The sequence below is a fragment of the Notolepis coatsorum genome (genome assembly GCF_963971535.1).
Source record: "Notolepis coatsorum genome assembly, chromosome: 11".
In the NCBI taxonomy this organism is placed as follows: domain Eukaryota; kingdom Metazoa; phylum Chordata; class Actinopteri; order Aulopiformes; family Paralepididae; genus Notolepis; species Notolepis coatsorum.
The window spans coordinates 116,445,017-116,517,105 of record NC_140175.1 but is presented as its reverse complement, the minus strand read 5'-3'; the positions used below and the strand labels follow the sequence as shown (position 1 = coordinate 116,517,105).

Genomic DNA, 72,089 nt, shown 5'->3' with positions numbered 1-72,089 from the left:
ATATGATCATTAGTTGACCTGCTCTACCTCTGAGCCAGTATTTTGTGGTACATTGAGGTATACTTTGGGGAACTTTGAGGTTCTTTGGGGTATTTCGTGATACTTTGGTATTTTAGGATATACTTTGTGGTATACTTTGGGGTATTTTAAGGTATTTTGGGGTATTTTCTGGTATTTTCTGGTATTTTGGGGTATACTTTGGGGTATTTTAGGGTATTTTGGGGTATTTTACAGTACTTTGGGGTACTTTGGGGTATTTTCTGGTATTTTGGGGTATTTTGGGGTACTTTGGGGTATTTTCTGGTATTTTGGGGTATACTTTGGGGTACTTTGGGGTATTTTGGGGTACTTTGCGGTATTTTCTGGTATTTTGGGGTATACTTTGGTGTATGTTGGGGTATTTTCTGGTATTTTCTGGTATTTTGGGGTAGTTTCTGGTATTTTGGGGTATACTTTGGGGTATTTTCTGGTATTTTCTGGTATTTTGGGGTAGTTTCTGGTATTTTGGGGTATACTTTGGGGTATTTTGGGGTAGTTTCTGGTATTTTCTGGTATTTTCTGGTATTTTGGGGTATTTTGGGGTAGTTTCTGGTATTTTGGGGTATACTTTGGGGTAGTTTCTGGTATTTTCTGGTATTTTCTGGTATTTTGGGGTAGTTTCTGGTATTTTTGGGTATACTTTGGGGTATTTTGGGGTATTTTCTGGTATTTTGGGGTAAACGTTGGGGTATTTTGGGGTATTTTCTGGTATTTCTGGTATTTTGGGGTCGTTTCTGGTATTTTGGGGTATACTTTGGGGTATTTTGGGGTAGTTTCTGGTATTTTGGGGTATTTTCTGGTATTTTGGGGTAGTTTCTGGTATTTTGGGGTATACTTTGGGGTATTTTGGGGTAGTTTCTGGTATTTTATGGTATTTTGGGGTATTTTGGGGTAGTTTCTGGTATTTTGGGGTATACTTTGGGGTATTTTGGGGTAGTTTCTGGTAGTTTCTGGTAGTTTCTGGTATTTTGGGGTAGTTTCTGGTATTTTGGGGTATACTTTGGGGTATTTTGGGGTAGTTTCTGGTATTTTGGGGTATACTTTGGGGTATTTTGGGGTAGTTTCTGGTATTTTCTGGTATTTTCTGGTATTTTGGGGTATTTTGGGGTAGTTTCTGGTATTTTGGGGTATACTTTGGGGTATTTTGGGGTATTTTCTGGTATTTTGGGGTAAACTTTGGGGTATTTTCTGGTATTTTCTGGTATTTTCTGGTATTTTGGGGTATTTTGGGGTAGTTTCTGGTATTTTGGGGTATACTTTGGGGTATTTTGGGGTCATTTCTGATATTTTCTGGTATTTTGGGGTATTTTGGGGTAGTTTCTGGTATTTTGGGGTATACTTTGGGGTATTTTGGGGTAGTTTCTGGTATATTGGGGTAGTTTCTGGTATTTTGGGGTATACTTTGGGGTATTTTGGGGTATTTTCTGGTATTTTCTGGTATTTTGGGGTAACCTTTGGGGTATTTTGGGGTATTTTCTGGTATTTTCTGGTATTTTGGGGTATTTTGGGGTAGTTTCTGGTATTTTGCGGTATACTTTGGTGTATTTTGGGGTATTTTGGGGTATACTTTGGGGTATTTTGGGGTATTTTCTGGTATTTTGGGGTATACTTTGGGGTATTTTGGGGTATTTTCTGGTATTTTGGGGTATTTTGGGGTAGTTTCTGGTATTTTGGGGTATACTCTGGGGTATTTTGGGGTCGTTTCTGGTATTTTCTGGTATTTTGGGGTATTTTGGGGTAGTTTCTGGTATTTTGGGGTATACTTTGGGGTATTTTGGGGTAGTTTCTGGTATTTTCTGGTATTTTCTGGTACTTTGGGGTGATTAGTAGGACCCCTTCCTTGTGGTGAAAGCGAAGAAGGAGGCGAGTAGGTGACCACACACCTGCTTATGAGGGTAAGCTGATAGGGGTGTGGCCAGACAAATGTTGGGATGTAAAGGTACATTGTGGAATTTTTTATTCAGTGCGCGTGCACGAGTGAAGTATAGTGCAGTAGTGACGCTGAGCGAGAACCATTACGAAACAGAACCGTCTGTAGTGTGGTAGTGAAAGGTTAACCTAACACGCTCTCTCTCTCTCACACTGTCTCTCTCTCTCTCTCTCTCTCACACTCTCTCACACTCTCTCTTTCACACTCTCTTTCACACTCTCTCTCAAGCTCTCTCTCTCACTCTCTCTCTCTCACACACTCTCTCTCACACTCTCTCTCTCACACTCTCTCTCTCACACTATCTCTTGTTAACAGAACTCAACTTAGGGCGACAATAATGTGGTCAAGAGGCATGGTTTCTATCTTGTGCCTGAACTGGCGTGGCTTCTTTTATTCACATGTCAGCCGCAGAAGTAGTACAACTCTTCTCTCTCTGGGGGAGAGAACGAAAGGGGTGCATACCTTTCCTTTTATAGTTGCCATAAGGTAGGGTACCTGGGTGGCTCCGCCTAGAGCGCCCTCTGGTGGGAGCAGATATATATACAACTAGACCATCACTGGTGGAGACAATCACATATGCAGGTAAACAGTTACCAGTGTAAACAGTCATATTGCACAATTAGACAGTTACTAACAATCCCATACAGAGCCTCTGATCTCAACACTCACACTTTTTAGCATACTGGCTGACTTCTTGGGAAAACATTTTAACAAAGGAAATAATATATAAACCCAAAAACATCCATATGGTATGACATTCAATATCTTCACATTAAACATGACCTTTACAAACCCCGTCAGTTTTAATTTGAAAACAGGCTCCCTCATAGTATATATTACTCTGTTGTCCGTTGAAGAGAGAGAGAGAGAGCAAGAGAGAGAGAGAGAGAGAGAGATTGGGAGATCGGTCGGGGTGTGCGTGTTTGGAAACCTGGCTGCATGGACTGTGATCATATTGATTGATGGCAATGGTGATAGTTGTACTGTAACTGTACCTACTTAAATATTCGTACGCTTGTGGTTTCACCGACGCTCTGACGCACACAGTAGGCTACTCAGTGTGTGATTTTGCGATGCGTGCGCACGCGTGTGTTTGTGTGCAGTGTGACATTGTGATACCTTGTTACATGTACATTTTTGGTATCGACCCCCCTGGAGAAAAAATCACCAGTCGCCACTGGTACAGGTTGTCCAACAGAATGAAGCTACCCGCAGTTTATCTATACATTTCTTACTTCAGTCAAAAACATCTCAGGGCCTTTTCCCACATATCTCTTCTGGGATATTTTTACACAGTTGACAGACTGTTCGAAGTCGATACCTATAAAATGGTTTAACCTGCCTAGGTCTTTCTTTTGTGGTCTGGAGCGATGATCAAATCCTCCACTTCTGTATTTTAACCCTTCTGCCCCCTTAGCGACTATTTTGTGTTTTTTGCCTATATGTATTTGTGTTTCTGTGTACAACGATGGCTGTGTTGATTATTATGTCATTAAATTGGGTCAGATTGGTCATCTTTGATATATATTCAATATATAAAAGGATCATCATTAGAATACCTGTAAAAAAAAGTTATACACTTTAGCCTGGCAAAAACCTTGGTGTTTTTTTTCTTCCCATTAGGGTTAGGGTTAGGGTTAGGGTTACCCAGACAGAAAGATTAGGAGAAGGTAAAATCTCATCCCTGTGCCCATGCCCACTCCAACACTTGCTCAACAGTCCCCTAACCTAACCCTAACCCCAACCCTAACCCTAACCCTAACCCTAACCCCAACCCTAACCCTAACCCTAACCCTAACCCTAACCCCAACCCTAACCCTAACCCTAACCATAACCCTACAAACGGAAATATTTGGAATATTTGATAGATATGTTGAGTTAGGTTCATAGTGGTATTCATAAAAAAATTATTGGAACGAAATATTACAAATTAAGTTTTTTATGACCTTGAACGTGATGCAATCTTTTCATGCACTAAGGTGACAACTCTGCAAAATCGTTAGGGGGGCATAGATCCTCTTTTGTATTTAAACATTGAATCACTTCTGTACTTTAACATTGTAAACCACCCACCTTTGTACTTAAACATGGGGTTAAACATAAGATCCATTTCAGTATTTTAAACCTGATAACTCATCCACCTCTGTACTTAAACATGGGACCAAACATATGGCGCAATTCTTCAGCATTCAATCAATTTTCTATGAATCATACTTTGTATTTATCGTGGTCTTCAATACCCTTGTTAACAGAACTCACTTTAGGGTGACAATAATGTGGTCAAGAGGCATGATTTCTATCTTGTGCCTGAACTGGCGTGGCTTCTTTTATTCACATATAAGCAGCAGTTGTACAACACTCTTCTCCTTTGAGAGACATTGGAGGAGAGAACGAAAGGGGTGGGCACCTTTCCTTTTATAGTTGCCCTAAGGTAGAATACCTGGGTGGCTACGCCCAGAGCGCCCTCCAGTGGGGACAGATATATATGCACCAAGGCAATCACTGGTGGAGACAATTGTCTACACAGGTAAACAGTTACTAGTGTAAACAGTCATAGTACAGTTAGACAGTTACTAACAATCCTATACAGAGTCTCTTATCTCAACACTCCCACTTTTTAGTATACCGGCTGACTTCTTGGAAAAACATTTTAACAAAGGAAATAATATATATAAACTCAAAAGCATCCATAGGGTATGAGATTCAATACCTTCACCTTAAACATGACCCTTGCAAATCACATCAGTTTTAATTTGAGAACAGGTTCCCTCATAGTATCTATTACTCTGTTGTCCGTTGGACAGTAAACCGGTGTCATTCTTTCTTATCTGATGGCATACCTGATGAGATGATATTATTTATAATGACATGTTTACATCTATATTGACACCTCAGGTTCCTAGTAATCACAATGGTCCCCTGGTTGTCCTTATAAACAACAGTCTCCATATATACACAATGTTCATCATTTTAAACGGTTTAGACAGAACGCCCATTCTTCAAAAACAGCATATTTGGTAGAGAGGATATATTTCAATTACCTACTGCATCTTGAACAATGCATTCATAACCTTATCTTCATCACTTTGAGCAGTTGCTCTAGATAAACACATTTTCATTGTCATAGCTAGAGATATATACTCAGCTTCACAGGCTGATAGTATCCCTGTAGGCTCTAAGCCTTTAATCCTTTGCTGTCTTTTCTGAAAAATCGCTGTCCGTCTGCAGCACCTCTGGGATATCGAAAAACATATTTTTTACGTAGTTCAATGATTCTCTGTGGGATCAACAAAAAGAATACTATGACATTCTTACTCACTACAGAACATAGGTCAGGGCGAGTACAGGCTGTCCAACAGGATGAAGTTACCCACAGTTTATCTATACATTTCTTACTTCAGTCAAAACATCTCAGGACCTTCTCCCCCATATCTCTTCTGGGATATTTTTACACAGTTGACAGACTGTTCGAAGTCCATACCTATAAAATGGTTTAACCTGCCTAGGTCTTTCTTTTGTGGTCTGGAGCGATGATCAAATCCTCCACTTCTGTATTTTTAAACATAGATCACCTCTGTACTTTAACATTGTAAACCACCCACCTTTGTACTTAAACATGGGGTTAAACATATGATCCATTTCAGCATTTTAAACCTGGTAACTCATCCACCTCTGTACTTAAACATGGGACCAAATGTATGGCTCAATTCTTCAGCATTCAATCAATTTCCTATGAACCATACTTTGTATTTACCGTGGTCTTCAATACCTTCCTGGATTGGATACCCCCATCTGCATGCCCTCTTCGGGGGACATTGTGGCCTCTTTAAAGGTCGGGTTTACCCCACTGACTACCCTGTAGTAGTGCTCAATGGGGATATGTGTATTGTCCTCCTCGTCACTCCCTTCCCTGGCATAGCCTGTCAGACGTTCTGGGGGTCTGTGTTCCCTTGTGGAATACCTCCCACTGCTTGAGGCGCTTGACGTCACCCTCAGGTGCTTCTCGTCATCGCCCTCTGGGGGTTGCTGACTGTCTGTCTGCGCAACTGTACTGAGTACACTGGGGTGTTGTGTTTCTATTTCTACACACCTTGTTCTGGAGTCCAGCTCTGGCTCCTCTGTCTGTGTCTCGCCCTCACAGGTTGCCTTCGTGACAAACTTGACTAGCATGTATTTCAGCACTATCCCTTTACCGGGATGATAAACTAGGAGAGCAGGACTTCCTCTGTCGTGTCCTACGAAAAATCCTTTAACACTTTGAGTGCCACGCCGGGTTTTCCTTTTTACCCCCTTGATGCCACGGTCCACTTCAATGTTAACGTTAATATCGCCTAATCTATGTTTTAAATTATGGCTATGTGTCTAATCTGCCCGTCGCTTATCAAAGACTACTTTTCCAGTCAGTGCTGTCAAGGCAGATTGGTTTTTTATCGCTTCATTTCCGTTTCAGAGCATTTAGAAAAGCACCCGTTTTGAGATAAAAAAAACAGTTCATTCTGGACCATTCTATGATAATCGTCTTTTACTGGAATATTCCAGAACGTTGATATTCGTCGTCCTATTTATGAATCGTTTTCAAATAAACGCTAGATGATCAATATTATTTCAGATATTATTTATTTCAGTGAAACCGAAAGAGCCCATTTCACAAAACAGCCTATATCTTCATCGAAATTAGTCTGATTATCCTAACACTAATAACATAGATTCCTTACCTGACATCAGATGGTATCCAACTGGTATATTCCAATTCCTGATCACCATTCGAAAAAATCGATAAGTGTATGGATCCAACGTGATACAGTAGTACACATGATTCCACGGGGCTGAGAGGCTCCAGAATGAACTGTGGTAACCCCGGCTGGATCAGTGGACTGGAAAATGTGGAGTACCGGATTTTTTTCCCCATCCATTTTCATTGAGTCCATTCCAAAATCCCTTATGTCATCTGGGAGACGATAGGGGGCGCTTTTTTCCACATATGATCGCCGGCGGCGCTCCGGTATACTCGGGTAGGCTCGCGTGATGCAATATGATTTCAGATCGCAAAAAAAAAAAATAATAAAATAATCCGAGAAATCTCTTGAGTGGCTTTCAACATAACTATCGGAAACCCGAGATATCTCGTGTGTGGCAGTGAAAGTGTTAACATCCTTGGACTTGGGTTTTCCCTTGTCCTGCAGGTACACATAACACACTGATCCAAATCGGTGCATTCTGGCTAGATTACACTTCTTTCCTGTCAGTGCTGTATATGGAGTGGTGCCCGAGTGCTTATTAAAGCACCTGTTTCTGGTGTAAGCGGCTTCTTGTACCGCATAATGCCACAGGCTCTTAGGTAGGTTACTATCTGCTAGCTTACATCTAGCCATTTCGAAAAGGGTGTGCCATTCCCTCTCTGCCACCCCGCTCTGGTGCGTGGGATATGGACGTGACGTCTCGTGTCTTATCTTATACCTTCCCAACAGTGATTGAAACTCTCTGTTTGTGAACTCGGTTTCGTGGTCGGACCTCAAACATCTTACTGTACCATAAGGAGCTACCATGTGTCACTCTTTTCTTTGATAAAGTAAACAAACACTGCCCCTGTACACACTAGGGGTGGGAATCACCAGTTTCATCACGATACGATACGATATCGATTCTTTGGACAACGATACGATATTATCCGATATCACACAGTCTGCCACGATACGATACGATTCGATCCAGGTGCCTGCGATCGATATGAGACGATATTATATGCCCATTTAACACAATCAGTAACATTTAAATCAACAAAAAAAAAGCCAATGGAAATATCATTTGACATTTTTATTTTTGAGCTCTTCCAGACATTTAAATGAAAAACAATCTATTGTTTTTAATACAAATAGACCTCCTGTTCACTGTTTTTGGTTCGTTTTTCTTTTTTTCGATATTAATATCCTATTCACTGTCACAGAGCTGTATTTTGGCTGGAAAAGGCATATTGGGACTCCGAAGGTGCAGTACCGGCCAGATCCTGTTAGTGGGGCTATCCCGAGAATGCACCCTCCTTCCCAGTCCCCACTTCTCTCTGCCTATGGCTCTGGGTTAGCTTGTTAGCTTACACTAACGTAACGTTATCTTCGATCTTTAACGCAACGTGGGCATAATGGAGTGGCGAGGATTGCAAAGCAGGTTAGATGCATTGGACCCGTTGCGGAATAAAACAGCAGGGACATGTTTTGGGTCACAGAATAGGCACACTAGTCTTGCTCTAGTGACGCTCTAGACGCTACTGCTGTGTGCTGTTGATGTTAAACGGAGTTTCACAACACTGGGCGCGGGGCGATGACGTCGCCGGATTTTCAAAATAAGAGTATCGCAATATGAATCGATCTTTTTACGTTGCATCGATCCTATTTGATTATTGATAATAGATCGATATATCGATCTGGATCGATGTATCGTCCCACCCCTATAGTACACACGTCTGTAAAAGACTGTACATATCTAAAACCTCCTATGGACTCGTTAATTACTGGGCCTGCTAGGTCCATGTCAACTAAGTGATACCCTTACTCTGTCTGTGGGATTTCTGTCTCTCGGTTGGGTAAACTTCCCCGTTTTGCACGTTGCACAATTTTTGTCAGGCCTACGCTTTTTCCCCTTCAATGTACATACCCTCTGACATTAATTGCAATTTCAATAAACCCTTGTAATTACAATGACCCATAATCTCGTGCCATGACTGAATATCGTGACTGGCCATCTCGCTACACACATCGTTATTATCATCACACTGGTCGTTGTCATTTCACGTTTTCAGATAATATATTCTCTGGTACATCTCTATGTCAAACCGGGTACCGTCAGGTTCTACAATATATTCTCTGGTACATCTCTATGTCAAATCGGGTACCGTCAGGTTCTACAAGAAAATGTTTACCTTTATCGAAGAATACCTTGGCGCCGCTTGCAGTAGCAGCTATTACAGAGAATAGTCCTTGTAAGAACGATGGTCCGTATAGAGCGTTATTTAGCGTCACCGCACGCCGGCGCCCCCCACCGTCCGTGGGCACACCTGTGCGTCTTCCCTCTCCTGCGCCAATCCGCAGGTGCGTCCCCCGCCCGCTAGCTCCATGCAGTGCCTCTCTGGGTGGAAAGTGTCGTCAAAGTTCTTGAACCGACTCCTGTCGTTGGTGGCATGGGACGACGCACCTGTGTCCAGTCCACGATCAGACCCCTTCGCTGGGCCCGCTGCGGGGCAGTCTCCTTGTCCCGTTATCCTCCGAGCGTCATCTCCACACGCCTCACGTCGATCGTCGCCGCCATCAATTCTCCGGGCGTCGTCTCGATTCATCTCACGTCGATAGTCGCCGCCATCGATTCTCCGGGCGTCATCTCTATTCATCTCACGTCGATAGTCGCCACCGTCGTGTCCGCTGTTGTCATCCTGTCCACAGCCGTTTTCTTGTCCGTAGTCGCCATTTCGTCCGTGGCCTCTGACTCGTCTGTAGTCGCCATTTTGTCCATGGCTTTCGTCTCGCCTGTAGTCGCCATTTTGTCCATGCGCGTATTGCGCGCTCTGGTCGTGTTTCTTCATGCACGCTCTGTCTATGTGCCCCGTGGATTTGCAGAAGCCACACCAGACAGTCTCTGTGCATTCGCCTCTCCGATGGCTCCTATCTCCGCATCGCCAACACGCCAATCTTGCTCAAGGACACATCGACACGCTGCCCGGGAGGAGCGGGAATCGAACCGGGAACCTCCGGATTGCCAGACGACTGCTGTACCTCCCGAGCCACTGTCGCACTGTGTGTTGTCGCTGCAGCCCCCTGGTGACAATCTGGGCCCTATTCCCTGTACCTGGTTCAACTAAATCGATCAAAAGTCCCATTATCCAGATTCAATTAACCTGATGTTTGAATCCTCGCTTTCCCTGTTCCTCGAACCCTGATTCAGTCTCGTTAATTCGAACCAGACTTGATACTCAGGATAAGTGCGCACGGCCGCCTCAGTTGAAAAGACAGCAGATGTCGATCGCAGAAATCCAGATTTTCTAACGGCATTGATTGATTGATTGATTTCAAACTTTATTAACAGATTGCAGAATGGGTACAATACAGTTGTTATGGTTTGTAATCAACCCCAACAGCACGGCACAGACAGGTAGTTCAGAGTTAGCCAAAAACCAGGGCGTATTTATTTCCAAAAACAGAGAAGAGCAAAACAACAAAAAACACAAGGGGAGAATGTTCTTGGGCAGAGTAGTCTGCGGCTCTGCAGCTTGGCTCAGAGCAGAGACGGCACTGTGGCGTTGCGCCTCTGACTCTGCGGCCCTGCAGCTACTTGGAGATCCACTCTGGAAGGAACAGAGAGAGAGAGAATGTCAACAAACGAGCGTATGGAAAACGAGGCAGTCCAGTCTTATTTAGCTGAGTCCAGTACTAACACAAGCGACCCATCTTCAGTGTTTACCAAAACACACAAAAAACAGAAAGGTCCCGAGTCCAGGAAAATGCGAGGAAAAACAGAGCATCCAAAAAAGTACGTTTCCAAAACTCACCAAGGCGCAATTGCGCAAATCGGTCTACGAAGCACAGATCCAACGGATGGCAGAGAGGAGCAACAGCGGCGACTTCCATAGACGTCCTGGAGAAAACAGACGAGGAACAACACGGGAGGAAAACAAGCAGCAGCTAGTGGTAAGCCAAAACGACCTGACACCGAATGTTCCGAACCCCAGAGAATATAAGGGCTCCACAGAGCTGATTTGAAACTCACTTCAGGTGCGCGAAGGTAATTGGTACCTGGAAGCGTGCGGTCTTGGACCAATCCTCACAGTACCCCCCCCTCCACGGGAGCCACCCGGCGACCCGCCCGGCCTCGGCTTCCCCGGATGGGACAGATGGAAGTCGGTGATCAGGGCGGGATCCATGATGAGCTGGCGGGAGACCCAGCTCCGTTCCTCCGGACCGTATCCCTCCCAGTCCACCAGGTACTGGAACCCCCGTCCCCGCCGTCGGACGTCCATGAGCTGACGGACCTTCCACTGGGGGTGTCCGTCCACCATCTCGGGAGGAGGCGGATCTGGAGCAGGAGGCATCAGGGGACTGAGAGAGACAGGCTTAACCCGGGACACATGAAAAACGGGATGAATGGGCATGGACGCAGGAAGCTTAAGACTCACCGCCACGGGACTGAGCACCCTCTGGATCTCAAAAGGGCCGACGAACCGGGGGTTAAGCTTCTTGGCCGAGGATCGAAGCGGAAGATCCTTGGAGGACAACCATACCCTCTGCCCAGGGTGGTACGTCGGTGCAGGGATCCGGCGTCGGTCAGCTCCCCGACTGGCGCGCTCCGATGCCCGGAGCAGCGTAGTCCTGATGATCTCCCAGACTTGACGACACCGGTCGAGATGATCCTGCATGGAGGGAACTGCCACTTCCGACTCCTGTGCAGGGAAAAAAGGGGGTTGGTAGCCCAGGGATACCTCGAATGGCGAGAGGCCGGTGGCGGAACTGACCAGGGAGTTGATGGCGTACTCGACCCAGGGGAGGAACCGGCTCCAGGAAGCAGGTCTCTTGGCGGCAACACTACGGAGAGCAGACTCCACAGTCTGGTTCATCCTCTCTGTTTGTCCGTTAGTCGGCCTTCGTGTTGCGGGACCCAGGGCGAAAAGTCAGCGAGAAGTCGAACCGACTGAGGAAGCTGGCCCACCTTGCCTGCCGGCCGCTGAGGCGCTTGGATGCATGGATGTACGTCAAGTTCTTATGGTCCGTCCAAATGGTGAACGGTTCCTCTGCCCCCTCCAGCCAATGATGCCACTCCTCCAAGGCAGCCACTACCGCCAGCAGATCCCGATTGCCAATGTCATAGTTCCTCTCGGCAGGAAGGAAACGACGTGAGTAGAAAGCGCACAGATGGACCTTCTGGTCCGTCGCCGACCGCTGAGACAAGATAGCCCCTAGTCCAGTATCCGAGGCGTCCACCTCCACAATAAACTGCCTCTTGGGGTCAGGGTGGAGCAAGACCGGGGTGGTGGTGAACCTCTTCTTGAGGGAACGGAACGCAGCGCAGGCCACTGGAGACCAGTCAAACGGCAGGGAGGGAGAGGTCAGCCTGGTAAGTGGTTCCGCCACCTGGCTGTAGTTCCGGATGAATCTCCGGTAAAAGTTTGCGAACCCGAGGAAGCTCTGTAGCTCCTTCCGAGAGGTGGGTTCCGGCCACTCCTCCACGGCCCGGATCTTGCGAGGGTCGGCTCGGGTCAGGCCGCTCTCCACGATGAAGCCTAGGTAATCGACGGAGTCGGAGTGGAAGCGGCACTTCTCTGCCTTAACGAAGAGCCGATTGTGGAGGAGGCGCTCCAGCACATGGCGGACATGCTGGACGTGTTCCTCGAGAGTCTTGGAGAAGATGAGGATGTCGTCCAGGTATACCACCACAAACTCCTCAAGCATGTCACGGAGGACGTCGTTCATGAGCGCCTGGAATACAGCCGGAGCGTTGGTGAGGCCGAACGGCATCACCAGATACTCGTAATGACCCCTGGGAGTCTTGAAGGCGGTCTTCCATTCATCGCCCTCTCGGATACGGACCAGATGGTAGGCACTCCGGAGGTCCAGTTTGGTGAAGACGGTAGCCTGGGTGAGGGGCTCGAAGGTGGAGTTCATGAGAGGAAGAGGATATTTGTTCTTAATGGTGATCTCGTTGAGTTGGCGATAGTCAATGCAGGGCCGAAGGTCTCCATCCTTCTTCCCAACAAAAAAGAAACCGGCCGCCACCGGGGAGGACGAGGGCCGAATGAGGCCTGCTGCCAAGGACCCCGAGATGTACTTATCCATCGCTGCCTTCTCAGGGACGGTCAGACTGTAGAGGCGGCTGCCGGGAAGGGGGGCCCCTGAGCGGAGGTCGATGGCACAGTCGTAAGGCCGGTGAGGCGGAAGGGCCTGAGCCCGGGACTTGCTGAAAACCTCCCCGAGGTCGTGGTACTCGGGGGGAATAGTTGAGAGGTCCGAGGGCGGCACACAAGGGGAACTCCGGGGCGAAGGACTGGACGCCGCCTGAAGACACTGGGCATGACAGGAGGAGCTCCACCCCCTGATGGTGCCGGAGGACCAGGCGATGTGGGGCTCATGCAGCGCGAGCCAGGGCCGACCCAGGACTACTGGGACGAGAGGGGATCTGGTAAAAAAGAACTGGAGTCTCTCAACGTGGTTACCAGCAATGGTGAGGAGGACAGGACAGGTGCGTTGAGTGATGTCAGCCAGGCGGTGCTGATCCAGCGCGAAAACCTCCAAGGGCCTCTCGAGGTCCTCAAGTGGAATGTTGGCCTGGGTGGCAAACTCAACGTCCAGTAAACTCTCATCAGCACCCGTGTCAATGAGTGCACCCACCGTCGCCCGCTGGTCCGCCCAGGCTAGGGTGACGCTCGTTAGGTGGTGCACGGGTGTGGGAACAGGAAAAACGGCTCACCAGGATCTCCCGGGGTCCCGGCGAGCCTGGTCTTTTGGCCGGGTAGGGCAATTGGAGATACGGTGTCCATCCCGGCCGCAGTAGAGACAAAGGCCGGACCTGAGCCTGGACTCCCGTTCGGCCGGGCTAAGGAGGGTGCGTCCCAGCTGCATGGGTTCCTCCTTGGTCACAGCTCGGGAGGGAAAAGGGCCACCAGTCGCGGAGGGGGCAGGACGGTCAGCAGAACAGTCACGAGTACGGGGGGTCTGGGGAACCTCTGGGTGTCCCAGTCGTGCTCTCTCATGCCTCCTCTCCCGGAGGCGTCCGTCGATGCGAATGGCGAGGCTGATTAGGCCCTCGAGAGAATCGGGCTCCTCTCGGGTCGCGAGCTGGTCCCTTACCGCGTCGTTGAGCCCCTTCAGGAAGGTGAGATGAAGCACCGATCATTCCAACCGCTCTCGGTTGAGGCTAGTCTGAACTCCAGCGTGTAGTCGGTGACACTGCCACTGCCCTGCCGGAAGGTGCCCAACCGAGCTCCCGGGTCCTGGCCACGAGCTGGGTGGTGGAAAACCCTTCGGAGCTCTGCCACGAAGTCTGGGTATGAGAAACAAAAATCAGCCCTCATAGACCAGGAAGCAGTGACCCACTGTGCTGCTCGGCCTGTGAGCAGGTTAGTCATGTAGGCTACTCGGGCTCCCTCTGACGTAAATCGGCTGAGTTGATGAATGAAAACCAACCCACATTGCATGATGAACGTGGCACACTCCTCGAAGTTACCGTCGAACAAACGTGGGTTGGAGAGACGGGGCTCCCGAGGTGCGAGGTCGGGAGGTGCGGGGTCTGTCGCGGCGGCGGGTGGTGATCTGGCTGGAACACAGGTGGGGTTAAAAGCAGGGTGTTAAATGCTGCACTGAGAGCCTGTAGCTGGTGCAGAATATCAGCCTGCTGATTACCCTGGGTAGTCTGCTGGGTGGCCAGAGTGTCAAGAGAATCCTGAATAGGCTGGACCTGGGCCCGGAGGTCCTGCACAGCAGCCGCAGCCGCACCTAACTGTTGGGTGTGGTCGTTGGTCAACTGGATCTGGACCGCCAACGCTGCCCTAACTCTGTCTGTGTCGGCTGGGGTCGACATGGTCGGGTCGTAATGTTATGGTTTGTAATCAACCCCAACAGCACGGCACAGACAGGTAGTTCAGAGTTAGCCAAAAACCAGGGTGTATTTATTTCCAAAAACAGAGAAGAGCAAAACAACAAAAAACACAAGGGGAGAATGTTCTTGGGCAGAGTAGTCTGCGGCTCTGCAGCTTGGCTCAGAGCAGAGACGGCACTGTGGCGTTGCGCCTCTGACTCTGCGGCTCTGCAGCTACTTGGAGATCCACTCGGGAAGGAACAGAGAGAGAGAGAGAATGTCAACAAACGAGCGTATGGAAAACGAGGCAGTCCAGTCTTATTTAGCTGAGTCCAGTACTAACACAAGCGACACATCTTCAGTGTTTACCAAAACACACAAAAAACAGAAAGGTCCAGAGTCCAGGAAAATGCGAGGAAAAACAGAGCATCCAAAAAAGTACGTTTCCAAAACTCACCAAGGCGCAATTGCACAAAGCGGTCTACGAGGCACAGATCCAACGGATGGCAGAGAGGAGCAACAGCGGCGACTTCTATAGACGTCCTGGAGAAAACAGACGAGGAACAACACGGGAGGAAAACAAGCAGCAGCTAGTGGTAAGCCAAAACGACCCGACACCGAACGTTCAGAACCCCAGAGAATATAAGGGCTCCACAGAGCTGATTTGAAACTCACTTCAGGTGCGCGAAGGTAATTGGTACCTGGAAGCGTGCAGTCTTGGACCAATCCTCACAACAGTACGGCTCAATAGCCTCGCCGACAAGTTAAATGCATAATCTATAGGCACATTTTAAGTCCCTCATTACCCCAAGCAATCAGATTATATTTCTTTAAATGTGCTGCTGGCAGTAGGCTTAATGGAATGAATAATCAAATGAGATCTTGCTAGCGAAAATAATTAGTTCAACTCTTTCAGAATAAGGATAAAAACAAGCCCAAATAGTATATCTAATTGATACGAATTATATTATGAGGATATCTGTACTGTATGTGCTTAGGTATTATGTACTATATAAATACATGGTTCCCAAAGAGAGGTTGGAGGGAGGCTTGCACGCAGTTACACTATTAATCAGGTTTTAATCTGTTTCGGACATAAACCATACATGCATGGAATTGATTACCCTTTGGTTTATACCAGTGACACCTCATGTTCATCATCAGATAACAGTGCTTGAAAAGATAAATGCATTTTCTCAAATTCATTCATCAAAAACGTCAAAGGCTCATTCAATTTATCAAGTCACGTCACGTCATCAAATCCATCAAACAGCGCATCTCCTCATATATTTTAAACCCAGTTACAATATCACAATAACGTGTGACACTGTCACAGTGACAGTGATACAATTAAACACTCCACAGATTCAGATTCCTCATAATTCATATCCACAATCCGCGCATAGATGCTTCATATGCTTGAATGAAACACAATCCGGGCGCTCCGTTAAGCAAATACACAGCGAAGAATATGAAACTAATCAGAGCCAAACGCCCGTTTCATTCATTAAAAATATCCCTGCAGGATTCACATTTGCAATGATCCGTTTAGTCCGTTATTAAAATAACTGTGTGTCGCGAGCGCCGTATCCGTATAACTATGACGTGCATTATTTAGGACAAAGTAAATTTAGTATCAGCATTATAGGTCTATTATTTTACATTTCAAAAGCCCCCTCTAGGAAAACGAAGCACAAAAACATAATTCAGAATGGTATAATGGGATGTAGACTGTGATAATTATTTCAGGAAGCAAGCTGGCCTTTCTTTGCGAGGGTGTGGCCATGGTTCATCCAGCTAACTTAACTAAACCCTGCTCCGGAGCAGGTTCAAACTTTCTGATCTGTTACCAATAGCGACTTAGAAAATCCGACGTCGGGGAACGGAAATGTCTGGCTTAAGTCAAGTTATGCTGAAAATTATCCGGCTAACTCAGTTAGCCAGGTACGGGGAATAGGGCCCTGGTGATTATGGGTAGGCTCAAGTTAAATAATTATGTTGCCAATCACATCCTGATCCCGCCGCATAGCATAATAAATTTTTTGTAAACATCTGCATTCCGAATGTATGTATGCTTTGTAGCGAACACCAGAACGCTATTTTTTGTTAAATTTCAAAAAGCTAAATGGATATACAGTATTTTTCCAAGGCAAAATATAAACAAAGTAATTCAGAAGCTGCCAGCAGCAGCACCAGGTACCGCACCCCTGCAGCCACAGCGAGCCCTGCCCCTGGGCATAACACTGGATCACCTGAGGCTATTGCTTTATCTTGGCAAACAAGGGCTTGCTCTACGAGGGCATGATGAGAGTCAGAGTTCATCAAATCGTGGACACTTTTTAGAGCTACTGTATGTACATTGTTTTCAAAGCATGATGAGATACAAATTACGAAAAACGTTTCCTTCATTGCCCGTCGGCACCGCAACTTGTGAACGGTCTTTCTCAGCAATGAGGTGCATCCGAAACTGGCTAAGAACAACAATGTGCGCCAGGAGAGACAGTCAACTCTGAGTCTACTTCACATTGTGACAAACACTGCTTCACATTGTGACAAACTTAAAATATCAAATGGGTCTCATTCACCAACAGACTTACGACAAAAAGGGCTTTCTCTTAGGGCCATTTGAGACCTTTTCGGGCAAGACATGAATATAGACAATATATTATAAAATAATATTAATTATATATGTTTTATTGGGACGGTTGGTGAATCCCAAAATCTGCCCGAAAAGGTCTCAAATGGCCCTAAGAGAAAGCCCTTTTTGTCATAAGTCCGTTGGAGAATGAGACCCATTGATGCCAAGACGAAACGCCGCATATTGCTGCATTAAGGTAAGACAATGGTTAATCATATTGGATGCCTTAATTTGAACACTTAATTTGCACTATATATTAAATGAGTTGGGGTCACCGTAGTAGCGTAGTGGGTGTGTGTATTGTATGAATTCAGAACCATGGACAGTGCCGTTTGCAGGTGCACGCTCACGCAACTTCCAACTATAGCCTCGCTCTAGTTAGGACTGTTAATCACTATTATCATTACTACTTGCACTTCCATGTTCTATTATTATTACTACCTATCCTACCTGTATTTCTATTACCCTGCCCATACCTGTACCCCCCCCCCACCTCCCCCAATGCCGCTATGACACTTGAATCCCCCCCCCGAGGGGATCAATAAAGGAACACCACCGGGAAGTGGGCTTTCCTATTCCATTCGCCCTACATGTTAAAAGTGGAGGTGGACTTCCCGGAGCTCCTCCATGTCGAGCTCTCCGTCCGGTCCCTGGCGGAGGCGGCGAAGAGGCACCTAGGCGCCCAGCTCCTCAGCATCTTGACGACGCGCTGCATGAACTTCTGTCCCGCGAAGGCGTAGATCACAGGGTTCAGGCAGCAGTGAACAAACGCGATGGTCTCTGTGACTAGTATGGCCAGTTTCATGCCCTCCCCCTCGCCCGGCGAGTACACCCCCCGCGACTGCAGGAAGAGCAGGAAGACCACGACGTTGTACGGCGTCCAGAAGCAGAAGAAGGCGGCGACGACGGCGACAATCAGCTTGATGGCGCGGTGCCTCTTGGTGCTCCTGAGGGCTAGCAGCCTGACGAAGATCATGGAGTAGCAGAACACCATCACCAGCAGGGGAACCAGGAAGCCTAGGATGTTCATCTCCAGACGGTCGAACTCTTCCCAGTGGCTGCCCTCGGGATAGAGGGGTTTGCACACAGAGCGTCCACCCGTGCTCACCTCCTGCGTGAAGATGAGGGTGGGCAGGGAGACGAGGAGGCTCAGCGTCCACACCGACACGGACAGGGCGATGCCCAGCCCCACTGTGCGGTGGCGCGCCGAGGTATGAGCGTGCACGATGACGGCGTAGCGGTCCAGCGTCATGGCGACCATGAAGAAGATGCTGCCGTAGAAGCCGAGTTTGTAGATCACCTCGGTGAGGCGGCACAGGAAGTCTCCGAAGACCCACGAGAGGACGGCGGCGTAGTGGGCGAGGAAGGGCAGCGAGAAGATGAAGAGGAGGTCGGCGAGGGCCAGGTTGAGGAGGCAGATGTCCGTCAGGTTGGTCTGCTTGCGGTGTTTCGCCAGAACGCACACCACCAGGCTGTTACCTAGGAGGGCGTGATAAGAAGTAGTTTAAGTGATTTTCTCATCTAGATCGCATTCGTGTCTCTGAACTGAATTTAATGTAACGTATATTATAACCATCTGCACGGTTGCTTACACTGTTTATTTGTCCTCATATTTTTATACTCAGTTAATTATACTGTTTACACTGTTTATTTTTCTCATGTTTTTATATTCAGATCTAATTGTATTGCCTACATTTATGTATTTATTCTATTACCCTGCCCATACCTGTACCTCCCCTCCCCCATGCTGCTATGACGCCCGGTCACCACACACACATTATAATTATAAGTGAAAAATGTTTTTCCTTTGTTTCCCCCTTGGTACCCACTAGGTAACAAAGTCCCTTAACTTTACACTTTAATACACTTTAAAATAACCGTATTATTAAATAAGAGTTAAGATAAATTAAGAAAGAAAATAAGTAGAATTGTGCATGGACTACGCAGGAATCCAAAACTCTGGATGACGAGTGAGGTCCTCTTTAACTTTCCGATGGCCCGCCCTTGGCCGTGATGGACACGTCACAGAACATTTTACCGTTGTCTGTCAGCGTCCCATTGTTTTAGTATCTCTGAAGCAGCACATCGTTTGAAAGCTAAAATGGCCGCTGTTTGATTGACACTCTGCTTGACCTATTATGTGCTTCCAATCTCGGGTTATAAGACCAAACAGCCAACGAGCGTCAGTTTAGAAAAGGTCTTTCAAAAGAGACCAGACTTATGCATGTGCTACAAATGGTTTAAGAACCGCTTTCAATTTACTTTGGGTTTGCATTCGATAGGCGTTTTATGCTAAATTTGCAGGAATGTTAAGAGGTTAAAAGAAAAGGCTCTGAAGAGAGGCATGAAGGAGCTGAAGGAGGTGAAGGAGCTGAAGGAGCTGAAGGAGCTGAAGGAGCTGAAGGAGCTGAAGGAGGTGAAGGAGGTGAAGGAGCTGAATGAGCTGAAGGAGGTGAAGGAGGTGAAGGAGCTGAAGGAGGTGAAGGAGGTGAAGGAGCTGAAGGAGGTGAAGGAGCTGAAGGAGGTGAAGGAGGTGAAGGAACTGAAGGAGGTGAAGGAGGTGAAGGAGCTGAAGGAGCTGAAGGAGGTGAAGGAGCTGAAGGAGGTGAAGGAGCTGAAGGAGGTGAAGGGGGTGAAGGAGCTGAAGGAGGTGAAGGAGCTGAAGGAGGTGAAGGAGGTGAAGGAGGTGAAGGAGCTGAAGGAAGTGAAGGAGCTGAAGGAGGTGAAGGAGCTGAAGGAGCTGAAGGAGGTGAAGGAGGTGAAGGAGCTGAAGGAAGTGAAGGAGCTGAAGGAGGTGAAGGAGCTGAAGGAAGTGAAGGAGCTGAAGGAGCTGAAGGAGCTGAAGGAGGTGAAGGAGGTGAAGGAGCTGAAGGAAGTGAAGGAGCTGAAGGAGCTGAAGGAGGTGAAGGATGAATGAATGAATGACTTTATTTGACAATATAAAAAATAAACATGTGACAGAAAGCACAGTCAGGATATACTGCCAAGGATGAAACACAAAAAAGCTAGAGCGTATTTCCATTGTGGTCCTTGTAGGGGAGTGTGATGCTTAGACATGCATCATACAAAACATGACATCACAACACATCACATATACCATTTTACATTTATATACATAACAGACTCATACAACATGCAAGGGTGCCTTAAGCTAAGTGTCTAGATTAAAGTATAGTCCCTTTTGAGCCACCTCCTAATAGACAGTCTCCTCACCACCGCATGTATATATTCCCTCCCCGCCGTATGTATATTTCCCTCCCACCCACCCACCCCCTCCTAATGTACAGTCCCCTCCCCATCATATGTATATACTCTGTCAGGATCTAGGGGTAACAGTACTGTATATTTGAATACCGTTATGTCACAAATGTATCAGTACTAAATACCTATATGTCCCTATGCCATAAATGTCATGTATGTTGTGTATATCATAAATGTCTATATGAATTGAAAATGGGGGACCCTGATGGAAACAAGACAAACGTCTTTCTCAGGTCTGCATCCCCTTAACAATTGTATGTATTGAGCCGTACTGTATTGTACCCATTCTGCAATCTGTTAAATAAAGTTTTCATTCATTCATTCATTCATTCATTCATGTCTTCAGGCTGGACTTGAATCGAATGGCATTGTCTACGATTTTCAGGTCACTGGGCAGACTGTTCCAATAGACAGCTGCTGAATACAGAAATGACTTCTTCGCCATACAGCTCCTGAATCTGACAGGCACAAAGTCAGTTGAGCTGCGCCTAGTTGGGTATGCATGGGTGTCCCTGATTCGGTTGAAGTAGTTGTTGAAGTACACTGGCACTACCCCGTGCACTATTCTGTGAACTAGGCACATCCCTATCTGGTTTACTCTGTCTTCCACCTTAAGCCATCTCATGATCTCAAGGTGTGATGGGTCTAGGTGGGTTCGGGCAGGTAGCCTTAGTATTACCCTGATTAGCTTGTTTTGTGATGTCTGTAGTTTTATTTTCTGACTTTTGGGGGCACTGTTGTACCAGGAGCCACACGCATAGTCATAGTGACACTGTATGAGTGCTCCAGCAAGAATCTTCATCGCTGACCGAAATGAATGATTCTGGCTAGTCCTGTTATTGATCTTTGTAAGTGCTTGGTGAGCCATGCTTTCCCCTGATAAGCTGAAGGAGCTGAAGGAGCTGAAGGAGGTGAAGGAGCTGAAGGAGCTGAAGGAGGTGAAGGAGGTGAAGGAGCTGAAGGAGCTGAAGGATGTGAAGGAGGTGAAGGAGGTGAAGGAGCTGAAGGAGCTGAAGGAGGTGAAGGAGCTGAAGGAGCTGAAGGAGCTGAAGGAGGTGAAGGAGCCGAAGGAGCTGAAGGAGGTGAAGGAGGTGAAGGAACTGAAGGAGGTGAAGGAGCTGAAGGAGCTGAAGGAGGTGAAGGAGGTGAAGGAGGTGAAGGAGCTGAAGGAACTGAAGGAGCTGAAGGAGCTGAAGGAGCTGAAGGAGGTGAAGGAGGTGAAGGAGCTGAAGGAGGTGAAGGAGGTGAAGGAGGTGAAGGAGGTGACCTGAAGAGAGGCATGAAGGATCTCTCTTTCTCTCTCTCTCTCTTTCTCTCTCTCTCTCTCTCTCTCTCTCTCTCTCTCTCTCTCTCTCTCTCTCTCTCTCTCTCTCTCTCTCTCTCTCTCTCTCTCTCTCTCTCTCTCTCTCTCTCTCTCTCTCTCTCCTCTCTCTCCTCTCTCAAATCTATAAATATGGCAGCACAATGTTTCTTTTTGTCTAATGTAGAAACTATATCATTTATAACTAAAGTGGTAGCTGAGATTGTACAGTGGTTGGCTCTGAAACCAGATTGATGGGGGCTTAGAAGAGAGTTTGAGTTTGTTATGTACTAGTGATTCCAGGATTTTAGCTAAGCAGGACAACTTAGGAAATTGGACCATAATTGTTCAGGTCAGTTCTGTCTCCACCTTTATGCAAAGGAGAGACATTGGCCGTTTTCCAAATACTGGGAACTGTGCCTGTTGAGATTAAAAAGATATGTTATTTTCTCTGTGATTACTGGAGCAGCTCATTTAAAGGAAAACTCTGTGCATGCAGTAGGAGTAGGAAGACGTTGGGAACTAGGCTAATGGAGGAACCTACTCCCAGTGACTGACGCTAAGCTAGGCTAACGGTGCACGTCTTCCTACTCCTACTGCATGCACAGAGAAGAAAAGGGTATGTATCTTAACACTCCAACATTTTGGGAACCCTGGAGTTAGACAAGAAGATGCATACCTTTTTCTTCTCTGTGCATGCGGTAGGAGTAGGAAGACGTTTGGAACTAGGCTAATGGAGGAACCTACTTCCAGTGACTGGCGCTAAGCTAGGCTAACGGTGCTTGTCTTCCTACTCCTACTGCATGCACAGAGAAGAAAAAGGGTATGTATTTTCTTGTCTAACTCCAGAGTAGATGCCAAATAAGCTAATTTCCCAAAATGTTGGAGTTTTCCTTTAAGAAAGAAAGGGTCCAAGTTGTCCTCCCCAGTCGACTTTCTGGTATCAATAGACACCAACATATTAAAAACTGCATTAGGAGTATAGGCTCAAGGAGAAATGTGGTGGCAGGCCCTACATTCTACTCATAGCTGATCATAGCAGTCACCACTTCATTAGACGAATAGTCAGCTTGGGCAACATGGCTGTTGAAGAAGGCTACCTTCAGTTATCAAGCAGTCATTATATTTTTACCTCTGTATGCAAGGAAATGGTAGCCTTGGTTTTACTAGAATTGAATGCTTTCCAAAATGTTGTTGGATCTGAGTATGAACTAAATAATAGTATTTAAATAATTAGCATTTTTGACAGACGATGTACATTTGTTTCTAATCTGTCTATGAATGAATGAATGAATGAAAACGTTTTTTTTTTTTTTTATATGTCTGTTTATTGGGTTTTTTTCCAGTGCAACCAACATTTACAAATTATATGTACCTGAAAATGTTCTATTTGAAACACAAAAACAGAATACAAAGAACAGCAGACATCAAGACAAAGTGACATGCAGAGAAAAAAAAAAAAAAAAAAAAAGACAGTTTCAGAGGGAGATTATAGTGTTGGTAATAAGAAATATATAAAAGAAAAAGATATATAGATAATAATAATCATAATAAAATAAAAATAAAGTAAATAATAATAATTAAAAAATAAAAAGTAAATTAGTTTTATTTTTTAAATAAGGCGATACCTTTGAAAAAGTGAGTACAGCAATTCATAGGTCAACCAACTCTGGTATTGATTTGGTGCATCAAAGGAGAAAGTTTGAAGGGGAGGGATGGGTGAGTAGTGTACCAAGGGTATTGTGTGAGTGAGTATCAGTCTGGGACTATGGGAAGGTGGGTCCTCTCAACATAGGAAAAGAAGGGAGCCCACATAGAAAATAACTTGTCTGTAGATCCTCGGAGTGTGTGTCGGATTTTTTCTAGTTTAATACAGTTAAGAATAGATTTAATCCAAAGGGCATGGGAAGGGGGTGAGGAGGATTTCCACTGAAGTAGGATTAACCGTCTCGCTAACAAAGTAACAAAGGCCAAAACCTCTTTGTTAGTATTTGTCAGTTGTAATAAGGGTGAGGAAACACCAAATAGCGCAGTCAAAGGATTTGGTTCCACCTGAGTGCTGCATATTTCAGAGAGTGTATTGAATATGTTTTTCCAAAGGTCCACTAGGGATGGACAGCTCCAAAACATGTGCACATGGTTTGCTGGGGACCGATTACATCGTGGACAGTTAGGTTTCACACTTTTGTAAATTCTGGATAGTCTCATTGGAGTCCAGTGAGCTCGGTGGATGATTTTGCATTGGATGAAAACTTTATTTAACAGATTGCAGAATGGGTACAATACAGTACGGCTCAATACACACAATTGTTAAGCGGATGCAGACCAGAGAAAGACGTTTGTCTTGTTTACATCAGGGTCCCCCATTTTCAATTCATAGTGTAGTCTAAAAGATAACCAATGGGATGGATCCCCAGAGCGTCTAGCTAGAGCCCAGGCTCTATTCCTTTCTTTGAATAGCAATGATAGCTCAGGTGTAAACCAAGGGGTTGACCTATCCTTCACTCTGAATGTCTTAAAAAATGGTGCATGTTTATCAATGATTGATAGGAGAGTTTAAGGTCTAAGTCTAAGGCCAATTCTACATCCGGAATTTCAGAAGTACATGAGATGTCACTGTTGAGTAGATCAAATAGGAAAGCTTGATCACTGAAATGTTTTAGATTTATTTTTATAATATTGTGTGATTTTGTTTTCTTTAGCTTAGTATTCCTGATGCAGGCTGTTGGGCCATTCCTGATTCCTAAATCAAAAACTCCACTAGCAATGATCCTGTCTAATCTATTGGAGACAATTAAATCAATTCAAGTAGATTTTGAGTTATTTCTTTGGGTTTGGCCTAGTTGGTTCAGTAACGATAGGTTATGACTATAACCAAGTTCTGTTAGTTAGGGGCGATGCTTGGCATCACTACTGCACTATCTCGCGTACGTGCACGCGTACTGAATAAACCACAAATGTACCTCTAATACCAGTATTAGTCTGACCACACCCCTCATCAGCTTACCTTCATAAGCAGGTGTGTGGTCACCTGCTCTCCTCCTTCCCAAGCTTTCACCACAAGGTGAGGACAAAGGCTGCAGCGGCCGTCTGATGCCAAGCATCGCCCCTAACTAACAGAACTTGGTTATAGTCATAACCTATCGTTCTGTATCGTTAGTGGCTTAGCTTGGCATCACTACTGCACAAGGGAGGCCAAGCGGAGCCACTTGGCTGACAAATACACCCCGCTGACAGCCCCCCAAAACCATCAGAACAGGGAGGGCCGAGCCCCCCCGACCCCCCCTAATGGAGGGTATCCCCCCTATTAGAGGCTTCACGGGAAGGCGACGGACCCGACCGTGCGAAGAGGCACTCAAGCAACTTAACGCACAGGGTGAGCAGACCGTGGCTTGACCCCACGACTACACACACGCACAACCCGCATGCCACCCGGGAACGAACGGAGGAACAACCTCGTTACTGCCCCCAGAATCACGGGGCCAAGGGCAAACCCAACCCTGTGGCAAGGCCGTAGCAGCGGAGCGCGAAGGAAGACCCAGACCCACCAAAAGGACTGGACTCCCTGGAATGGGGGCCCGGAGAAGTCCATGATGCCAGCATCAAGACCCCACCAGGTGGGCACGTAGTGCCCCGCCCCCCACATCGCCAGCGTATTCGGACAAAGGCCCCTCAGTTACTGCACCTGGTATTCCCAGGCGGAATCCCATCCAAGTACTAACCAGGCCAGAACCTGCTTAGCTTCCGAGATCGGATGAGATCGGGCGTGTTCAGGTTGGTATGGCCGTAAGCCGAGCGGGCCCCGTCCCCCCAATAGTACACCGCCTGGCACACTGACCCTGCAGAACAGGCAGTCAGCATGGCCGTAAGCACACAAAAAGGTTAACCAACGGAAGCAGGCAGCGCACCGGGGAAAAACCAGGCAACAGGCTGTTAACCCTAGCATGGAGACTGCGGACGAGACAGGCGCCAGAGGGGACAGCTGAACACAGCCGCCCCGGCGGAAGGAGCGTAAGCTGGCGGTGTTGCATGACCAAGCCTCCATTTAAAAAACCCCACCCAGAGGGGTCGAGGCAGAGAAGGCTGACACGATTGGCAGACGTCATGCACGTGCAGGGGCACCCTCAAACGGTGAACCCGGGAGTTGACACTGCTCCAACACACCAGGGAATCAACCACCTCGGTGTTACCCAATGCGGTGGTTGTTCCTATAACCCCTCAAGAAAAAACTCCAAAACACACCTGCGGGCATACACCGGCTATACCGCAGTACAAGTGTTTCAGTTTCCAAAAAGGGTTAACCCAGGCCTACGGGTCGCAAACATCACTTCGGACTGGGCCTGGCGGTACGGGAAGCACAGGGTCACCAGAGGAGGTCAAAAAACCACACCCACAGGCCCCTCTTCGCCATGCGTGAGAGAGGAGCGAAAAATAATGGAGAACCAGCCCCTAAGCACACCGTACCTGGTATTCCCCGGCGGTCTCCCAACCAAGTACTAACCAGGACCAACCTGTGTAGCGGCCGAGATCCGACGAGATCGAGCGCGTACAGAATGGCATGGCTGTAAGCCATGACGACAGTGCTGAGTAAAAACATACCCAACCAGGGTCTCCATAGCGCTTAACCCTGTGACACCCAGACCGACCCGGCATTTTTCCCCCTGAAAAAAGCCCAAGTCCCTCAGGGTACCAGAACAGCAGATCTGCATCCCCGGCGGACAACGGGTTCAACTGATCTGGACCAGCGTGACCAGAACCAGTCCCGTGCCCCAACCAAGCCGACATGCCTACTCCAGGAGAAGGGCAGATATGCGTGTTGATCTTAACATGAAAAGAAGGCGCCACCCAGACGTTCGGACGAACCGCGCCTGGTGGCCCACCCCAAGGGCGTGAGACCCCACTACATATGTTCAGATCCATCCCGTCATCATCCCCCAGACATGAACGAGAATCCGTCGACAACCCACCCAGGTCATGGGATGTGGTCGTCGGAAGAGGAAAAACCCCCATCTCAGTTGCTTTATAAAAACGCTGTTTCAACCACAAGCAACCAAGGCGTGCCAGTCAATCGCCTGTTTACAGCGAGCTAGCACTATACGTGCGTCGGGACACACCCCCATCAATGAACAGGCTATTTAGACCTGTCATTGAATCCCCAAGGCGCCCAGGGGAACGACAAGAGGGGTGTGACACTCCCTAACTCCAACACTTCTGGAATAGAAAGAAGGAAGCATCAACAGTATGTATCCCAGTCTACACAGCCGGGGTAAAAAATGTTCACATTTTTACATCCCACCACCCTCCCATAGGAAAGAGACGGGGATCCCCAGAGAGACTTCCCACGCGAGCTGTACAGATTGAAAAGAATATATTGCACCTTGAGCCATGTAAAAAACTGGTTTTAGGGCCTCCGGGGAAGAGGCACTGAACCCATACACACTCAATAAACGAATTGAATCGAATATACATACAATAGAAAAGGACCCTTCTAGAGGGTCCACTCACTTTGACAATCTGAGGAGGAAGGCTCTGTACTCTGATGGAGGCTTCCTCACATGGAAGAAGGAGTCCGAACTCACAGAAGGCCTGAATAGGCGCTTGGTGAGGAGGAGCCCTGACCACCCCCCCTGAAAACAGATCCATCACATGGACCTGAACAGCACACGGAAGTCCTACCAACAGAGACGCGCACGGTGACGTACTCTATGGCGGGGGAATTCCTGCGGTGCACACGCCCAATATACCAGGCCGTGGGACCAGGAACCCCCCCCCCCACCCCCGTAACGTGCCGAACCGCCACGTGACGGGAACCTTGACGGACAGGGGGTGTACCCCTGACCGACAGAACAATGGGGAGAGGAAAGGTTACCAGTTCACCCCTTTACGACCCCACACCCATGATACGACGTAACGACAAAAAGAGAATATGACACAGCCATAGTCAGCTCTATGAAGCGTTTCACAGCTCCACACAGCGCATGAGCTAACCTGCTATCTGATTTTTACTAAGGAAAAACACAGAATAGAGAGGGCTCTAAGAACCCCGGTCCAACATACACATGTGCTTCTGTGGCCAGTACAACCCAGTTGTAGGTCACATGACACACACAACCCATCATCACCTACAAAAAATGGCAAAAACACTCAACAGAGGAACGCCGTTTTTTTCACAATGAGAGAATACATCATTCTTGAGTAGTATCGACCACAGGCCTTGCTAAGCACACATGACAGCAACCAAACCAATTTCCCTTTAGGAAATAAGTTTCTCCAGCTGATTTAGCACAACCTCAGCAATCAAGCTAAGAGTTACATCGTATCCCTACCACACAAAAGACACAATTAATGCACAACATGTCTGATAGGAGGTGATAAAGTCCCCAGGGAACCGGGGGGGAAAACACAATCCTCCTATTTTACCCTCAATACGGCCAGTTAAAACAGGAAAACCTGTTAATGTGTGAACACACTGTTCATTGTCATTACAGTCTGAGAAAGAACATTCTTTTACTCACTTGTCACCAAGCATAGCTTCATAGGTTAGTTGCCTTAGTAGTGAGTACACGGTACACATAAACACCATGATGTTTCTCACACAACAACCAGATCAATACATCACGATCTGCACGGAGAAGCTAACTGCCAGTGACAAAAACAGCTCACACATAACCCGCAACGTATCCTAAATGCATTGCAACAACACACGTTTTGGGAAAAAACACCGTTATTCACAATACATTTAGCAAAGTAAAACCAGAAGACGTGTTATGAGGTCTGGCCAACCCCGTTCCTACCCGGAACGCAGATCAGCGAAGTGCAGTCACAAGACACCGTAGAACACAGCCGTCCTGTGTTGTTCGATCCGGGCAGCGTCGCCGCTCCAACCAGTCGCTACAGTCCTCTTTGTTGACGCAATCCCCGTCCAGGCTCAGGGCAGGGTCGACGAAACATCCCCTGTCAAGGATGACGTTGCGGTCAAGAGTGTAAAACATGTTAAAATCAAAGCACGTTCAACAGAATAGCATCAAGCTAACGGCGATCAGAAGCGAGCTCCCGGCGGCGCGCGAGAAGCTAAGCTACCCCGCGCCAGCCATGGCCATAGCAGCAAGCTAACGTTACCTAGCGACCACGACATGCTAGCCCTGCAGCTAACAGCTGACTGGCTAATAGTAGGCCTTAAGCAGGCCATGCAGCGATCCAGCAGGCTAACGCAGCAGTTAACAGCTGACTGGCTAACCGTAAGCTATGAACATGTAAACAATGACATAACACTCACCCAGACAGGCCGCCGTTCTGAACCTCTCCTCACTTTTTAAGAGAAAAGAGAAAACAAGACGTCAACACCGCTTCACAACGGTGACTCTACCACATCCGGCGGAATCAGCACAGTACCAACTGGCCTGTATAGCTGACTTTGAACATGAATCTGCCGCTATCGCACATTACATGCACATATCCCCTCGTGAAGGAATACTCTCATTTGGATATGAAAGATGGGGTCTTAACACGGTGACAGAGAGAATCCACTCGTCCAGAACACACAGGGATCACCAGTGTCAATGGTCGCGGCCCACTAGTTAAAACTATAATGGTCTCCAGACCAAGGCCTTCTGTCGCCTAGGCGGCTAAACAAAGGACCCTAGCCTGGGGCCGGTTTCCATAAACTTTGTCAAGTAGCCCCCATAGCACTAACAGACAAGTGGAGCCCGCCAGCAAACACTACTCACCCAACCTGGAACGCACCGCTCCTCACAACAGCGGCATGTCCGACAGTTCAGCTGTGGCCTGACAAACACAGCAAGGAACGGCAGTTGAGAAGCATGCAGCGGCGTGCTCCCAATACGAAAACCGGTGGAGGGTTTTTAGAATGATCATCATCTTCTAGACACTCCAGTACGAAGACAATATCGCCGTATTTTCTCGAAAATAGTGAGAGAGAAAATAAAGATATGATGTCAACGTATCCTTGTTTCCCAAGCTGTTCCTAATCCAATTTCTTCCATCATGGTGTCAAGTGTGGGGATCTACCGAGGCACTTCTTCCTTGTGGTGAAAGCGAGAAGGAGGAGAGCAGGTGACCACACACCTGCTTATGAAGGTAAGCTGATGAGGGGTGTGGTCAGACTAATACTGGTATTAGAGGTACATTTGTGGTTTATTCAGTACGCGTGCACGTACGCGAGATAGTGCAGTAGTGATGCCAAGCTAAGCCACTAACGATACAGAACCAATTGGGTTAGGTTTTGGTTTTCACTAACCTCCCTTAGATACCCATAATTACTACCCAGCCAATCTAAATTAAATCACCCATTATGAGCATTTCAGTATCATTCAGGATACAGAGACAAAACATTTGCTATTTTATGGACAGAACTAGCATCAGCCGATGGGGGTCTATACACTCCAATGACAATTAGTGAATAGCTAACAGGGGTACGGCGTCAATCTGCAAGACTGGATAGATGGCAGGAGAAGTTGAATGTTAGAACTGAGACTCCTTTATAGCTGGGATTAAGTTTATCAGGTTTGTACAAATCAAACCATCCAAAAAGAGTCAAAGTGGTAAATTAATCCGTATCCACATGCTGAACAAAGATTTCGCAGCCATTGATCAGCACTGTGAGCGTGGCTGAAGCTTAACCTGTCCTTAACCTAACCATAACTTTAACCCAACCATAACGTAAGGTTATGTATATAACCAAGTTCTATGAATACTGGTGACGCTCAGCGTCATTCTGCACTAACCTCACTTCGTGCACAGCACTGAATAAAAAATCCACAATGTACCTTTACATACCGACATCCGTCTGGCCACACCCCTATCCGCTACCTTCATAAGCAGGTGTGTGGTCACCTACTCGCCTCCTTCAAAAACTTTCACCACAAGGCGAGGTCAAGGGCCGCAGTGGCGTCCTGACGCTGAGCGTCACCAGTATTCATAGAACTTGGTTATATACATAACCTTACGTTCTATATTATACTGGCTTCCGCTCAGTGTCATTCTGCACAACAGGAGCTGAGCGGGAGCCAGAAGCTCGACAAATGTACTCCGCTGAGGCCCCCCACAACCATCAGACCGGAGAGGACCGAGCCCCCCGACCCTCCCTGGAGGACGGGAGGGAGACGGATCCGACCGTGCGAAGAGAAACTCGAGCAACTCAACGCACAGGGTGAGCAAACCGTGGCTTGACCCCACGACTACGCACACGCACAACCCGCATGCCACCAGGGGACGAACGGAAGGAACAACCCTTGTTACTGCCCCCAAAATCACGGGGTCAAGAGCAAACTCAATCCTGTGGCAAGGCCGTAGCAGCGGAGCGCGAAGGAAGACCCAGACCCACTGAAGGGACTGGATCCCCTGGAAAAAGGGGGCCCGGAGAGGTCAATGACGCCAAGCATCAAGACCTCACCAGGCGGTCACTTAGGGACACCGCCCCCCACATCGCCAGCGTATTCGGACAGGGCCCCTCCAAGAGCAGGCCCTTCCCCCCACTAGTACGCCACCTGGCACACTGACCCTGCAACACAGGCAGTCAGCATGGCCGTAACTTGAAGCACTCAAAAGGCTAACCATAATGGAAGCAGGCAGCGCACCGGGAAGACGACCCCAGAGGGGTCGATCCCTTAAACCAGGCAGCAGGCTTTCGACCCGAGCCTGGAGCACTGCGGACGAGACAGGCGCCAAAGGGGTCAACTGAAAACAGCACCCCGGCGGAAGGGGCGTATGCTGGCATTGTTGCGCACCATGACAAAGCCTCCACCAAAAAAAAAACTCCCAGAGGGGTCGAGGCAGAGAAGGCTGACACGATTGGCAGACGTCATGAACGTGCAGGGGCACACTCAACCGGGTAACCCGGGAGTTGACTCTGCTCCAACACACCAGGGAATCAACCACCCTCTTGATACCACAGGCGGTGGTTGTTCCTATAACCCCTCAAGAAAAAACTCCAAAACACACCTGCGGGTATACACCGGCTACACCGCAGTACAAGTGTTTCAGTTTTCAAAAAAGGGTTATTCCAGGCCTACGGGTCGACGAAACACAACTTCGGACCGGGCCCGGCGGCTCGGGAAGCACACAGGGCTACCAGAGGAGGTCCAGAAGACCACCCCAACAGCCCCCTCTTCGCCATGCGTGAGAGAGGAGCGAAAATAATGGAGAACCAGCCCCTTTATGATAGCGCAGGGTACAACATGTACCCAACAAAGGGTCTCCATAACGCCCAACCTTGTGACACCCGGGCCGACTCTGCATTTTCCCCCCCGAAAGAAGCACAAGTACCTCAGGGTACCAGAACAGCAGATCTGCGTCCCCGGCGGACAACGGGTTTAACTGACCTGGACCAGTGCGACCAGAACCAGTCCCGTGCCCTAACCACGCCGACATCCCCACTCCAGGAGAGGGGGTAGGCATGCGTGTCGATCTAAAACATGAAAAGAGAGCGCCACCCAGACGGTCCCATTTATACCGCGCTCAGTGGCCCACCCCAAGGGCGTGAGACCCCTCTACCTATGTTCTGATCTATTCTGTTAACATCCCCCAGATATGAACGAGAATCCGTCGAGACCCAGTAACAGCCGCTCGGAAGAGGAAAAAATCCCCCATCCCAGTTGCCCTATAAAAACGCTGTTTTAATAACAAGCAACCAAGGCGTACTAGCCTCCTGCGTGATTCTTATCAGAAAACACCCCGAGCCAGCACTATGTACGCGTCGAGACCCAAACACATCAATGGATAGTCTAACCAGACACCAGACATTGGTCCTTCAAGTCGCCTGGGAGAACGACAAGGAGTTGTCGTGCTTCATATTCTTCACTCTTTTTATTATTAAAAAGAAAGAAACACCGACTGACATGAATCCCACGTGACGCGGCCGAGGGTAAAAATTGTTTACATTCTTACATCCCGCCACCCTCACCACAGAGAGGAGACGGGAATCCTCAGAGAGACTTCCCACGTGAGCCATAGATTGAAAAGTCACGGTAACATTGAGTCATGTGACCAACAGACTCAAGTCACACGTATATCGAGCGTAGTAGAACAGTAAGTTCCTACGTTCTGCCCCGACAACTTGACAATAACAGACCCTACATACGGGTCTGAAAAAACTCACGGAAGCCGTCGTCCAATAGAAACGTGCCTAGTGATGTTTTCTATGACGGGGGGAAACCCATGACTCAACCGCTTGTGATAGGTGCGGAGTCAGGGAAACCCCCCCCCCCCTCCCCCCCGTGCCAAGCTGCCTAAGAGCTTGGCCCTGACCGAATGAAAAGAGAGTCCAAGAAAGTCCAAGGGGGGCAGGTGGCGCACGGAGATTACGTTCGTCACCAACACCAGGAGACACTGGATTCACCTGTTCGAATCCAGCTCCCGGCGTTGCTATCAGCTTGGCTGGCCTCTGACACTGATACAATTGGCTGTATCAGGGGGTGGGAAAGCTGAAGGGTAGGTCCTGGGCGTTGTGGACAGCGACCCCTACAGTTCGGTCGGGGCGCCTGCTCAGCAAGGGTTGGAACTAAGGAGAGATAGTGTGGCCTCCCACACGCTACACTCTCCCCGGTGAGAACCTGCGCGGCCAGGTTGGCCTGCCCCAGGCTGCACATGCGTCGGAGGAAAGCATGTGACAGTCTCCGGTCTCCCGGACCAACAGTAGGGGAAAGTACGCAACAACCAGGAAGGGTTGGATGGGAGAAAAATCGGGAGAAAGGAGGGGAAGAAAGATAAAAAAAAAAAAAAAAAAAAAAACTGACCAATCAGAAGAGGGAAGGAGGGGTTTATGGGTTTATCCGGTATCCCCTCGCAAGCCCAACCCTTGCATACGACAACAACAAACAGCCATATGATACCTTAAGTAGCCAGTATGCTAATGAACAGAGCAAAGCTAATTCAATGCACGCTAGCCACAGACACGTCTGTGAACAGGGTTTATAACAAGGCCAAGTTATGTATGTGTGAACCCGACACCTGTGTCTATGTTGCAAGACACAGAAAATCTGATAGAGAGAGAGTGGCCTGAGCCGCGGTACTTTTTCATAGACGAGCATTACTGCAGACCAACACAATAGTGTTGCGGCTCAATATCACTGTTTAAGCAACAGAGCACACAACTAACCTCTACCTTTATGTTAAGATTCAGGTCGAGGCAGAAAAAACCTTTTTCAACCATGTAAGCTGCAGGCCTTGCTTAAGCTCTAACATGAATGTAGCGACCAACAAGACTTAAAGTCTAGCCCTCCTATCAAACCCATACTAGCGAAAGATTCACACATCGTATCCCCATCATATGTTTGGTGAATAAACACACAGTTTTAGGAGGGACTCTTTATTTTCTATAAACAAATCATATTTGGGCCGGGAAGGGAACAGGGGGGGACCACAGAGGGAAAAAGTTAACTTTCAGCGACGCCTGCCACGAGCCGCTCGGGACTTGCCACCCCGGGGAGCCCCGGAGGGACGGTAAACGATCGGAGGCTGGTCATGACGATCCCTACCGTCACCTCCGGGCGTAGATGGGCCGGCTGCAGTGGCGGATGCGCCCTCTCTCCTCCTGGCCTTCTTTGCCGAAGGTCCAGCAGTGGCGGTGGTAGCAGCGGCGGCTACGGCGGCGGAACCCCGACGACGAGCCTGCCGTCTGACTCCACCGGCGACATCGGGCGGGGGGAAATGAGGCTGGAGCACGGAACGCTCCTCCTGCATCTCCCTGCAGGTTGAGGTCATCAATTGCAGTGCCGACCCGAAAAGTCCAGCATCGGAGAGGGGTGCCGTCAGAAGTGGAGTCCTCTTCTTCTCCGGCACACGCGCCTGCTCCAGCCAAAGGTGGCGCTGGACTAGAGTGGCCAGGGCGAGTACTTTCCCAGCGGCTATGGCCTGCGGCTGGATCAGATGCAGGATGGCTCCTGCCGCCTGGGCAAGCTGATCATGTTGCAAATCAGTCAGCTCCATACCGCCCGTCAGTATCCCGGACATGAATCTCGCCAGCTGCGCGATGTTAGAAGTGGCAGCCAGAGATTGCGTCGCAGAGATAAATGACTGGTCACTCCAGTAAGCCAACCGCCTCGCCGATTTCCCTTGGGGAACCGGCTTCCGTAACGGCTCCCACACCACCTCAGGACAAAGGAGCGCCTATCAAGCCGAGGCACGCCCTCCTTCATGCCTTCTACCAAACCCACCACCCTCGTGACTTGCACGTAGGCGGGGGTGAGGCCCATGATGTGGGAGACCACCTGTCCCTGACGGACGTAGGCCTCCATTGAGGGGAAAAATGGACAGACAACGTCAATCCCTCTCACAGGACTGCGTTGCCATAGATGACCTATGATATTGTCAGGAATAGGAACAGGCAGTGGCTGCGGCAGCGGCACGCCGTTTGCGACTGCCGCCGCCGCCATGAGCTCGGGGAACAAAGCACGCAGTTCCCCCTGCATACTTTCCCCCACCGAGCTGAGCCACATTCTGATGTGGCTGATAGCAGGGCATCCCGCCGCCGAGTCGGAGGTTCTAACCCAACATCTGCGTAAGAGGAATCCCAAGGAGACATCTCACCCCCCTCCAGTGTTACCTGGACGGGCGGCGGACATGTCTCCACCGGGGCGTCGAACAAGAACCCGTCTGCTTCTACCATGTAGTCCTCTGTTTCCATCAGCCATGGAGAATCAGACGCATCCTCAACCGGCTCCAGCAACTCACCAAAACCAGGCCGTTCGCGTCTACAAGCCACCATCTTGCGACGGGAGCGAGCCGACGCAAAAAGTTTGCGTCTCAAATCCCCCGCAACCAGAGGAGCCGGCCGCCCAACAGCGGACGACTCCCCGGAGGCAAAGGAACCAGAGCCGGAACCAGGCCATCGCACAGGAGACGACCCTGGTGCACCAGCTCCTTGGAGAGGCAAACTATCTATCGGACGCCTACCGGGCGCGGCTGCCGACCACGAAAGAGGCCTCAACCCCTCTCCAAGACGCACGACAGAGGAGGCAATGGAGAACCGCTGGTGAAGGGTGACGTTGCTAGCGCGACCCTCCGAGGTAAACATTATGACTTAGCTTTTTTCTTTTAAAATGTATGATAGAAAGAAAAAAGCAAGAAAAAATGTATACACGTATCAACTTTCTTCAACTAACAACCTCGTCAAGTGGGGTATATACCAAGGCACTTCCTTGTGGTAAAAGTGAAGAAGGAGGCGAGTAGGTGACCACACACCTGCTTATGAAGGTAAGCGGATAGGGGTGTGGCCAGACGGATGTCGGTATGTAAAGGTACATTGTGGATTTTTTATTCAGTGCTGTGCACGAAGTGAGGTTAGTGCAGAATGACGCTGAGCGGAAGCCAGTATGATATAGAACCCCTCTTAACTCTTTCTCTGCCATACACAGGATTTCTCGAGTTATCTCGCCATGCGCTGAGCGACAAAACCCAAGAAAAGTCGGGTTTTCGATCGTTTTCATAGTTTTTTCTTTTATTAAATTTTTGTATTCTATACAGTCTCACGGACCTCTATGTTACCGTTGAAAGCCATACTGAGACCCCGAGAGTGCAATACCGGCCAGATCCTGCTAGGTGGCAGTATCGCCTACCCTTTGAAACCATGTTCCAGACTGTGTGTCACATCTAATGTCGTCCGGGCGGAGAATTTAGACCAAACCAAGTAAATCGCTTCATGCGAGCACTTTGAAACGCGTTCAGCACACTTGAGGCATATCTTGTGAAGTTGTGCCACTTCATGTCAGGGACCCGATCGACAACAATACTGGAAATCACGATCAGACAATTGGAATATTCTTTTTGGAATAACTCCGATCAAAGGTAAGGACTATCTGACGTCAAATCCACCTTGATCCTACAATGATTTCACATCAATCCAGCCGATCAACGTATGTAATATTAAAAATGAATGCCATTGCTGGTGATCAGAGCATCAAAAAACTACCCCACCCCCCTTTGATGCATTCATGGTGAAACATAATACCTATTATATATCTTTGATTTGGAAACAGTAGCGTGTCCAGGCGAGAAACGCGAACGAATACATGAAAACATTTATTCTTTCTTACATGTTGGACGAGGGATAGTTACTGTCAAATGAGCCATAGTATTGTCTCCATAGCTATAATATAGAATATAGATATAGCCCTGCAAACACTGCAACGCACAGTGAAAATCCCTATATTTTAAAGCGTGGCCCATTGACTACAAGGATGGATAAAACGGCTGGCGCTGAAAGTGTTAAAATAACATAACCAATGTCCCCACAACGACAACAAAAATAGTTTTCATCACATGTGGGTACATTTAGTCCCCACAACAGTAGGAAAACAAGGACACACACACACACACTTACCTATGAAGCCAATGATGATGATTAAGCTGTAGAGAGTTGGCAGGAACACCCTGCCAAACTCCTGGCTGCTGTTCTTCGATGGTACAGGTGATACGACGTTGAAGTCTCCATTGAAATAGTCACCATATGGGTCGATTTCGGTTTTGTTTTCGGGCCAATCTGTTAGATTAGATTAGATTAAAATGTATTGTCATCATGCAGCACAAGTACAGTACAACGTAAAGAAGTTTGGCGTCCAACCAGAGTGCAAATGTAACAGCAAAGTGCAACAGTAATATATACAATGTACAGGTGATTAAACTGGGTATAAAGTATATAAATGAGTACTACTGAGTAATAGTGCTAATCAGATGTATGTACAGAGTTGTACTATTAATATGTACAGTGATGCAGGTATAAAGACACTATGGTAGTAAGTCATACTGGCCAGCAGCGTAACTAGTAAGAGTAGGTAAGGGATATGTATACGGATATAGATATAGTATCTACAGATACTGTATGTAAAAATTATTATATGCAGGTATGTACAGACAGATGTGGATATATATATATGGTAAGAATAAAGATATATAGAAACTCAATGTCTATTTATAAAGACTATAATTTATTTGAAACTTAGTAGAGTAGATTTCCTGCGCATTCATATTTTACAGACAGTGGTATCTTCTATTTACATTTCAAGCATTTGATGCTCGTATCCAGATGAGAGTACAGGAAGTGCAACAGCCAAGCTCAAATTCTAGTACCACAATTGCAGCAAGTAATAATAATAAACTTTATTTGACTTGTACGGCACCTTTCATACAAGAATTGCAGCCCAAAGTGCTTCACAGCAAAACATGCAGTAAAATAAACATAAAATGAGCATAGAAATAGAATAAAAGAATAAGAGCAACGTCGAAAATAGGAAAAGTGATCAAAAGCAATGCAGACGATAACGGTACAACAAAGGAAAACAATAGAAGGCATAGAGATGGCAACATAAACAACAATAAAATAGCTCTCATTTACAATAATCACAGTGTGGATGTAATGAGTGTAAAGTGGGCAGAATGATCTAGCTTCCCTAATGTCCATAGGCAGGGTGATCCGTAGCTTTATCTAGCCTCCCTAATGTCCATAGGCAGGGTGATCCATAGCTTTATCTAGCCTCCCTAATGTCCATAGGCAGGGTGATCCGTAGCTTTATCTAGCCTCCCTAATGTCCATAGGCAGGGTGATCCGTAGCTTTATCTAGCCTCCCTAATGTCCATAGGCAGGGTGATCCGTAGCTTTATCTAGCCTCCCTAATGTCCATAGGCAGGGTGATCCGTAGCTTTATCTAGCCTCCCTAATGTCCATAGGCAGGGTGATCCGTAGCTTTATCTAGCCTCCCTAATGTTCATAGGCAGGGTGATCCGTAGCTTTATCTAGCCTCCCTAATGTTCATAGGCAGGGTGATCCGTAGCTTTATCTAGCCTCCCTAATGTCCATAGGCAGGGTGATCCATAGCTTTATCTAGCCTCCCTAATATCCATAGGCAGGGTGATCCATAGCTGAATGAATGAATGAATGAATGAATGAATGAATGAATGAATGAATGAATGAATGAATGAATGAATGAATGAATGAATGAATGAATGAATGAATGAATTAATGAATGAATGAATGAATGAATGAATGAATGAATGAATGAAAACTTTATTTAACAGATTGCAGAATGGGTACAATACAGTACGGCTCAATACACACAATTGTTAAGGGGATGCAGACCAGAGAAAGACGTTTGTCTTGTTTACATCAGGGTCCCCCATTTTCAATTCATAGTGACATTTATGACATACACAACATACATGACATCATGACATTTATGGCATAGGGACATACATGACATACAGGTATTTAGAACTGTTACATTTGTGACATATACGATATGCAAATATACAGTACTGTTACCCATAGATCCTGACAGAGTATATACATATGATGGGGAGGAGACTGTACATTAGGAGGGGGTGGGTGGGTGGGAGAGAAATATACATACGGTGTGGAGGGAATATATACATACGGTGGGGAGGAGATTAGGAGGGGGTGGGTGGGTGGGAGAAAAATATACATACAGTGGGGATAGAAATATACATGCGGTGGGGAGGAGACTGTCTACTAGGAGGGGGTGGGGGGGTTTGGACATTTACGGTGGCCAGTTTCGAATAGCAGCCTCCCGTAGGTGCTCTTTAAGAGCGGTTTTGAATGTGGGCAGGGATTCACATTCCTTTACAGCTTTGGGTAGGGCGTTCCACATTGATGTGGCATAATTGCAAAGCGTGTTTAGTCCCTTGTTTGAGCTTTGGTGTGTAATTAGCAACGGCTGCATCCTCTTTTGGCTGCTGTTGGGAACCTTCAATAAACCAGTAGTAGATGATCGTAGTGTTCTTGGCACATAGTTGACAAGGGAATTGGCAATGTAGCTTACAGTAGTCCTGTTCCATTTAGTGCTTTGTAAGGAGGAGGCGTATATAAGAATTACTAATTAGAATACTAAGAATAACTAATACTTTATGGTTATCTGTACTTTAGACAGACATAGGTGAAGGTTTACTAAAACTGATATAGGTACTACTATATATTTATAAGACTTGGTTCATTTCCAAGTAGGGATGCCCCGATCACGTTTTTTGCCACCGATACCGATCACCGATCGTCTATGAGCCATATCGGCCGATACCGATCGTTTTTGGTTTTATAAAAAAAAATATATATATATATATATATACTTTATTAATATTTTTTTAAATATATATATTATATAATTATACTTGTAGTTGTATTATCTGCGAGACATCAAAATGCTCGCTATCTGCAAACAGCTCCACTGTCTGTGTGTATACTCTGCTTTGGTCAAATCACATTCAGCATGCCCTCAGCAGGGTATATCTGCGGCTCTGCAGATATACCCTACTCCCTCAGCTAGCCCCTTTCTTGACTGTGATGCAAGCCAGGAGCTCGAATACGCATCGAATCAATGTTATAAGACATTGATATCAGGAGCTATCTGTAGCTATTGCTAGCCGGCTAGATAACGTTAAGACAACGCCTCAGTGAACTATTTAGTTTACTTGGTCATTCCGTGTAAACAGGGAGCTAACGTGAGCTAACGTGAGCTACCGAGCTAACAGAGGTATCATGCACTACTAGACTATTGCTGGAGCATTTGTTGATATTAACATGAGCAAGCACACACTCATGCTGCACACGCCCACACTTATGGCCACTAAGGAAAGGTCACTTTAAGAATAGTATAGTATAACTGAGATTGTATAATATAGCATGTACAGAAAGACCCAGTGCCTCATCCGTAGCTAACAGTGTATTGCACTACCACAGGACCTAGCATGTCCTACCATGCTCTGTAAATACTTATGTACATATACCGATATGCCCTTCTCTGTTTACTTGTTTTATTGCACAATGTCGTTCTATTGGATTCTATTATATGTTATTACTATTGTATTATGCACATTGTTGCAGGCAAGACCACCCGCATTTCATTGTATACTCGTATGCCGTGACAAATAAAATTCTTGACTTGGCTTGACTTGATATCAGGAGCTATCAGTAGCTCGCCAGCTAGATACCGTTAGACAATGCCTCATGTATTAAACTAAAAGTGAATAGTTGACTGGGTCGTTTTGTTTAAACAGTAACGATAGCTAGGTAGCTAACGTTAGCTCACAGAGGTCGCATGCACTAGAGCAGACTATTGCTGGAGCTTGTTGACACAGGTTTGGGAGGGGTAGGGGGAGGAGGGGCAGGAGGAGGGGCAGGAGGAGGGGCCGTGCACTGCAGCTCTGTGTGCTTGAGAGAGTCAGCGAGTGAGATCTCCGCTAAGAATTGGATCATGTTTTTCGATCGGTTTTCACGATCGGCGAAAATAAAGCATTATCGGAATTCACCGATCTCATATTTATACTGAATATCGGCCGATACCGATCGCTGGCCGATCAATCGGGGCATCCCTATTTCCAAGTAATTCTTACTGCTTGATGATATAATGTAAGATAAAATAAGGTTGTCATAGAAGAGGCATGCAGGAGGGGGAGGGGAGGTACAGGTATGGGCAGGGTAATAGTAGAAAGACACAAGTATAGGTAATACAATTTGATCTGAATATAAAAATATGAGAAGAATAAACGGTGTAAGCAAAGGTGCAGGTGGGGGTCTGTATGCAACTAGGCTGGTAAAGATATGCCTTCTAAAATGTCTATGTTCGGAGGCAGCTTCCAGGGGAAGTACATACACCGGAAATTCTACTCCACAGACACTTTCGGCAGTAGTTCTTTACCAGGCTTTATCTCACGGAGATAAAACTGGGAAGGAGGTTAGTATGCAACCTCGAGGAGGTATCAGGCTGAGATTAAAAAGAGCTGCTTACCGCCCAGCAATTCCATCCATCTTTCTGGCGAATGCACGTTCGTTGGAGGGTAGGATGGATGACTTGATGGCGAGGGTCCGCTTCCAACGGGAGATGAGAGACATCAACATCATGTGTTTCACGGAAACATGGCTCAAGTCAGCGACTCCGGACAACAGCGTCTCTCCCTCGGATGCCTTCACCGTACTACGTGCAGACCGCACAGCAGCCTCTGGAAAGAGCGTCGGTGGTGGGGTCTGCCTCCTCACGAACAATGTCTGGGTAAATCCCAAAGAAGTACATGTTCTCTCGAGCTCATGCTCCCCGGACATGGAACATCTTTCAATCCTGTGCCGCCCGTTCCACCTCCCCCGGGAGTTTACCGCGGTCATCATGACCGCCGTATATATCCCCCCACAGGCGAATACTGGCAAAGCGCTGGTGGAACTACATGATCACCTCAATAAACACCAGATCAAACACCCAGACGCAGCGACGATCGTGGCTGGTGATTTCAACCAGGCGAATCTGAAGAAAGTGATGCCGTCCTTTTTTCAGCACATCGCCTGCTCCACGAGAGGGAGGAACACACTCGACCACTGTTATACCCCGCTCAGAGCCGGCTACAAGGCGGTAGCGGCACCGCCATTGACAGGGTCTACAAGCTCGAGCGATCACGACTCCATCTTGTTATTCCCTGCCTACAAACAAATATCACGTGACGCTGTCGTGTCACGTGAGACAAAGAAATGGTCTGACGAATCAGAGGCCACGCTCCGGGACGTGCTCGCAGACACGGATTGGAATATGTTCCAAGGTAGCGCCAGTGACGTCAGCGAGCTCGCAGACACCGTGGTGAGCTACATTACAACAATAGCTGATAGTATTGTCCCCACGAAAAAGGTGCGCGTTTTCCCAAACCAGAAACCGTGGGTGGACAGTACTATTAGAGCAGCTCTGAACTCTCGCACCACTGCTTACAACCTGGGCAGAGAGTCAGGAAACATGGAGGAGTATAAGGCTTCAGTCTATACTCTGCGCAAGGCTGTTAAACTTGCTAAGAGGACATATGCTGATAAACTGGAGACACAAATGGCACAAAACGACACAAGAGGCTTATGGCGGGGACTGAAGACAATAACTGACTACAAAGTCAGCGCCCCCTCAATGGGGAGCGACGACGCCCCTCTCTACTCTTTCTACGCTCGGTTTGGTGTAGACAGTGGCGCTGCTAGCTCTCCGGCTAGTGACGTCACTGGCGCGCCGGCTGTTGTGGAGGGGGGGGGGGCAACCGCGGGGGGGGGGGGGCGGGGACGCTCTCTCGTTGTCGGAACACAGTGTGAGAAGAGCATTTATGCAGGTGAACACCAGGAAAGCGGCAGGCCCAGATGGTATAACAGGACGTATACTTAAGTCCTGTGCCAACCAGCTAGCCCCGGTGTTCACCGCCATATTTAATCAATCCCTGGCGGAGTCAGTGTAGTCCCTGCCTGCTTCAAGATGTCTACCATCATCCCTGTACCGAAGAATCCCTCCCCAACATGTCTCAATGACTACAGACCGGTGGCACTCACCTCTGTGGTCATGAAATGTTTCGAGAGGCTGGTCAAGGACCACATTTGTGCCTCCCTCCCCAGTGATATGGACCCTATGCAATTTGCATACAGGACAAACAGGTCCACTGACGACGCGGTCTCCCAGGTACTGCACAGCACCCTCTCTCACCTTGACCGACAGAAGGGGGGCTATGTGAGACTGTTGTTCATTGACTACAGCTCAGCGTTCAACACCATAGTCCCCACCAGACTGGTGGACAAGCTGATCGAGCTGGGTCTGAGCTCTGCCCTGAGCGCCTGGGTACTGGACTTTCTGAGTGAAAGACCCCAGGCGGTCAGGGTGGGGGGTCAGACCTCCAACACCATCACCCTGAGCATCGGGTCCCCCCAGGGCTGTGTTCTGAGCCCCCTGCTGTACTCACTCTACACACACGATTGTGTGGCCAAGTTCAGCTCCAACTCCATAGTGAAGTTCGCAGACGACACAGTGGTGGTGGGGCTGATCTCGGACAACGACGAGAAGGCCTACCGGGAGGAGGTTGAGGTACTGGAACGCTGGTGCCAGGACAACAGCCTGCTCCTGAACATTGGTAAAACCAAGGAGCTGATCGTGGATTATAGGAAAGGACAGCAGGAGACACACACACCACTGATGATAAACGGGGCTACCGTGGACAGGGTGAGCAGCTTTAAGTACCTGGGGGTCCACATCTCAGAGGATCTGACATGGTCAACACACATAGACACAGTTGTAAAAAAGGCGAAGCAGCGCCTCTACCACCTGAGACAGTTAAGGAAGTTCAGAGTATCGGGGAAGATACTCCAGTCCTTCTACTCCGGAGCTGTAGAGAGCATCTTGACTGGAAACATCACTGCCTGGTATGGAAACAGCACGGCACAGGACAAGAAGGCCCTACAGAGAGTGGTACGCTCAGCCGAGCGTACCACGGGTATTGCACTACCTCCCCTGCAGGTTCTATACAACAAGAGGTGCAAATCCAGAGCCTGCAGAATAATGAAAGACCCCCACCACCCCAATAACAGCCTGTTCCAGCTGCTGAGGTCAGGCAGATGCCTGCAAACCCCAGCTACTAGGACAGAGAGGCTTAGGCTCAGCTTCTTCCCCCAGGCCATCAGAGCCTTGAACAATGAACACTGAGTGCCACAGAACACTGATCTATCCACACACAAGCACACATGAGCACACACACGACACGCACACTGTGCACGCTCACACACCAGCAGCCACTTTAACACTTTAACATGAGCAGACACACACTCATGCCGCACACGCCCACACTTATGGCCAAAAAGGAAAGGTCACTTTAATATTAGTATAACAACAGTAACAGTGTATTGCACTACCTAAGCTACCTAGCATGTCCTATATGCCCTGTAAATAACTATGTACAGATACCGAGATGTCCCACCATGTTACCTGTTACCTGTTTATTGCACAATGTTGTTTTTTATTGGATTCTATTACATGTTGTACCACTGTATTGCACATCGTTGCGGGCAAGACCACCCGCATTTCATTGTATACTTGTATGCCGTGACAAATAAAACTCTTGACTTGACTTGACTTGACTTGAACCTGCTTTAGGTACCAGATGGGTGGTGTTTACCGCATTGGGTCAATTTAGAAAGGTCACCGTGTCTGATAAAGGGTCAATCTCAGAAAAGTATAGAACACTATATTGACTTTCAAAGAGTCAAACTTACTGATGCTTGTTGCATTATGTGACGAACTCTGCCTATATGTGGTCCTCCAATCAGGATACACCAAATTCTTCAGACGAAGAACCATAATAAGTCTGCTTGGATTCAAAGTCCAAATCACTTAGAATGTGACAAATCGCCTGAAAGTAGCCGACCTCTGCTGTGTTTAACTATAGACCACTACACTTCCGCGTTACATTGAAATCGGGGAGGAGATTGCGGGGGGGGGAATGAATGAATGTGGACGAGAGCCTTGACATTAAGTGATTGCAGATACGGCTGTGGGGGTGCTAGAGACATGATCGAATAGACTTGTATGCGCCTGACTCTCCTGAACACGGCGCGAGACATTCCTAATCGATCAGAACTAAATTGGCAGCGAAAAAGACAGTTTTTAAGCATCGATTCCCCATGCACATGCGCAGATTGGCCACAGAGTGTGACGCAACTTTTAAACATAGATTTTTAGCAAGTAGTAGTTTTCATTTGATCCTATATAATTGTTCATTCACCGATTTGTGGATTTTAGTGTCTTGAAAGGCGCATTATAAATAAAATGCATTATTATTATTATTATCATCCAGGAGGGAAAAGACACTTTGGATAGTAGGGACTGCATCTCTGCCTGTCCTGGCCAGGAAACACTTTGCAACTGTGATCTCCTCTGGCAGTAGTTGGATATTGTAATGTGTGGCGAGGGGTTGCAGTAATTCCACTGAGAGAAACTGGTCTGAGGCTGGATAACATGCCTGTATGCCTCTCATACGTGGTTCTCCAACTCATGAGAACCTGCTCTCAAGCTCTTGCAGCATTCTGTCGAGGACTGGATAGAACAGTCTCTGTCTCAGCTGATCTCCATGAGGTCTGAGCTTGTGCCACAAGATGACTCAACTACATACTCATCCATAATTTTCTGCTTCCTCCTTTGGCTGGTAGTATGTTCCTCAATCCCAAGGCCATTACATATGGCCTTTGTCCTGTCATACATGTCCACTGCCATCTCTGAGGTGCGATAACCTTTGAGTGTGTCCTGCAGTGCACTGTGCTTTTAAATAGTACAGATAGGTATTGAAGATGTGCACTTTAACGCAGCAGCACCTGGAGCCATCCATACCCATGTCCAGTGTCCACTGACAAAGACATGCTCATGATACTGTGATAAACTATAATAAGCTTTAATCAAACCCTGGTTCATTTCCTCGGATAGTCCGGTTGGTTTGGGGTGGTGTGAAAGCTCATTCACTCTTGCAAGTGAACCCTGCTGTGGTTCATTTGAGATGTGAATGCAAAGCGGACCAAAGGCAGGAAAAGACCCCAAAATCTAATCCTTTTTTTTATGAGAAGACTGAAACATTATGTATATAATTTTTTCGATTGCTTAAGCACGATTTTGAAAACAGGGCCCGGTGTTTCAAAACACTACACACAATTAGCACAACCACACACACAATTATCAGAACACCTCAGATCCTTTGCTAAATTAAACACAAACTATACACTAATTTATAAAAACTACATTTTGTTACCATATGAAACACACGTTTCATATGACTTAATTCTGTTTGAACCAGTTACACACTGCTGTGCTTAACCTAAAACACATTTAGCAATTCTACTTCTCAGTGATTAGAGTACTGTAAGTGAAGTACACAGATAATGTGCAAATATACAATAAATTCACCAAATACTACACAAGACCAATGTAGACTGATGAAAATATAATTGATTTATCTCCATATACCCAAATCAATGATGCAGACTGATGAAAAAAAAGAAATCTCTCCATATACCCAAATCAATGATGCAGACTGATGAAAATATAAATTGTCTCTCCATATAACCAAATCAGTCAACATTTCAACATGGAGAATCACAACAAAACATGTCCCAGTTTTCATGCTACTACAATGTGCATAACACAGTAAGCTCAGCAAATATCAGACAAACATAAAATACTGTATCCAGTACAGGTTAAAATTACAGTAAAACAAAAACAAAAATAGAAAAAATTTAAATAGAGTACAGAAAATACTAGACATTATCTCTTTGCCTAGCTGGATCTGGCAAGAGATTTCTTTGTTGTGATTCTCCATGTTGACAATCATGTTGACTGATTTGGGTATATGGAGAGAAAATTTACATTTTCATCAGTCTGCATCATTAGTTGTCTTGTGTAGTGTTTGGTGAATGTATTGTATATTTTCACGTTATCTGTGTACTTCACTCTCCTTCCATTTGGGTTGAAGACAGGTGAACTCACCTGCTGCATTTTTATAGTGCTTAAAACTGATTGGTGTATCTACAATTAAGCAATGGTGTGTTTGTGCATCTGATTGCTGTGTTTAACCAATTGGCTCATATGTGTGGTAATTTGACATTCTGTGTCTAATGTAATGCAAGTGTGTTTAGTGTTTTGCAAATCACTGTGTGTATTGTTTTGCAAAAAGTGTGAGGCTGACTTTGTGCGTATAGGGGTGCAAATCTGGGCCTATGTTTTGCTCCTTGAGTGTAAGGTTTTGATAATTGTGTAATACTTTTGATTTGAGTGTTTATGCAATCGAAGAAAACTGTAAAGACTAGAGATGAACTGTTTATTTCTTTTGTACATAGGCTGTGCATAATGTTTGTTTGTTTATTTGCTTATGTGTATGATTCTTAACTGTGTTTTTATTTTGTTATTGGTGTATATGTGTGTGTGTATGTATGTATGTATATGTATATATATATATGTATGTATGTATGTATGTATGTATGTATGTATGTATGTATGTATGTATGTATGTATGTATGTATGTATGTATGTATGTATGTATGTATGTATGTATGTATGTATGTATGTATGTATGTATGTATGTGTATATATGTATATTTGTACTCTTGTTGGGGTCTCTTGGACCATATCAATGTTTTATCTGGCTAAATAAAGGTTAAATAAATAAATAAGAAACTGATGATTTGGTCCTGTTAACTTTGAATTTTCTATGGGGACTGCCCAGATCCCTCTCATGGACCTGGACCTCACTTTAAAAAACTCTAATCTAGTTCTTCAGTATTCGTCTCTAATTACTCTAAAATTGCCACCCCCCCAGGCTGAAGCCCCCAATGTTTTCTAACCCTAAAAACGATGTACACCTGCATATAACCCGTTGCTTTGTATGATAGCATGTACTATAATGCTGTATATATATACCATACTGTATATATATATATTTATTCTCACCGCATATATACCTATCCTCACCTGTATGTACTTACCTGCACATAGACCCTTATATTATATCTGTACACAGGCCTGGACTGGCCATCGGGAGCACTGGAGTTTTCAACAATGCTTTTCAAGTTATCTGTACATATCCTACTCTTACTAGTTACGCTGCTGGCCAGTAGTAGTCATACTGTTTCTATTTATATAAATATAATACAACTCTGTACATACATCTGACTAGCACTACACTTTGTATATTTTGTACCCAGTTTAATCACCTGTACATTGTATATTGCTGTTGCACTTTACTGCTACATTTGCACTCTGGTTGGATGCTAAACTTCTTTTTCGTTGTACTGTACTTGTGCTGTATAATGACAATACATTTGAGTATATATATACACACACACACATACATACTGTATATAATTTCTAGTAGGCACTGTCTACCCTCTGCAATCATAGTCACACAGTCTATTCTGTGTGGTGTCCAACATCTACAAACACACGCACACACACATGCACACGCACACGCGCGTTTCTGTGTGAAACCAAAAAACAAGAAATATGAAAGATGAATATACAAAGATAGCATTTCAATTATGCTGTAAAACCAATAAACAAAAGAAATGTAAGCTACAATAACAATTAGTGATAAATAGGCTATACCAAGACTTTATTTTAATGATAGTGTAAGCTGTTTCATATGTGTATACTCAGAGCTAATTATATTGTTATATTGTTTACACTGCCTATTTTAACTTTTCTACTGTACTATAATTGTATTACCTGTATTATGTTTACTATTACCATGTACCTGTACCTCCCCTCCCCCATGCTGCTATGATGCCTGAATTTCCCCAAAAGGATCAATAAAGGAATATTCCACACTGTGGAACTCCCTCTCCCCTACCATCCGAGGCTCCGACACCATCAACCTCTCCAAAACACACCTAAAAACACACCTGGGCCCCGTTCCCCGTACCTGGTTCAACTAAGTCGATCAAGATGTCATTATCCAGATTCAGTTAACCCGATGTTTGAAGCCGGGATTTTCCTGTTCCTCGAAGGTGGATTCAGTCTCGTTAACTCAAGCCAGACTTGAGACCCAGGATAAATGCGCGTGCCCGCCTCAGCCGAGAAGGCAGCAAGTGTCGAGAGCAGAGATCCTGATTCTCTAGCGGCATTGATTGATTAATTGATTTAAAACTTTAGTAACATATTGCAGTACGGCTCAATCGCCTCGCCGACAAGTTAAATGCGTTATCTATAGGCTAATTTTAAGTCCCTCATTACCTCAATCAATCAGATTATATTTCTTTAAACTTGCCTGCTGGATTGAATAATCAAATGAGATCTTGCTAGCGAAAATAATTAGTAAAACTGTTATACAGAATAACGATACGGCTCCCTTACCCATTGATTGATGTATGGTCGATCTTTTACTTATCTTCTCTGTGGTGTAACGGGTTCATCTTTTGACTTTCACGCAGACGACCGGGGTTCGAAACCCAGTCGTCTCCTTCTTTTTGCAATATAGGAATAATTCAATTTGGTGCACGTTGAGAGCTATATAAAGCTATTGACATCCTCAATGCATGTAGATTTATAATATTTTAACTTAAAACCAGGCTACCTTTGCGTATAATAATTAATATTATATTCAGAAAAATTATATTGGAAACACGGGGTTTCGAACACCGGTCGCTGGGTTGCCAGGATTGAGCACTACCGCTGAGCCACTGTGCCAGATGGGATAAATTCATTGTTTATACATTAATGAACGAGAGACCCGTGTTTAGAATATTCTTTATTTTGTTGTTGTTGCACCGAGCGAGCGCCACGGTATATAACGTGCATTATTTAGGACAAAGTGAATTTAGTATCAGCATTTTGGGTCTATTTTACATTTCAAAAGACCCCTCTGGAAGAATGGAGCACAAAAACGTAATTCAGAATGGTATAACGCAGATCCTAGACTGTGGGAATAATTTCAGGAAACGCGCTGTCACTCCTTTGCGGGGGCGTGGCGATGGTTGATCCGGCGAACTTGAACTTAAACCCTGCTTTCGACCAGGCTCAAACTTTTGGATCTGTTGTCATGGTGATTTGGAAAATCCAGGTACGGGGAGCCGGAAAGTCCGGCTTAAGTCAGACTTAACCGAAAGTTATCCGGCTAACTCAGTTATCCAGGTACGGGGAACGGGGCCCTGTTCACACTTGCCTTCACGCAACACGGCCCTGCTCCCAAGTAGCCAACTCTCTTCACCCACTCCCCTCCGACTCTTTTTTTTATTTTGTTTTAATTTTCCTGTTGTTACTATAGGCTACATATATATTCATATATTATAGTCTTTTATATAGCTTCTCTTTTTTTATGTAAAGTGTCCTTGAGTCTGAGAAAGGCGCTTCTCTCTCTAAATCTAATTTATTATTATTATTATTATTATTATTATTATTATTATTATTATTATTATTATTATTATTATTATTATTATTATTATTATTATTATTATTATTATTATTATTATTATTATTATTATTATTATTATTATTATTATTATTATTATTATTATTATTATTATTATTATTATTATTATTATTATTATTATTATTATTATTATTATTATTATTATTATTATTATTATTATTATTATTATTATTATTATTATTATTATTATTATTATTATTATTATTATTATTATTATTATTATTATTATTATTATTATTATTATTATTATTATTATTATTATTATTATTATTATTATTATTATTATTATTATTATTATTATTATTATCTTATGTATGTTGACACTGAAGTTGTGATGGTGGACTTGAGCGCCCTCGTGTGGATTGTTTTGGGGAAGGGATTGATTGATTGATTGAAAACTTTATTAACAGATTGCAGAATGGGTACAATACAGTACAGCTCAATACACACAATTGTTAAGGGGATGCAGACCAGAGAAAGACTTTCGTCTTGTTTACATCAGGGTCCCCCATTTTCAATTCATCAGGGCTCATGCGCACATCGCTCCCACTTTCTGTCTGGGATTTTGGAGTAAATCAATGAGAACAGAAAAGCTGTTGTGTTGATGAGCAGATCTCGAGTCTCCCGTGTTATTTTACGCAGATAAAACTGAGACGTTAGTCGTTGGCCCCACCAAATCACAGAGGCCTGTTTGAGGACAGCTCAAATAGATACTTGTCATGTATCTCAGAGCTCCACCATAAAAAAAACGTCAATGAATGAATGAACGAATGGATGAATGAATGAATGATGAACGAATGAATGAATGAATGAATGAATGAATGAATGAATGAATGAATGAATGAATGAATGAATGAATGAATGAATTAATTAATTAATGAATTAATGAATTAATGAAAACTTTATTTAACAGATTGCAGAATGGGTACAATACAGTACGGCTCAATACACACAATTGTTAAGGGGATGCAGACCAGAGAAAGATGTTTGTCTTGTTTCCATCAGGGTCCCCCATTTTCAATTCATATTGACATTTATGACATACAGGTATTTAGTACTGATACATTTGTGACATAAACGCTATTCAAATAAATATACAGTACTGTTACCCATAGATCCTGACAGAGTACATATGATGGGGAGGGGACTGTACATTAGGAGGGGGTGGGGGGGTTTGGACATTTACGGTGGCCAGTTTCGAATTGCAGCCTCCCGTAGGTGCTCTTTTAGAGTGGTTTTGAATGTGGGTAGGGATTCACATTCCTTTACAGCTTTGGGTAGGGCGTTCCACATTGTTGTGGCATAATTGCGAAACGTATTTAGTCCCTTGTTTGAGCCGAATCTGGGTTTAACATGATTTGTTGAGCTTCCTCTGGTGTAGTGGTTGTGGTATTCACTGACCTTTGGGAAGTATTTTGACATGTACATGGGTACCTTAGTCATATAGTGTATCTTGTAGACCAGGGCCCTGTTTCATGTACGTGGTTCAACTAAGTCGATCAACATGTCCATTATCCAGCTTCAGTTAACCCGATGTTCAAAGCCGGGATTTTCCTGTTTCACAAAGGAGGATTCAGTCTCGTTAACTCAAGCCAGACTTGAGAGTCAGGCTCAAGTCAGGCTAGATGCGCGCTCCCGTTTTAGGTGGAAAGCCAGCACGTATCGATGGCAGAGACCCTGATTCTCAACGGCATTGATTGATTAATTGATTTAAGACTTTATTGACAGATTGCAATAGGCTCAATCGCCTCGCCGACAAGTTAAATGCGTTATCTATAGGCGAATTCTAAGTCCCTCATTACCTCAATCAATCAGATTATATTTCTTTAAACTTGCCTGCTGGATTGAATAATCAAATGAGATCTTGCTAGCGAAAATAACTAGTTAACTGTTATACAGAATTACGAGACGGCTTTCTTGCCCATTGATTGATGTATAGTCAATGTTAAACTTATCTCCAATGTGGTCCAACGGGTTGTTCTTTTGACTTCCACACGGACGACCCGGGTTCAAGACCGGGGTCCTTCTTTTTGCAATATAGGAATAATTCAATTTGGTGCACGTTGAGAGCTATATAAAGAATGACATCCTCAATGCATGTAGATTTATAATATTTTAACTTAAAACCAGGCTACTTTGGCGTATAATCATTCATATTATATTCAAAAAAATCATATTGGAAACGCCGGGATTAGAACCCCGGTCGCTGGATTGGCAAGCTTGAGCACTACCGCTGGGCCACTGGGCCAGATGGGAAAAATTCATTGTTTATACATTAATGAACGAGAGACCCGTGTTTAGAATATCCTTTGTTTTGAATGAAGTTTATCTCTTTATCCTCATTCATTAATGTGACGTCAACGGCTCATTCAATTTCTCAAATCCGTCAAACAGCGCATCTCATCAGACATCTTAATCCCAGTTACAATTAAAATAACCACATCATGTGTACATCGCACGAGCGAGCGCCACCGTCGCCACGGTATATATAACGTGCATTATTTAGGACAAAGTGAATTTAATATCAGCATTTTGGGTCTATTTTACATTTCAAAAGCCCCCTCTGGAAGAATGGAGCACAAAAACGTAATTCAGAATGGTATAATGCAGATCGTAGACTGTGGGAATAGTTTCAGGAAACGGGCTGTCACTTCTTTGCGGGGGCGTGGCGATAGTTCAGGCTAACTTGAACTTGAACTCTGCTTTCGACCAGGCTCAAACTTTTGGATATGTTGTCATGGTGATTTGGAAAATCCACGTACATGAAATCGGAAAGTCAGGCTAACCCAGTTATCCAGCTAAAGTTATCCGGCTAACTCAGTTATCCAGGTACAAGAAACAGGGCCCAGGCCCATTGCAAGTTGCTGTACTCTACGCCATCCTAGGTTGTCAAAGTGGGCAGGGGTGAGGTGGGTTCTAGGAGTAAGGTCAAGTAGTAGTCTGACCAGTTTGTTTTGTGATGTTTGTAATCTTGTTTTTAGCGCCTTTGAGGTGCTTTGGTACCATGAGGTGCAAGCATAGTCGTAGTACCCTTGAATGAGTGCTCCTGCCAGAGTCTTCAGGGTATTCTTGTTTACCAGAGAGGAGATCCGGTACAAGAATCTAGTTTGTTGGTTGACTTTTTTTATTACATTGGATGCCATTTTGTCACAGGAGAGATTAGCCTCTAGGATGGAACCCAGGTAGGTAATTTCATCTTTCCTTGTGACAATATTGTCACCCACTGTAACTGAGAAGCCGTCGGTCTTGCTGAGTTTGTTATTTGAACCGAAGAGAATGGACTCTGTTTTGCCCATGTGTAATGATAGTTTGTTATCAGCGAGCCATATGCAGATTTTGCCTAGTTCCGAGCTGAGGGTTTTTTCAACCTGCAACTTGTTCTTGTCAGAGACCAGCAGGGCTGAGTCGTCCGTGAACAGGAACAAGTTGCAGACACAAGCTGACGACATGTCATTTGCATAAATTAGGAACAGTAGCGGTCCTAGTATGCTTCCGATACAACTTTGTTGTTTTTTATTGATGTTATACTGTGCACAATGGTAGAATATGATGCACAGGGTACATGTCATATTCAAAGGCTGCATTATGTGGAAATAACCTCCTGTACTGATCATAAGTGGTTTTTTCCAGCCAAATTCCATTGGAACCCATTCGGCACATTTTGGGTACTTTGGGTATCCCAGATGTCCCTTTGAGTATCCGCCTGCTACTACCCTTTTTAGAACTGCTCTGGAAGCTATGTCCTTTGTTCAATTGCTTAGCTTTTTGGTAAAGTTGTTGTCAAGAAGTTGCTGAATGAGCTCAGTGGCATGTTCTCAGGTCTGGACATTGTTAGCATGGTGTTATTCACTGTCAAATATGGGGGGGGGAAACAAGCGAGGATACAAATATATTTCTCCTTTGGTTCATCACAATTTACTCATAGCATATTAACAGACACAATATTTATGACACTGGGAATACATTCCCTGAGGTCCATAGATGTTCCTAGAACATGCCAATGGCCTTGTAGAAGTGGAGCAATCTTCCTTTTTACTTGGGTATAATGTACTTTTAGGCACATTTCCGAAAATTAGGGCTAGGGCTTAACAGTATACAAAACAAAAGTACAAAATGCAAAAATGAGAGATGTAGTGCAAATATTTTAGTAATAAATAGATCAAATATTTATTACTAAAATATTTGCACAACATCTCTCATTTTTGCATTTTGTACTTTTGTTTTGTATATTGTATATTTTGGTCTTTATTCTTTTACTTTACTAATGAAGCACAATCCCAGGAGGCTCTACAGAACCAAGCATTGTAATGTACATGTAGTCACATAATCATGTACCTTATGTGACAAATAAAACAAAACTTGAACTCCCCGCGACTGCAATGATTGAAACTTGAATTAGAGAGTGATGACGTGCACGCGTGGAAAGGCTCTTGTTGTTGGTGTACTGTAATCAAAGCGCATTTCATTCGTGCGTAATGACTGCTTCAGCGCTGTTGGAGACATGCAGTTTGCCTACTTTGATGAGGATGTGGAATTTAGATCACAACACTTCCCTGCTTATATTGGTGATGTGTTGCAACGAGGTCTCGTCAGAAAACGTAAATTACTAACGCTATAATATATTTGCGTATTGTATTGAAACAATTCCAAAACAAAACATCAATGAACGTCGCGACTGGGAAGTTTCCAAGTTTTGTTTTATTTGTCACATTCACATATAAGGTGTACATTACAGTGAAATGCTTGGTTCTGTATGAGCCTCCTGAGATTGTGTTCGACAAGTGGCAGGTCTAACACAGCTCGAATAATAAAATACATACATATAAAAAAATGCATTATATATGATATGAAATTAGCTCACAGATCACATCAGCTCAAATACAAATACCTAGTCACCTGAGAGTAAAACGAGTAGTTTACTCCTAATTTCCAAATACAAATCTCTAATTTAATCGGCTGCAAGAACTAAACTGCGAGTGTTCTTCTCGAGCGCCTCTCTCTCTCTCTCTTTCTCTTTCTCTTTCTCTCTCTCTCTCTCAGCAACAGAGCGAGTTACGCTGTAACTCCTATATATTCTTTTTTTAATCCCACCTGCACATTTTGTTTAATTTGTCGCTTTGCTATTTTTTATTTTGTTTCATTGTGCAAAAAATAAATAAAAAAATAAGTTTGTAACAAATACAGTACAAATTTAAATACTAGAATATACTCAAATACTGTTTTCATCCAGGTGTGGAAAATGCACTCACCTGCCATCATGAGATAGTGACGAGCTGCTCAAGCCCCTGCAGTAGAGAAGTGCTGCTGGTATTTCCTGTGTGTCTGTTTAACATGCGGTATGCGTGTGACGTAGCTATAGGGATGGGATCTTTTTCAGAGAGAGAAAGAGAGAAGAGAAAAAACATGCTGTGCGATTCTCTGATTCTGCTTTCTAAGAAAGAGATGTTTCCTGTCCATCCTCTGGCCTCCAGTGGCTATCCAACCACCGTTTCCTGTTTCAAACCTTGCACAATATTCAACAGAAAAGCATCATACAAATTTCATCATGTTGATCGATTAGGTTCATACAATTGGTTTCCTTTTCACCAATAGGAATAGGAGTAGACTAGTAACACAATATAAATTAAATTCAAACCTTTATTCATTTAAATGGCCCAGGTGTGTCTATAAGGCCCAACAAATGAGCTTTCAATCATCAAAATTGGCATTCTATTCTGCTTACATTTACATTTAGTCATTTGACACTTTTATCCAAAGCGACTTACAAGTTCCGTATGACAAGTCAGCAGGAAGGGTACAACTCTTCCAAGTAACAATGTTCATCAAAACAGTGCTGCAGTGTTGAGTGCAGAGTAGTATAGACATATTAGTATAGTAGGTAGTAATATACACAAGGAACATTAATTAGTGGAAGAGTACATGAATGAATGAAAACTTAATTTAACAGATTGCAGAATGGGTACAATACAGTACGGCTCAAGATGATGATAGTAGAAGACAGTAAGAAAGTTGGTTGTTTTTCTTTTTTATTTCTTTCATTTCAGATATTGATTGAAGACATGTGTTTTTAGTCAACCGCAACAGATTGGTGGTGTTTTGGCTATATCCTGACTGTCGTGGGATATACAAAATAAGTCTTGCCTTGTGTTCTTCTTCAGCATAGTTGTCCTTTAGATTCTCTCTCTCTCTCTCTCTCTCTCTCTCTCTCTCTCTCTCTCTCTCTCTCTCTCTCTCTCTCTCTCTCTCTCTCTCTCTCTCTCTCTCTCTCTCTCTCTCTCTCTCTCTCTCTCTCTCTCTCTCTCTCTCTCTCTCTCTCTCTATAATGTACGTTATCCATTCCCCACATGCTAATTCTGCTGGACTAGGAGTTTTTCACCTCTTCATTCCAGAACCCTTAGCATACATCCTTAAAACACATTATGCATATACAAGGCAATGCGAGTCCTGTCTCATTAACCCTTTCACTACCACACTACAGAAGGTTAACCTTTCACTACCACACTAGTAGTAAACATAATACAACGTATATTCTATCTATACAAACGATGCTATGCTAACTGTACAAATAGCTGTAAACTAAAACGAAACTATAGACTAAATATAATACACAACATATATTCTATCTATATTATAAACATATACAATACAAGGTTCAAGATTCAGGGGCGGCCGGGTAGCGCAGCGGACTAAGCGTCTGCCTACCACCGCGGAGACAGTGGGATCGAATCCAACTGCCAGCGGTACCTCCGGCTTGTCGGTCGTCCGTGCTGACACAATTGGCAGTGTCAGTGGGTGGGAAGTCGGTGTGGGTGGGTTGTTGTAAACAGCGACTCCTACAGTTCGGTCGGGGCACCTGCACAGCGAGGGAAGGATCTGGAGGGAGGTAGTGTGATCTTCCACGCGTTACACTCTCCCAGTGAGAGTCCGCGCTGCCAGGCTGGCTGCCGGCTGGCTGCACATGTGTCGGAGGAAAGCATGTGATAGTCTCCGGCCTCCTGGACCAACAGTAGGGGGGGGGTGCGCAACGACCAGGAAGGGGATTGGGAATTGGCATAACAACTATATAACCACATTTCAGATATTGATTGAAGAAGTGTGTTTTTAGTCGACCGCAACAGATTGGTGGTGTTTTGACTATCCTGACTGTCGTGGGAAATACAAAATAAGTCGGTAGCACTTTATAATAAAACCCTGTTATAATACATTTATAAGGTATTTGTAGATAATGAACTAATCATGAACAAACCATTTATATATATTCATAAATGATTATTAAAGAATTTATAACTATATTTGTATAACATTTACAAAGTATTTATAACGCATTAGTGGATAATGAACTAATCATGAACAAACCATTTATATACATTCATAAATGATTATTAAATCATTTATAACTATATTTGTATAACATTTACAAATAATTTATAACGCTATAGTGGATAATGAACTAATCATGAACAAAACCATTTACAACTGATTAGTACATCATTTGTAAATGTACTTGTTTAAAATTTGATCTGTTAGTAACTTTTTTCCACATGATCAACCTTATTTGTTAATTATTAGTAGGGATGCTCGATATTGACTTTTTTACCGATACCGATATTCCGATATTGTCCAACTCTTAATTTCCGATACCGATATCAACCGATATCAACCGATACCGATATATGCAGGGTTTCCCCGTCCAAAAAACTGAATAACTAATAATTTCACTGGATATATATATAACAAATATTGTTATTGTTTTTTTTTGTTTTTAAACCGATACCGATATTTTCCGATATCACATTTTACTGCCGATATCGGCCGATAATATCGGTCGGCCGATAATATCGGACATCCCTAATTATTAGTGCAACATTTAATAATGATATCTAATGTGTAGTAACACATTTGTAGATGCTTTGAAAAATGGATATGAAAAAACTACTATACCTCCATTTATTTGTTCATGTTCAACAAATGATTTGTTAGACATTCCTAAAAGATCTATAAATCATTTGCAGATGCTATTGTGTGCCTTAATCTAAAGTGAACACTATTCATCATTAACAAATGTGTAATACAGTTTGTTCATTATTTGTTGACTTTTAACTCACCTGTTATGAACAATCTGGCTTTTATGCATACAGACACGAGGCAAAGACCAGACTTGTCTTTTCATGTTTAACAAATGATTTGTTAGACATTCATGAAACATCTATAAATCATTTGCAGATGCTATTGTGTGCCCTAATCTAAAGTGAACACTATTCATCATTAACAAATGTGTAATACTTCATTATTTGTTGACTTTTTCATCACGTTATAAATGTTCTAGACAGCTTTCGGATCCAGCCTTATTTGTGACATCAAACAGTGACAGAATTAGGACTATAGATAAATGCAATTTTATTAACAAAAACAATGCAACAACCAATAAACATGGTTTATAATAATAATTAAAAAAAAATACTCTCTTCAAGACCTCAGCCAACAGCACAGGAAATGGAGAAGTTTCCTTGCCTTTTTTTTATTCTTCGACCTCAGCCGACAGCACAGGGTGATCTTTAAAGGAACACGCCAACATTTTGGGAAGAGAGACAAGAAGATAGATACCAGTTTCCGCGCTGTGTGTTCGTTCAGTAGAAAGCTATCCGGCTGCATGTTAGCCTAGCTTGGGAAAATCTAGAAATATATAGTAGAAAATGTGTTCCATCATAACCCAATGATTCAAGGTACAGTAAAACACAAGCCACATGGCTAATTACATATACATTTATTTCCCCCAAGGGTAATCTGCATGCCATTGATGTGCTCAATACCTGGCTACACACATACAAACATTAAAACAGGTATTATTAGTCTAACCTGTACACAAATATCAGCCAATTAAACAGGGAGATTTTTGATCTTGAGAAAATCGACTTGTGTCGAATTGACTTCCTCACTTCTTTCCCCTTGTGGATGATTGCAGATTGGGTCTAGTACAGTACAGCTCAATACACACAAGGGATGCAGACCAGAGAAAGACTTTCATCTTATTTACATCAGGGTCCCCCATTTTCAATTCATAATGACATTTACCTACCATTCAAAACGGTCCACACAATGACTCTGTAGCTTCAGCTTCATTTTATGGTGACATGAACTGCATTTAACCTTGCGTCGTATTATTTTTTTCTTTTGCAGCCATTCAATCAGTTTGTAGTGTTTTTTGGTAGTTTTTTAAACCCCCTCTATCAGCTCTCTCAATTTACTGGCTAAACCAGGCATTTTAACAGCTCACAAGAATCCTCTTCAAGTTAAATGGTACACCGCCCCTCCATGCATGGATATAATAATGGACTGTCCCGCCAGGAAACTGCAAACTCCCACAAGGCACTGGCCGGGGTGCGTTCAAATGCAGGCAAGTTCATGGCGAACATGTTTGCATTCAACATAAACAGATGGTCTGGATAATCATATTTTGGATGTTGTCCTGCTAGAATACATAACGTGCTGCAACCCAACTTAACGTTAGATGCAAGTGAAAGGACCTCCGGTATTCAAATAATTTATTAAATCATACAATTCACAGTTTGAAATAGTTTGCTTAACATTTGCGAACTTGAACGCACCCCTGTTTGACGTGTCATAGACACGCCCGTCTTTATAGACTCACGTGATCCTCAACTGTCGAGGAGGCGGAAGGAGCTTGCAACAGTGCACTGAGCGCAGGTAAGCTACAGTACACAGCACTAAATTCACGTTGGCTGGCCAACTTACTTATTACTTACTTAAAATGTACCTTGCTAAATCTAGTACTAGCTAGCTATCAAGCACATGCAAACATCTGTTCTAGCTAGTTAACGAACGTTAGCTTAAAAAGCTATTAGCTATAGGCTATCAATCAATGTATGGCTATATAGCCATTATCAAGAGTGCAAGTTCAAGAGTTTTAGTCATAGAATAGAATAGAATATAAATACTTTTATTATCCTGTGGGAAATTTGACACTGCAAATCGCTCAACATTTAAACATTTAGACAGGACAGGTCACAAATTAGAATAATAACACAAATCAATCAAGTTGCCTAGGATAATAGTAGAGTAAAATAGAATAAAAATGAAATAAAATATACAGAAATAAATACAGTAAAAATATACTGAGCATGGGGGAAGGGGGATGGGTACAGGTAGTTAAAAACAACACAGCAGTGTAAACAATTTGGTCAATATAATTTAACTATCTAACTAAATGAAATATATATTCACAGTATTCACAGTGTCACATAAGGTGCAGTATGCTTCAGGTAGTGTATTGTCCTCCTTGGGTTCCTATTAGTCCAAGGTCAATGTCTGGCAGCCGTCGCTGCCCCCTGTTTTGGAGCCTGGAGGCCGCTAGTCGCGGCCTCCTGCCACTATTGAGCTGCCGCTCTGTGCTCAGTGATGCAGTGAGGCACAGTGATGCATTTTATAGTCTGATGGCTGTTGGAATGAAGGACTTCCTGTGCCGTTCAGTGCTGCATTTGGGTAGTGTGAGCCTAGCACTGAACATGCTCCTCCTGTCAGCCAAGTCTGTGTATAGTGGGTGGGTGGGGTTTTCCCTGATGGCCTGGAGCTTAGCAAGGCTCCTCCTCTCCGCCACCCTCGCTAGAGAGTCCAGCTCCACCCCAACCACGCTGCTGGCCTTTGACCAGCTTATCCAGCCTGGTTGTGTCCACTGCTCTCAGTCCGCTGCCCCAGCAGGTCACAGCATACAAGAAGGCGCCCGCCACCACCGACTCATAGAACATCCTCAACATCCTTGTACAGACATTGAAGGATCTCAGCCTTCTGAGGAAGTAGAGTCGGCTCTGGCCCTTCTTGTATAGTGCCTCTGCATGTTTTGACCCGTTCAGTTTGTTGTCGATGTGCACACCGAGGTATTTGTACACCTCCACCATGTCCACATCAACTCCCCTGATGGAAACGGGGGTCACAGGTGCACTCCTCCTCCTTCCCAGCTCCACAACCAGTTCCTTGGTCTTCGCCACATTTAGCTGCAGGTGGTTTTTATCGCACCATGTGACGAAGTCCACTACCAGTTCCCGGTATTCCCTCTCGTCACCGTCCTTTATACATCCCACTATCGCAGAGTCATCAGAAAACTTCTGACGGTGGCAGGACTCTGACCGATAGTGGAAGTCGTTGGTGTAGACAGTGAAGAGGAAGGGAGAGACGACTGTCCCCTGCGGGGCCCCGGTGTTGCTGACCAGTCTGTCTGACACACAGCTCCGTAGGCGCACGTACTGTGGTCTGCCCGTCAGATAGTCAACAACCCAGGACGCCTGTAGCTGTTCCGCAACCGTTCCTACTTCCGGGGTAGGCCTGATTGGCCGCGACGGCCACGTGACCAGGCGCGGCCACGCCCCGCGGCAGAGGCCGCTGTGTTGACGCTAGGCTGCTGTGTTTCCTGGTTGTCGCGCCGCGGTAGTCAGTTAGTTCTGTGTTCCGTGTTGCAATAAACGTTCAACGATGTCAACAAAACGGTATCTTATTACGGCTTTCCTCCCGACGACAAAGAGAAGAGAAGGTGGCTGAAGCCTGAAGTTGATACAGTAAGTTTGATCGCGGTCTCGTGACCAGAATACAAAACATTACCTGTTGTTATTGTTAAGTCGCTATCTTGTGATAGTAACATGGTCGTTCTTAATGTAGCCTACTGTATATATCCACATGTGTTTGTACATATAACTGCATATAATCCTTTTACATATCTGTAGATACTACGCTATCTATATCTGTACATATCCCTTACCTACTCTTACTAGTTACGCTGCTGGCCAGTATGACTACCATAGTGTCTTTATACCTGCTGCATCAATGTACATAATAATACTACAACTCTGTACATACATATGATCTGATTAGCATTATTACTCAGTAGTACTGATTTATATATTTTAAACAATATAATGAATTAAGGTTTTGTTTTATTTGTCACATAAGGTACGCGTACATTACAGTGAAACACTTGGTTCTGTATGAGCCTCCTGAGATTGTGCTTTCTAGAAGTTAGACATCTCTTTGATCCAATGACCTGAGTCAGGTCTCTGAATCTCCTTCCATTTTAAAGCAATCACATGTTTAGCTTGTAGTAGACAGAAATCTATTTGTTTGTTTCTTCATATCACAGTTTACAATTTATTTTCTTTTTGCAGGCATGACTTCACCCCAAACTGTAACTCACGGGTCTGTGGGTGGCATTTTCACAATGGCAAAGCAGCTGGGCCAACACTGCTTTCCCCGACCACATCAGCTATCCCATTCCCACCAAACGGAAAAAACAAATGCTCCCTGCGAGTGTGGAGGATGAACGAAGAGCTGAACAAGGCCCAAACCACCTTGACATTGCTACACAGACCCCTAGTACTTCATGTGTTGTGGTGCTTGAATTATGCCTCTAATCGATCAGCTACTCCTGACTTTGATGCAGCTCCGACTGAATTGTGGCATCCTAGACCTTGCTATGAGGTTTAATTGCTGCCGTGCCAGTCACCAAGTAGTTGTTTTGAAGTAAAGCGCAGACTCCATACTCTTCTGCTCGTCTCATTTATTAACTTCCACAATCTATTCTATTTTTGTATTGTATTTTTGCACAATCGAAGGCAGGCATGGCCACCTTCATTTAACTATTATCATCATTTATGTATTGTGTATGTACTGACGATTAAACCTCTTGAAGTGCAGGTAAACATGGCATCTTAAGACATTCACAAATCTAGGCTCATCCACCTGATATTCAATACACTTGAATCACAAAGTTTCTTCACACTTTAAAATGTTGTGGCGTCCTGTCACAAACAAAGGTCTATAATAACCAGTGTTGTGCTAGTTACTGAAAAATAGTAACTCAGTTACTTTACTAGTTACTTCATTTCAAAGTAACTTCGTTACTGTACTAGTTACTTACACCCAAAAGTAATGAGTTACTGTGAAAAGTAACTATTTAGTTATTTAAAAAAAAAATAAAAAAAAAATTTGCTCAAGTCCCATGCCCCATATACTCAAAATCGGTTGATCAACTTGACAGTTTCCATTCACATCACCGAACTCTGCTAAGCAATGTGGTCTAGAGCGTTTCATTATATATTCCCTCCCCGCTGTATGTATATTTCTCTCCCACCCACCCACCCCCTCCTAATGTACAGTCCCCTCCCCATCATATGTATATACTCTGTCAGGATCTAGGGGTAACAGTACTGTATATTTGAATACCGCTTATGTCACAAATGTATCAGTACTAAATACCTATATGTCCCTATGCCATAAATGTCATGTATGTTGTGTATGTCATAAATGTCTATATGAATTGAAAATGGGGGACCCTGATGGAAACAAGACAAACGTCTTTCTCAGGTCTGCATCCCCTTAACAATTGTATGTATTGAGCCGTACTGTATTGTACCCATTCTGCAATCTGTTAAATAAAGTTTTCATTCATTCATTCATTCATTCATTCATTCATCCATTCATTAATTCATTCATAACCATCTTGCAGCGTTGTTATCAAAGCATTGCAACGTTAGAATAGTTAGGATATCAATTGTGCATGAAAGGACTATATTTATATTGTTTGATTAGTATTATGAGATTCCCTGGCAGATTTCGTACAGTCAAAATCCGTTGATCTTGAGTTTCAGTGAACACATTGCACTCACCGTCACCAGTCTGCGGTGGTCGAGATGTAACGTTAGTCCAGTTGACTCCAGCAGCCCTTCAAACATGTTCTTTATCTCGTTTCCATGTTGTATATTAATTATCTCTAAAGTAGTTGCTAAATGGTTTGTTAGTTCGTTATTATTACTGCGTTCTTATTATGTAGATTCATAGCGAGCGTCCTCTTGTTGTTTACTGTAGAGAGCGCCTATTTCTTTCAGAACGTCAGTGGCCAATCAGAAGTGCGAAAACAGAATGAGGCTACGGAAAGAAATAATAATAATAATAATACTTCGTTTTATATAGCGCCTTTCAGTCTACAGTAAACAAAACAAACGCAGGCGAAATAAGGACGCTCGCTATGAATCTACATAAAAAGAACGCAGTAACGAACTAACAAACCATTCAGTAACGTAAGTAGCGTTACTGAATTTCAAAAGTAATGCGTTAGAGTACTAGTTGCGGCAAAAAGTAACTTCGTTTCTGTAACGCGTTACTTTGTAACGCGTTAGTCCCAACACTGATAATAACACATACCTGGACGGGGCTGTTGTGAAGCCAGCCCATCCAGTGAGTGCTTTAAGCACAGGACAGGTCCCGGCAGAAATAAACAACGTTTTCCAAAAGTAAATGATATTTATTATATGAAGGGGAATGAAACCTGTAAAGACACACACAACAGGGAGAACAGCTGTGATCGCCTTGTCTGAGGTACTTCCTAGGTCACTGGTGAAGGTTATAACTGCATTGGGAGCCACACCGATCAGAGCAGTAAGTGTGGTGCGTCCTTTGTAATGACTGTACAGATGGGGTGAAGTCATCATGCCTGCAAAAAGAAAATACATTGTAAACTGAAGCACAATCTCAGGAGGCTCATACAGAACCAAGTGTTTCACTGTAATGTACGCGTACCTTATGTGACAAATAAAACAAAACCTTAATTCATTATATTGTTTAAAATATATAAATCAGTACTACTGAGTAATAATGCTAATCAGATCATATGTATGTACAGAGTTGTAGTATTATTATGTACATTGATGCAGGTATAACTAGTAAGAGTAGGTAAGGGATATCTACAGATATAGATAGCGTAGTATTTCATTTCAACCTTTATTTAAAATCGTAAGCATCTGAGGTTTCCCTCATTTACAGAAACGACGATTGTACAGTACATAATAAAAACAATATTCACAGAAATGTAAACACCAGAGTAAAACAAATTAAAACGTTTAAAAATAATTTTAAAATATCAACTAAAACAGTTACAGGTAGTCACACAATGGTCTGAAATCATACATTTAAACATTCCAAGGGAAGGGAGAACCTCCAATTTTAGCGTGAGTTGAAGGACATTCCATGAGTTAGAGGCATCAAAGGAAAAGGCTGACTTCCCTAGCTCAGAACAAATCTGAGGAACCCTAAGAACCATCCAGTCATTCGATCGAGTTGAATAGGTTCCAATATTCCAATTTAACAGTGAGGAGATATAAACAGGTTGTTTACCAATAAGGGCTTTAAAAATAAATAAATACCAGTGTTTGTTGCGCCTTTCTGCAAGAGAAGGCCAACCCACCCTATCATACAGGACACAATGGTGAGTATCATATCTGTCACCAGTTATAAATCTGAGAGCTGAGTGATATGCAGAATCCAGAGGTTTAAGAGTTGATGCCTATAAATTACATCACCATAGTCCAAAACTGATAAGAAGACTGATTCCACAATTCTTTTTCTACTAAATAGAGGAAAATTGGATCTGTTTCTGTACAGGAAACCAATTTTCTGTCGCAGTTTAGTGGCAAGATTTTCCACATGGAACTTAAATGTTAATTTCTCATCAAGCCACAGGCCAAGATATTTATACTCAGTGACTCTCTCTATACAAGAGCCACTGACAGTAGATATCCTCACATCATCAAGGTTAATATTCCTTGCTCTTGAAAATAACATAAACTTTGTCTTACTAGCATTAAGAACCAATTTAAGACTAGTAAGGGCATCCTGTAGAGCATAAAAGGAAAGTTGCAATTTCTCAAAGGCCAGCTGTACAGAGTCTGCAATACAGTACACAATTGTGTCATCAGCATACAGATGGGCATGACATCCATACAAAGAAGAAACAATATCATTAATATAAATTGTAAAAAGGACAGGACCCAAAACTGAACCTTGTGGCACACCTTTAGTCATGGCCAAGAATTCAGATTGTGCTTGACCTAACTTCACACACTGCCGCCTAGAAGATAGATAATCCTGAAACCAGACACAGGCATTATCATCCAACCCAATGTTAGATAGTTTCTTTAGAAGTAAGTAGTGATCAACTGTGTCAAATGCTTTTGATAAGTCAACAAAGAGGGCAGCACAATGTTTCTTCTTATCTAATGCTGAAATAATGTCATTTGTAACCAAAGTGATGGCTGATGTTGTACTATGTTTGGCTCTAAAACCAGATTGTTGAGAGCTAAGTATGGAGTTAGTTGAAAGGTAATATTTGAGTTGTTTACATACTAGTGTTTCCAGGACTTTAGCTAAGCAAGGTAGCCTGGAGATAGGACGATAATTATCTAAGTTATCCCTATCACCTCCCTTATGTAAAGGAATCACCCGTGCAGATTTCCAAACTAGAGGAAATCTACCTGATGAGATAGAGAGATTCAAAATATAAGTAATCTGTTCAGCGATAACTGGTGCAGCCAACTTAATAAAAAAAGACTCTAAGTTATCCTCACCTGTAGAACACTTTGCATCAATTGATTGTAAAGCATCAAATACAGCTGACTGTGTAAAAGGTTGAAAGGAGAAATGGGAAGTGACGCCCACAGGGTACAAACAATCAGAATCAACAGGACAAGGTCCATTATAGTTCCTATTAAATAAATTACCAGCCTCCGCAAAATGCCTATTGAAGGCAACACAAATTTCACTCTGCTCAGAGATCACACAGTTTTCAACTTTAATATGAGAGGGTAAAGAATTAGATGATTTTATTTTGTTCACCTTCACTGCACTCCAAAATTTTGCCGGATTAGAGTATGAGTTTGTAACCAACTCCAGATAGTAATCAGTTTTAGATTTTCTTACTACTGCAGTACATTTGTTCCTAATTTGCCTAAAAGAAAGCCAATGTTGAGGGTCTCCAGAACGCCTTGCCCGAGACCATGCAGCATTTCTGTCTTTAATTAGGGTTGACAATTCCTGAGAAAACCAGGGTATTACTCTATCTTTAATACGGACTTTTTTAAAAGGAGCATGTTTGTCAACTAATAAATTAAATGTATTTACAAAGGAGTCCAGGGCTAACTGAACATCAATTTCAGTGTTACAATGAGTATCAGAAAGAACAAGATCATCTAAAAATGATTCGTTATTAAAAGATTTAAAATTCCTCCTTAAAACTGTGTGAGATCTTGTTTTTGGCAGTCTCGTGCTTCTTACACAGACTGTGGGGCAATGGTCACTTATGCCTAAGTCAAAAACCCCACAAGCTGAGATCCTGTCATATTTATTCACAAAAATCAAATCAATAAGGGTAGACCTAGAGTCATTTTTAAGGTTTGGTCTGGTGGGCTCAGTAATTAACTGGGAAAGACTGAGGTTACCACTGATTTCTTTAAGGTGCTTTGCAGCACCACTCAACCAGTCAATATTAAAATCACCCATGACAATCATCTCAGAATCAATATATTGTGAAAGGAGATCAGCTAATTTATCTAAAGAGCTAGCATCAGCAGAAGGGGGTCTGTAGACACCAATTACATATATAAAATTGTTGATCCCCAACTCGACCTTTAAAACAAGTACTTCAAAACACATTGGGATAGTGACAGCATAAACAACAGACGCCGAAAAACAAGATTTAACATAAATAACTACCCCACCACCCCTACCTACCCTATCAATTCTAAACACATTAAAATCGTGTAGATCTATTGTGGAGTCAGAATCAGATTTCTTCAACCAGGACTCAGATATGACCAATATATCTGGATCAGCCTGTGCTACCAGTATTCTAAGATGGTCCAACTTCTGGTGCTGAAGGAGACTTCTAATGTTCAGGTGAATCAATCCCAACCCTTTCCTTTCTCTAAAGGTATGTGGATTATTTAGAGAAAGTGGTGTGGAATCTGACTCACGTGATAAAGAAATAGAAGACTGTAAAGTGACCGATATTAAGTTGGAGTGATTTACAGTATGCCAATGTGTTGGGTAATGATCATGAACCCTATCAGAAATCATGACTTCTATATTAAAAGTAATAGGTATGTAAAAGATATGTAAAAGGATTATATGCAGTTATATGTACAAACACATGTGGATATATACAGTAGGCTACATTAAGAACGACCATGTTACTATCACAAGATAGCGACTTAACAATAACAACAGGTAATGTTTTGTATTCTGGTCACGAGACCGCGATCAAACTTACTGTATCAACTTCAGGCTTCAGCCACCTTCTCTTCTCTTTGTCGTCGGGAGGAAAGCCGTAATAAGATACCGTTTTGTTGACATCGTTGAACGTTTATTGCAACACGGAACACAGAACTAACTGACTACCGTGGCGGCGGCGCGACAACCAGGAAACACAGCAGCCTAGCGTCAACACAGCGGCCTCTGCCGCGGGGCGTGGCCGCGCCTGGTCACGTGGCCGTCGCGGCCAATCAGGCCTACCTCGGAAGTAGGAACGGTTGCGGAACAGCTACAGGCACCCAGGACACCAGGGGGGCCTCTACTTGCATCGCCTCCAACTTCTCACCCAGTAGCCCAGGCCTTATGGTATCAAAAGCACTGGAGAAGTCAAAGAACATGACTCTCACAGTGCTCCCCGGCTTGTCTAGGTGAGTGTAGGCTCGGTTCAGCAGGTAGATGACAGCATCCTCTACCCCCAGTCGGGTCCTTGGTTTTCAGATAATATATCGACTTCTCTGAGACAAAGAGATGCTGCATGGGCAAAAGCTAGGAAATCGAATGCCCCTGCAGACTGGAACTCTTTTAGATCTCAGAAATAAGTGTACACGTTTGATTAGAACATCAAAATCAGAATTCTATTTGAAAGCAGTCACTGAAAATCTGAATAATCCAACAAAAATTTGGAAATTGGTTAAATCTGTAGCTGGTACAAGTGATTGCACCAGCCTTCCAGACCACCTTAAGACAGATGGCAGTGAGATCAAAGATAAAAGTAACATTGTAAGGATTTTTAATGAACATTTTATCTCTGCTGGATCCATTTTGAATAATTCTGATACTGTGCCCTACACCTCGGCGGGACGCCCAATGGTGCCCCCGGCTGTAAGCTCTGTTGTGAATCCTTTCCACTTTAAGCCTATCACTGTCACTGAAGTCTGTAAAGCCCTGAAAGACATAGACTGTAAAAAGTCAGCAGGTCCGGACAACCTACACCCAGTCCTCCTAAAGACAGCTGCTGATTTTATTGCTGAGCCCATTGCCTCAATTGGCTCAGCCTCAAAAGTGACTAGTACCATCCCCAAAGTGTGGAAGTCTGCTTTTGTCCTTCCATTATTAAAAAGTGGGGACCCCTCATATGTTAATAATTATCGCCCCATTTCTAAGCTCCCTGTCCTGGCCAAAGTTTTTGAATCCTTTGTGAACATTCAACTAAAGCAATTCCAATTAGAAAATAACATCCTAAGTGAGGTTCAGTCAGGCTTCAGGTCTGGACATGGTACCATAACGTTAGGTTATGACTATAACCAAGTTCTGTTAGTATAGCGACGCTCGGCGTCACTCTCTGCACTGTCCTCGCACACGTGCACATGCACTGAATAAAAGACCACAATGTACCTTTAATCCCAATATTTGTCTGACCACACCCCTATCAGCTTACCCATATAAGCAGGGGTGGGGCCACCCACTCGCCTCCTTCCCAAGCTTTCACCACAAGGCGAGATCAAGGGCTGCAGCGGCGTCGGACGCCGAGCGTCGCTATACTAACAGAACTTGGTTATAGTCATAACCTAACGTTCTTTTTCGTATTAGCTCTCGCTCGGCGTCACTCTCTGCACAAGGGAGGCCGAGCGAGAGCCATCGGCCAACAAATACACCCCGCTGAAAGCCCCCCACAACCATCAGAACAGGGAGGGCCGAGCCCCCCCGACCCACCCTAATGGAGGGCACCCCCCTATTGGGGCTTCACGAGAGGGCGACGGACCCGACCGTGCGAAGAGGCACTCAAGCAACTCAACGCACAGGGTGAGCAGACCGTGGCTTGACCCCACGACTACACACACGCACAACCCGCATGCCACCCGGGAACGAACGGAGGAAACAACCTCGTTACTGCCCCCAGAATCACGGGGTCAAGGGCAAACCCAACCCCATGGCAAGGCCGTAGCAGCGGAGCGCAAAGGAAGACCCAGACCCACCAAAGGGACTGGACCCCCTGGAACGGGGGCCCGGAGAAGTCCATGATGCCAGCATCAAGACCCCACCAGGTGGGCACTTAGTGACCCCGCCCCCCACATCGCCAGCGTATTCGGACAAAGGCCCCTCAGCCGAGCGGGCCCTGTCCCCCCAATAGTACACCGCCTGGCACACTGACCCTGCAGAACAGGCAGTCAGCATGGCCATAAGCACACAAAGGTTAACCAACGGAAGCAGGCAGCGCACCGGGGAAAAACCAGGCAACAGGCTGTTAACCCTAGCCTGGAGACTGCGGACGAGACAGGCGCCAGAGGGGACAGCTGAACACAGCCGCCCCGGCGGAAGGGGCATATGCTGGCGTTGTTGCATGACCAAGCCTCCATTTAAAAACCCCCACCCAGAGGGGTTGAGGCAGAGAAGGCTGACACGATTGGCAGACATCATGAGCGAAAAAGAATGGAGAACCCGCCCCTAAGCACACCGTACTTGGTATTCCCAGGCGGTCTCCCAACCAAGTACTAACCAGGACCAACCTGTGTAGCGGCCGAGATCCGACGAGATCGAGCGTGTACAGGTTGGCATGGCCGTAAGCCATTACGACAGTGCTGAGTAAAAACGTACCCAACCAGGGTCTCCATAGCGCTTAACCCTGTGACACCCGGACCGACCTGGCATTTTTCCCCCTGAAAAAAGCCCAAGTCCCTCAGGGTACCAGAACAGCAGATCTGCATCCCCGGCGGACAACGGGTTCAACTGATCCGGACCAGCGTGACCAGAACCAGTCCTGTGCCCTAACCATGCCGACATGCCTACTCCAGGAGAAAGGGCAGATATGCGTGTTGATCTTAACATGAAAAGAAGGCGCCACCCAGACGTTCGGGCGAACCGCGCCCGGTGGCCCACCCCCAGGGCGTGAGACCCCTCTACATATGTTCAGATCCATTCCGTCATCATCCCCCAGACATGAACGAGAATCCGTCGATAACCAACCCAGGTCGTGGGATGTGGTCGTCAGAAGAGGAAAAACCTCCATCCCAGTTGCTCTATAAAAACGCCGTTTTAACCTCAAGCAACCAAGGCGTGCCAGTCAGTCGCCTGTTTACAGCGAGCTAGCACTATACGTGCGTCGGGACACACCCACATCAATGAACAGGCTATTTAGACCTGTCATTGAATCCCCAAGGGAACGACAAGAGGGGTGTGACACTTCCTAACTCCAACTCTTTTTTAATAGAAAAGAAGGAAGCACCAACAGTATGTATCCCAGTCTACACAGCCGGGGGTAAAAAAAATTCACATTTTTACATCCCACCACCCTCCCATAGGAAGGAGACGGGAATCCCCAGAGAGACTTCCCACGCGAGCTGTACAGATTGAAAAGAATATATTGCACCTTGAGCCATGTAAAAAATTGGTTTTAGGGCTCTCCGGGGAAGAGGCACTGAACCCATACACACTCAATAATCGAATTGAATCGAATACATACATACACAATAGAATAGGACACCTTCTAGAGGGTCCACTCACCTTGACAATCTGAGGAGGAGGCTCTGTACTCTGAAGGAGGCTCCCTCACATGGAAGGAGGAGTCCGAACTCACAGAAGGCCCGAAT

General features: G+C 44.9%; 1 protein-coding gene across 1 annotated transcript; it reads right to left on the bottom strand.

Moving 5' to 3' along the window:
* Positions 1-17,742: 17,742 nt before the first annotated feature.
* Positions 17,743-55,674, bottom strand: LOC311237249 (C-C chemokine receptor type 4-like; the record flags this gene model as incomplete). The annotated part of the gene is made up of 3 exons (XM_084325056.1): positions 17,743-18,635; positions 37,055-37,213; positions 55,668-55,674. 3 exons carry the CDS (start codon positions 55,672-55,674, stop codon positions 17,743-17,745), a joined length of 1,059 nt encoding a protein of 352 aa, XP_084181182.1.
* Between the last annotated feature and the right edge of the window lie 16,415 nt (positions 55,675-72,089).